This window comes from Lactuca virosa, chromosome 6, assembly GCF_052849685.1.
Source record: "Lactuca virosa cultivar CGN04683 chromosome 6, Lactuca_virosa_CGN04683_v6, whole genome shotgun sequence".
Taxonomy (NCBI): Eukaryota; Viridiplantae; Streptophyta; class Magnoliopsida; order Asterales; family Asteraceae; genus Lactuca; species Lactuca virosa.
The window spans coordinates 28,382,514-28,454,602 of NC_136431.1; the positions used below are offsets into that span (position 1 = coordinate 28,382,514).

General features: G+C 36.2%; 3 protein-coding genes and 1 long non-coding RNA gene across 4 annotated transcripts; 1 reads left to right on the forward strand and 3 right to left on the reverse strand.

Moving 5' to 3' along the window:
- Positions 1–18,638: 18,638 nt before the first annotated feature.
- Positions 18,639–21,041, reverse strand: LOC145118773 (2-oxoglutarate (2OG) and Fe(II)-dependent oxygenase superfamily protein). The gene is made up of 4 exons (XM_079054449.1): positions 20,226–21,041; positions 19,648–19,823; positions 19,056–19,126; positions 18,639–18,965 (listed from the first exon to the last, which is right to left on the reverse strand). The coding sequence occupies exons 1-4, from the start codon at positions 20,910–20,912 to the stop codon at positions 18,823–18,825; spliced, it is 1,077 nt and encodes a 358-aa protein (XP_078910575.1). The 5' UTR covers positions 20,913–21,041; the 3' UTR covers positions 18,639–18,822.
- A 19-nt stretch (positions 21,042–21,060) lies between these two features.
- Positions 21,061–21,775, forward strand: LOC145118774 (uncharacterized). The gene is made up of 3 exons (XR_013713442.1): positions 21,061–21,083; positions 21,167–21,245; positions 21,735–21,775. It is a non-coding gene; the product is annotated as an uncharacterized LOC145118774 (long non-coding RNA).
- A 4,006-nt stretch (positions 21,776–25,781) lies between these two features.
- Positions 25,782–28,995, reverse strand: LOC145122745 (uncharacterized). Its single transcript, XM_079058316.1, has 11 exons — positions 28,541–28,995; positions 28,255–28,342; positions 28,070–28,161; positions 27,871–27,989; positions 27,203–27,318; positions 26,996–27,123; positions 26,833–26,919; positions 26,465–26,525; positions 26,330–26,370; positions 26,116–26,236; positions 25,782–26,027 (listed from the first exon to the last, which is right to left on the reverse strand). Exons 1-11 carry the CDS (start codon positions 28,987–28,989, stop codon positions 25,968–25,970), a joined length of 1,362 nt encoding a protein of 453 aa, XP_078914442.1. The 5' UTR covers positions 28,990–28,995; the 3' UTR covers positions 25,782–25,967.
- Positions 28,996–40,506: 11,511 nt separating this feature from the next.
- On the reverse strand, positions 40,507–41,994 carry LOC145122725 (Ankyrin repeat family protein). The gene is made up of 2 exons (XM_079058292.1): positions 41,795–41,994; positions 40,507–41,288 (listed from the first exon to the last, which is right to left on the reverse strand). Exons 1-2 carry the CDS (start codon positions 41,914–41,916, stop codon positions 40,706–40,708), a joined length of 705 nt encoding a protein of 234 aa, XP_078914418.1. The 5' UTR covers positions 41,917–41,994; the 3' UTR covers positions 40,507–40,705.
- Between the last annotated feature and the right edge of the window lie 30,095 nt (positions 41,995–72,089).

Sequence of the window (72,089 nt, forward strand, 5' to 3'; positions counted from 1 at the left end):
TGGAAAGGTTATTTTGAATCAAATTCCAATAACAATCCTCATGAAGCTTATAACTGTATCTTCGACAATAATATCAACAAATTTGCTGAGAGTTCCATTGAAAGGGATTTCGATTTAGGAGGGTGAAGGAGGTTCGAGTAATGCTCTTGTCAAAACAACTTCAACAGTTGATTGAAAAGACAAACGAAAGGTAATTCTAATTGAACAATCAGATGAAGAAAAGAAGAAGCTACAAGCTACAGAGTTGGAACGTCAAAGGCAGATAAATAACATTCTTCAAAAAAAAATGACCCACAAGGCTTGAACAAAGGTGATCCAAACAAGCACTGGTGTTATGAAACAATAGAATTAGCTGTTCTGGGGAAGAATGATGAATTTCTCAAAAGACCAAAGAAGAGTTTTGAGAGTAAAAATTTTGATTTCCGTTAACTCGATTTTCCGATCAATCACATGCTTTTCACATCTCCACTGTTCAAATTGGCAGAAAACTTCAAAGACAAAAACAAATTCAAAAGGCTTAAGATTCGCTTTCATGCAATCTTAGGAGAGAATGAAGATGATGTATGGTCTTTGGTGAAGATAGTGAAGGTGACGAAAATCGAAATGGATACTTTGTTCGAGGGTTTGCTTCATAACTTTCATTATTCTGTTGTAAGAGTAAACAATGTGGAGTTTGAGTTCACGGTTGCTGATTTCCCCTTGATAAATTTGAATGGTCTTATCTCAATCACAAAGATATTGTTCAATGTGGATGTGTCGAAGATTCCGGACACGAACCAAAATGACTTCATTCTCGGTTTTGGTCATATTAAGTCTTTTTTGGATAGCTGCTATGAATATTTGGCTATCAAAGATAATAATCTTGCCATTGCTATCAAGAAGACTGTGAAAGTACCACAAACTATGGCGAAGGCAAAATTAAATATCAATGAATTTGAAGATGGAGAGATCATTCATTAGCCTTATGGTGTTGTGTTCCAAGGAAAGAACAAGAGAGAGAATTTGACAAAGTTTTTGTTTCAAGTGTTTGATTTGGAAAGATATACAAATTCACATTTCACAAACATCTTGATTCGAATCAACAATTGCAAAAAGAATGATGATGGAGATAAGGAAGATTATCTTGTGGTATATAGAAGTTAGAAGAGAGCTTTTATAGACGATGAAGATGATTGATTAATATTCGACTTTTCTCACTAAGGAGGAGAATGTTGGGTCGAATGTATATAGTGAGAAGTCGAAAGTAGTCCGAGTCAGTAAAGTGTCGAAAACAGTATGGGTTCGACACATTATCTATTTACAAGGCAGTTCAGTTTCGATACTTAAATGTCTAGTCCTTGTAATTTTTTGTGACTCTTTTGTATCCTATAAATAGGGTAAGTACATAGAGTATAGTGTAACGAACTGAGCGCCATTTTTCATTTGTACTCAAATATTCTCTTGTACTCTTAAAACTTTAATCGAGACAAACAGATCTTATTTAGATATCGTGTCCCTTACAGCTTTGATTGAATCTCTTGTGTTGTTAATCAATTTCTAACACGCTTCAGGGTGCAATCTTCAGCCAAATTGCACAAGTTCAAGACTTTCGTGCAATTGCATAATCTTCAGGGTTCCGCATCGGGGTCATTTCCAATTGATGAAATTCCTCCAGAATGTTTTAATTGCAGTTTGTGTTGGCATTCCGTATGACGTCATCGTGCTTAAGGGTCCGAAGGTGTTAGGAGTTCAGGTCAAGGGTTGCGATGAGGATCTCCTTGTCTGTTCTTGTTTGATTGGTACCTGGGGGGTCCGAATCACAAACCAAAGGCCTGATTGGAATAATTAAGTTTCACAGGTTTGATGTGCACCCATGTTAGGTTGAGGGGCCTTGGCAGTGGTTGACGGATCAGGGCTAATCCCGAGAGTCGTTAGTGGTTAACGGGTAGGGGGTAAGCCCGAGAGTCATTTGTAGTTGACAGATCGGGGGTAAGCCCGAGAGTCGTTAATGGTTGATGGATCGAGGTTGTAAGAGCTGAGTGGGTATATATTCTAGTTTAGTATATGTTCGATTGGTTTTTGTTTAGTGATTTCTCTAGTGTGTTGCATGCGAGGTTGTCGGTGAAGGCAGTCGGCGTGGATTCCATAAGTCGGCTTATCAGTGGTGCGAGGCCGGGGAGATATTGGACATATCAATTCTGCGAGTTTTCGATCTGCCAGGTTGATTTATAGGATGAAATTGTTCACCAGATTGTCATACTCAACCTTGGAGTGCTCGAATTATGGCTAAGGAATTAATTTCTCGCAATGTGTTTAATTGTCATTTCTTCAATGGGGCACATGTTTTCGCTAAAAGATTAAATCGTCATTGGTTTTGGAAGTGGTCTTCTGGGTAGGGCATCGATCCAGTGATTCTGTAGTTGAGAGATCAATCGTTAGGCGTCTAATTCAAGAATAGACTGTGCATTTGTTCGGGAAGGCCTTGAGGTGGAAACTCCAAACCATAGTAAGAGAATTTTTTCTGCCAATGCAATTGTAGTGGGATCAAAAGGACTCATGAGAGGGTCGTAGTGTATACAAGATGTAATTTGTATGGACCGATCTCGAGGATGAAATCTAATTTAATTGGGAAAGAATTGTAACTCCCGTTTCCAGAATAGATCAGTTGAGGACTTGGAGGGATCAAGGTAACGATTTTGGGAAAATCCTAGTGCCACAACATGGAGTATGGAGGACCAGGATTGTGACATATCTATTATAAGAACACGTGTCTTGATGGCCGCCACAACATGGCAAGAGGAAGGCCACAACGTGGCAGCAGATGCAACCCAAGTCCACGATTGTTTAGGGTTTTCTCCATATTTAAGGAGCTTAACTTTAGGGTTAGGTCATTCTCTTCAACCTCCATCCTCTTATCTTGAAAACCCTAGCCCCATTTGAGTGTTCTCGAAGAATTAAGCCTTAGACTGCAACTTGAAGAAAAAGAAGGTACCCTTTGTGCAAATATCCAACAAACAAACCTCCTCACCACCTTCTTGCACATCTTCTGGACTTTTGTAAGTCCCCAAGTTCCTATCTTTATGTGTTATTTTTCTAGATCTAGGATTGGAAGCTTGTTCTTCATGATTCAAGGTGGTTTGAGTGGGTGGATTCCATAAAGTTGGCAACTTTATGGATCCTTGAGGTCCCTTTATGGCTATATGTTCCAAATCTAATGATCTATGAAGTCATTGGTCTCAAGCAAGAGTTTTGGAGCTCATTTCTTTCATTAGTGACCTAGTTTGGGAAGGACATGCATGTCCATAAAGCAATGATTTTTATGATGTATTTGGGTGTTAGAAAGACTCTTGGAAAGTATAAATGAATGGTTTAAGGGATTAAGCTCTCAATGAAGAATATGACAATCTGCCAATGACCACAACATGGCAAAGGGATTGCCACGACGTGGTGATACTCTGCATCGCAACTATTTTGTTATGGCATGCCCACGACGTGGTCAAGAGGTCTCCACGTCATAACGAGCGTTGATTTGGTTGATCATTGACTTTTGTTCACCGTTGACTTTTGACCAATTTGATATTGGGTCAAATTTGAAGGAATTGGGTTATTGATTGTTAGGTGCAATTTGTGCACCTTTTTGCACACCTTTTAGTCCCATTTCATGCATCTATTTAGCATAATTGTTCTTCCTTTTTCTTGCATTTCATCATATTCATGTTAGTCTCTAGAACAACCCTATTTGCACACTTTCATGTCTTTTTCAGGTAAATCGGAGCTTGGAATGCGCTTTGGGAGGTGTCGGGAAGCATTGGTGAAGATTTCGGGATGATCGGATGAAGAACAGAAAAGTTGGAAAAATCAAGTTTGGATTCGGAGTCAGAGGGGTACACGGGTCGTGTTGGATTTACACTGAAAAGTGAGCACGGGGCGTGTTTGACCAAGAAGAAGCTGTTGACCATGCTGAACACGGGCCGTGTCAGTTTAGTGCAAATCAACACGGGCCGTGTTGACTGTTGAACACGACCCGTGTCAGTTTAGCCTATTTTGACACAGGCCGTGTTCGACCCAAAAACTGTCTTTTGGCAGTTTTTCCTATTTTTCATATCACGGGAATTGGGTCATTTTTACACACACAGAACATACCAGAGCACTTTTGGAGAGGAGAATTCAAGGGTTTTAGCAAGGGTTTGTCCGTTAATCATTGGGAAACATTTTAATTTCTTCTTTGTAAGCACTTTAGCACTTAATTTCATCTTTTAAACTTGTTAATCTTGTTCTAGCCATGTGTGGCTAGAACCCTAACTTCTCCAATTTCATGTTTTGACTTTTTGGTTGTGAATCAAATCATATGACCTGATGTTTGTGTTTAATTTCTATCTAGTGAAACTGATTTTATTTCAATCGAATGTTTGATTCTAATAATGATTCTTATTGGCCATTTGAATTAGGGTTAGGTCATTCAAGTTATTCATTTTGCAAAATCCGTAATTGTTTTGTGAAATTGAACAAGTAACAAGCACTAAACTGATTTCCATTGAATGCATTTAGTGTAAATCTTATTCACACACTCTTACGCTCCCGAGCTTGTGAGGAGTATTGAGTGTTGTTGGGAACATTCACATAAAGTTTAATGCAATCTTTCAATCTAATTCTAAGAGCGTGTTTAGATTAGGTTAGTAAGGTTAGGATTAATCAAAGAGCTTGTTTTGGTTAATTAATGTGGTGAATGGGAAGTGTTAGAGCTTGTTAACACTTTCAAGTACCAACTTAGATAGAATTGAGCAAATATCATGTTATCTTGGAATCACATTGCTAAGTTTTCATACATGAGGTTGGAGTCCTTACCATTTCTGAATTTAATTCACTCTTTTAGTTGATTACTTGTGTTTTTAATTGTTTGTTTTAATTATTTCATTCTAAACCCCCCTCTTTACTGTTGGTGACCATAGTACCTTGCGCAAAGAGGTATAGACTAATTATCCCGTGTCTCTGTGGATCGATCCTGCTTGCCTTGTACTACCTTTTAGTGCAATATAGTGGGATTCTTTTGGAGTATATCGTACCCCTTTATTTGTTGGGTCTGACACGCCTAACAAATTGGCGCCGTTGTCGGGGACACTATGTTACTAATTGTTTATGCCTAGATTTTTGTGAGCAGGTACATCTCTATAAAAAAAAACAGAAAAAAAGTGTCGCTCAGAAATGAATACTCCTTACATAGAAGACCAACTTTCTAAGCTAGCTCAGTTAGTTATGATGATTGGAAATGACCAAAGTATGCAACCCACACCTATTCCTTGCGATTTTTGCACTCAAAATGGACATCATTCCGATATGTGTCCATATCTACAAGGAGAATGGGAAGAAGTGCAAGAAATGGGAAGCTACTACTGGCCAAACCAATGGAGTTATGATCAACCTCAACATGATCAATGGTGGGAAAACAACCAAGCTTGGGGAAACAACCAATGCCAAAACCCATACCAAGCTTGGGGAAATGACCAATACCAACTAACTCCACAGTTCCAACAACTATATTCTCCACCTCCCCAACAACCTGAAACGTCGAGCATGTCCTTGGAAGACATTGTCAAAAGCATTGCCACTACTACCCATATCTTCCAAGAAACAACCAAAGCTAGCCTCAAAAGCTTAGAGCAACAAATTTCACAACTTACTCAATCTGTGAGTATATTGGAAACTCGGGGAAAACTACCATCGTAGACGGAGGAGGACCCAAGGCATACCGTTTCTTCCATCACCTTGAACGATGGGAAAAATGTTGATGACCCAAGATTGCAATTAGAAGATGGGGAAGAAGAGGAATAAGTAGAAGTGGAGAAGGTTGTCAAGGAAGAAGTAGAAATTAAGAATGTTGACATGGAAGTTGTAGAGGAGGTGTTGGAGGTTGACAAAAAAGAGGCTGAGCCACCCACTACCAATGAGAAACTCCTTTCACCGGTAGACCAACCACAAGAGCCGAAAACGACAAATTCGCTGGACCCTTCAAGGGATATGTACCCTGAGAAGGAAGACACCCAACCGGTCATCAAATCAACCACCTTATCAAAGAAGGAAGATTTGACCACCTTATTGGACAAGTACAAGAAAGGGGTCGACTGGACGATTTTTGTCATTAAGGGTCTAAGTCCAACATGGTTCCCACGCAAAAAGAAAGTCAAGTAGAAGATAAGTGTTCCATTGAAGGAGGTGGCGAAAATTTTAGTAAGTTGGAGAGCCCCACATACTTAGATTGATGCATATTCAGGGGTCATGTCGAGCCAACGACTTTAAAAAAGGGCGGCTAACCGGGAGGCAACCCGGGGGTATTTTTGTCCTTTCTTTTAAAACTTTTTAGTCTTTGGTAAATTTCAAAATTTTAATGTCCCAAATGGTTATAAACTTGTTTTTTCCTAGAAAATGACTCACGGCCTCCAAAAATATTTCACGAATAGCTTGGGGAAGATGAAGAGAAGGTTCTCACCATAATTGTTAGACTCTAAGAACGATTCGGTAAATTCTTTCCATATCTTTAATCGTCCACCTTTTGCTTAAAATTTCAATTTGTGTGCACTTATGACTGTTTTGGACCTTACCCGACCCGACTACCATCCCGCACCACCTTCCGGTGATTAGGTTGTTCCACCCTCTCCGAGCATCGGGGACGATGCTTATCTTTAAGCTTGGGGAGGGGTAGAGTTGTACATTAGGTTTATCCATGCATTTCATGTTCATATTCATGCATAAAAAAAAAACTCAAAAAGATTTTAGCCTTCTTATTTTCTTTTTCTTGCATTCTGCATTTTAAAATCTATAAAACCCAAAAATATTTTCTAGTTTTTGCATCCCATTTTCATTCATTGTTTCCAAAAAAAAAAATTTAATACGAGATGAATACAATCTTTACATACAATAGCTCCATGAAGTGGGAAAATGAGAATTCAAATGAAAAAACTTATGAGGCGACCGGATAGTTACCGGAAGTGTACAATTAGCTGTCATAACTAAGGGGCCCAAACACCGTAATTCGAGACCCCAACCTTAGATAATAAAAAAATGGCATACTGAAACGTTTTTGTGGGCGGTAATAACAACTTTAGGATGATTTGCTTCTGAATGTTTAAAAAGAATCCTTATCGACAACTCTGAACCCACAGAACACGAACCTATTTGTTGACATGCGTTACCCTCGCGGTAACAGAGAGCTTAAGTATCAGATCCACACAGTCAAGAAGGAAGAAAGGGTACAACTGTCATATTCAGTACCCAAATCAGAATTTCAAGTAGCCAAACAAAGAAATTTTCAGAAATTCAAAAGATTGAAGAACTCAAGCTCAAAACGAAGATACAAATCCAAGTTCAATCAAAAATCAAAAGCCATCTCAAAGTCAAATATGGCGAATGAAGAACTGTATGATATGATACTTGTGGCTCTCGAAAAAGTGAAAGCATAGGAGCTGGGCCCCTTCGGGTGGGCTCACTATTTCAACGAAAGTTGATTCGCCGTGACGGGTTCTTAAGGATGCGTCGATTCTGATTCTTAACTATCTAGTCTTAAGGACATGAGATCCCGAACTGTGTTATTTTCGCTCGCAAAAGCTAATTAAGGTATGAAGTTTAAATAAAACTATGGTTGGATTATTGGATTACACCGTTTCGTGGTCTTCCTCACTTTGGGAGTCTGTGATATGTGGAAGGTAGCAGGATGGTCGCCTAGGTATTAATGATTGGAGCCCCATTGATGTAAATTCTGATCGTATATGTCCATATTTATAAAAATAAATAAAAAATATTACTTGTGTTCTTAAATTTTTTCTTTGGTTCATTTTTGTTCCTTAAGTATCTTTTGTACATATGTTTCTTTTTCATGGTCTTCATTGCATGCATTCATTCTTAGCTTTTAGGATCTTTATATCCCCATTTGTTCTATGTTTCTTTTTGCCATCTAGAAATCGTCCTGTTTGTCCGGTTCTTGTTCTTTCTTGAGGACAAGAAAGGTCTAAGCTTGGGGAGATTTGTTAGGTGCAATTTGTGCACCTTTTTGCACACCTTTTAGTCCCATTTCATGCATCTATTTAGCATAATTGTTCTTCCTTTTTCTTGCATTTCATTATATTCATGTTAGTCTCTAGAACAACCTTATTTGCACACTTTCATGTCTTTTTCAGGTAAACCGGAGCTTGGAATGCGCTTTGGGAGGTGTCGGGAAGCATTGGTGAAGATTTCGGGATGATCGGACGAAGAACAGAAAAGTTGGAAAAATCAAGTTTGGATTCGGAGTCAGAGGGGTACACGGGTCGTGTTGGATTTACACTGAAAAGTGAGCACGGGGCGTGTTTGACAAAGAAGAAGCTGTTAACCATGCTGAACACGGGTCGTGTCAGTTTAATGCAAATCAACACGGGCCGTGTTGACTGTTGAACACGACCCGTGTCAGTTTAGCCTATTTTGACACAGGCCGTGTTCGACCCAAAAACTGTCTTTTGGCAGTTTTTCCTATTTTTCATATCACGGGAATTGGGTCATTTTTACACACACAGAACATACCAGAGCACTTTTGGAGAGGAGAATTCAAGGGTTTTAGCAAGGGTTTGTCCGTTAATCATTGGGAAACATTTTAATTTCTTCTTTGTAAGCACTTTAGTACTTAATTTCATCTTTTAAACTTGTTAATCTTGTTCTAGCCATGTGTGGCTAGAACCCTAACTTCTCCAATTTCATGTTTTGACTTTTTGGTTGTGAATCAAATCATATGACCTGATGTTTGTGTTTAATTTCTATCTAGTGAAACTGATTTTATTTCAATCGAATGTTTGATTCTAATAATGATTCTTATTGGCCATTTGAATTAGGGTTAGGTCATTCAAGTTATTCATTTTGCAAAATCCGTAATTGTTTTGTGAAATTGAACAAGTAACAAGCACTAAACTGATTTCCATTGAATGCATTTAGTGTAAATCTTATTCACACACTCTTACGCTCCCGAGCTTGTGAGGAGTATTGAGTGTTGTTGGGAACATTCACATAAAGTTTAATGCAATCTTTCAATCTAATTCTAAGAGCGTGTTTAGATTAGGTTAGTAAGGTTAGGATTAATCAAAGAGCTTGTTTTGGTTAATTAATGTGGTGAATGGGAAGTGTTAGAGCTTGTTAACACTTTCAAGTACCAACTTAGATAGAATTGAGCAAATATCATGTTATCTTGGAATCACATTGCTAAGTTTTCATACATGAGGTTGGAGTCCTTACCATTTCTGAATTTAATTCACTCTTTTAGTTGATTACTTGTGTTTTTAATTGTTTGTTTTAATTATTTCATTCTAAACCCCCCTCTTTACTGTTGGTGACCATAGTACCTTGCGCAAAGAGGTATAGACTAATTATCTCGTGTCTCTGTGGATCGACCCTGCTTGCCTTGTACTACCTTTTAGTGTAATATAGTGAGATTCTTTTGGAGTATATCGTACCCCTTTATTTGTTGGGTCTGACACGCCTAACATTGATTAAGGATTTATCTTTGTTTGGTGCTAAGTGAGTGTGTTGTTGTGTTCCTTGGGCCTTCAATTCAGGTGAATTTCGTCACTATTCTATGTGTCACAGTGTATATCCTTGTATGATAGGATATATATAAGTATTGGTATGCTGCTTAGAGTACCGGGAGGTCGGTGATCGTCTAGTGGAGTGCCCTATGGGTTATATATAGTCATGTAGGATAGCCTGAGAACTCTTGATCTAGGCTTTCTTGCCCGTTGATTGTTTGGTTGTGGCTCTAGAGTGGGATCACATGTTCGATTGCCTATCTCACCTCTGATTATATATAGCTATGCATTTATTGGTGATCTCCCAGTTATGACGTAGTGTGTGTATGAGATTCTGTATGAGGCAGTGAGTCTTTTTATTATATTTCTTATATCATAGTGTGCACATGCTAGACCAGCAGGGTCTTATTTTATGATTGTTATTACACGTGTATCTGAGTTGCTGATAACTCCAAGACTGCTAATATTCTGTAGGGTTTCTGATAACCCATATGATTGTTGATAACCACGGGACTTATGTGATCCCCTTGGACTATTGATAGTCCTCGAGACTGCTGATAATTCCTAGGGTTGTTGATAGCACATAGTTGTTTATTATATTAGGTTGTATGTGATAGTTTGGGGGAACTCGTTGAACTTTGGCTTACAATTGTGGATTAAATGTTTTCAGGTACCATTGGTGATCGTGGAAAGGCGAATGAATGACTGTACACACTCAACAACAGCAATGGAGATTTCACATTTATTATATTACTCTGATTTTCAAACAATTGTATTTTGGAACAAATAACTTTGGGAAATCTTCAGAAAAGTCCTAATATTTCACCATAATTTACGAAAAAGTCCCAAATAAAATTAGTTAATGAAAAAGTCCCGATTACTGAAAAAAATGACGATTTGACCCTTTTTTTCCGGTTTATCGGTTTCAATACTTACCCGGTTTCATTAAAGTCTCATTATTTTACCATAATTTTCATTAAAGTCTCATTATTTTACCATAATTTGGGGCTTATTCATAAATTATGGTAAAATAATGGGACTTTATTAAAACCGGGTAAGTAATGAAACCGGTAAACCGGGAAAATAGGGCCAAATCGTCGTTTTTACCGGTAATTGGGACTTTTTCGTAAATAAATTTTAGTTTGAGATTTTTTCATAAATTAGAGTAAAATATTAGGACTTTTCCGGAGATTTCCCAATAACTTTTGCTAACTTGGGTTTTTATGAAAATGATTTTTTACCTTAATTAAAATGAATTTTTTGTTTGTAAAAATGGGGCGTTAGATATGCGTTACAAAATATATTTTTTCTTTATATCATTATAATATTTTTTTTTTATATCATTATAAAATGTGTTTTTCATACATACTTTCACATAAATATAATAAATTGTATGATGTTTACAATTAAACCTGATAATCTAAATATCGTCTAATTTGAACTAATTATATCATTGTAATCATCATCAATCACCAAATTCAATGACAAGTTCTTCGTAATTATCTTAATACTAAATAACACTAAAATACATAATTCAACCAACTTCTTAATTATCCATATATAATAAAACGGTTTTATATAAATTATAAAATAATCTCATATTCACAGTTCCTTCTCCGGTCAATATTTTAATTGATTTTGATATTATCCATCAAAAGTACATTGTTATTTTTTTTCGATTTAATCATTTTTAAGATTTTTGTATTGTGGCGGGTTACAATTTTATTTTCTAACAATGTCGAACCACGGAAAAATCTTTAAATATTTATAAATTTAAAATAACATATATTTTTAATGTTATTAATGTATAATTAGTAAATTAAAGAAAACATATTAACATTAGTAACTTTTTCGACATTTTATAAAACAAAATGGTTGATTATTATTATTACTATTATTTTAATTTTAATTTTAATTTTATTTTTTCTATTTTCTATTTATTCATGAAATTAACATCAAGCGAAATTTTTTAAATGTATAAGCACTCGTCACCCTAGGTCCGACCATGCTCACAAGTTACAAGGGTATATATTCACCGCGGATTTTAGAAATTTAGATATTTGGTAAAATTGGATGCCACTAAAAATAACGAATCACATGCCAATTATAATTTCATGGGGGACAATATGTATCATTGACAAGCCATTTCTCAACCATTGATAAATTCGTATTGTCATTTCAATGACTACTGTACACGATGCATTTTTTAATAGGTCTGGCAATCGTGTCGTGTTCGGATTGGCGTGTCGCGGGTTGGCGGATCAAAATATGTCAACCCAAACACGACCCATTTAAATATACAGGTCACGGGTTGGCGGGTCACGAACATAAACCCATATATGACCCACCAACCCATTTATTTATACGGGTTCACAAGTTGGCGGGTTCGTGGGTCAGATTTGGGTTCGTAGGTCCAAATTTTAGATATTTAAGTCTTAAACATCCAAATAAAAATTAAAAACATTCATAGAAACATGTTACAGACTTATGACCTTAGACCATCCACCACGAGTAATAATGTCAAAACAATCAAATGGTCTATGAATAAATGGTATATATTATATAATACTTATTAAATGTTAAAATTTGATACATGAATACATTTAAAAATAGAATAATTTTTTTATTAAGAATATAAACGGGTTGGCGGGTCAACCCGTTTATTTTTTGAGAAACTCATATATGACCCGTTTAATAAACAGGTTGGCGGGTTGAAAAACTCAACCCAAACCCATTTATTTCGTGTCGTATCGCGGGTCGTGTCGAGAATTGTCAACCCTATTTTTTAATAAGATTGGTTAACATCTTGGTTACTGACACAGGTTATTCGCCCTTAGTTATTGTCATATTTACTTCAATCATAATTCATACACTTACATACATAAACATAGTTATCAGTTTATCGAAAGTCGAAACTACTTGGCCCTAGTTGTACTAGTCCTCAACCGTGTATTTAAGATATCACTATTTGTATATCGCAATAATTCATCATGTAAGATAAAAATGATATTTACAACGTGGGGATATACGTTATGAAGAGAGAAATAGGATATTATGTATTCAAACAATAAATTTAAATTAATAAAAACAAAAGAATTTATTCCAAAAGACAATAGTGTCATAAATTATATAAGTTTAAAAACATTCAATTATTTGAAGAAACTTGTATTCCGCAAATTCACGTGAAAATTATGGCCACAATATTTGATCTTTTTTATTTGTGTTATGGACCACCTTCTTTGTCACAAATTAGACCAATCAATCTTTATTACAGACCACATATATAAACATGACTAAATTACATAAATGCCCATGGTGTTATAAAAAATCACAGATTCAGTCTTTAAGCATTTTTTATGTGATTAGTCAATTTAAATTTTTACATGATTGATCCTTATGGTTTTATTTTCTTATAAATTTGGTCTAATATTACTATTTTACCATGATTGGAGTCCCTTCATCTCTGCTGGAATTAAATCACAATCAGTAAACATGACTAAATTACATAAATGCCCATCGTGTTATAAAAAAATCATAGATTCAGTCTTTAAACATTTTTTATGTGATTAGTCAATTCAAAATTTTTACATGATTGATCCTTATGGTTTTATTTTCTTATAAACTTGGTCTGATATTACTATTTTACAATAATTGGAGTCCATTCATCTCTGCTGGAATTAAATCCCAATCAGAAAGTGTCTTCGTAGCTTATACCAATGGTGTTTGTCCATATCCACCTTCCATTTCCAACAATTTGATTTTCTCTTCTCTTTGGCTTATTTAAGGTATGTGTCCTAAGGACACATATAAGAATCATTAATTAAAATAATATTATGTAGTAAACATTAATTATGTGTAATATTATCATAATTAAATGTAAAATACATTAATTATGAAGGGAAATTATTTATAATTAATATTTATCATATTTAATTATAGTAATATTATTCATAATTAATGAATAGTTCATTTAATGCTTGTATTCTTAGAGCACATATTAAAAAATTTCTTTATCAATGCTACCGACTAAATACACTTTCAATATTTTGAAATAGGATATAGAAATCAGTAGCGAATACCTTCCATTTCCAACAATCCGACAATTGCAAACACAAATCTAACTCCAACAGTATTAAGATATTTACAATATTTGGATATGTTGGGATCTCCGATGAAAAAGCAGGCTGGGTATAATGGAAGGGACGGGTTTAGTATTATGGTAGGGTGCATATTGGAAAAAAAAGGAGATGTAGGCAGATATAAAGGAGTGTGGGACCCCCTTTGATTTAATCGTATAACAAAAAAAAAATACAAGAATTAAAAAAAATATATATGAATCAAAAATAAGGAAAAGACAATAAATAAAAAAATAAAAAAATAAGAGTATAAAAGTTATTCTAAATGGGTAAGAGACTTAACTTATAAGGAATTAAAACCATAATCACCATCTATGTCAGAAAAAAACACCTGTGGAGTGGAGACTAAATCAGTAAATTTTTAATTTTTTAAAATCACAAGGACAATTAATAAAATTTTGTAGATAAACAATCATCCATTCGCCAACCACGTAATATAGTGTCAATGTCGTGAAAACTATGACAGGATAAACATATAATCAAATTATATTTGATTGGACTGAATTAAGTAACATTATATTATACGACAAGCTTTGCCATTTTTTAGTTATCGAAGATTATATGAAACACACGTTAAACAAAATATTATGAAGTGAATCGGATAATTCAAGAAATCATACACATACACATAAAAGTCAAGGTGACTTACATCCGAAGGTAGGAGGGAGTATTTTTATTCAAGAGTTTTCAAACAAAGATTACAATGACAGATATTTGGTCTACTCATTAGAATTCAAGATACAAATAAAGGACTAGCATACATTTCTATTTATAGACTATGGTTCAGACCTAAACTATAATGGTCCAAACTCATCATCCCTTAGGCCCATAAAGGTATCAACCAATCACATGTCGTCATGCAGCTGCTTCTAGAACCTTCATCCTTGAGAGATGTGCATGGGCATCGCACCTGGACACCATCACCATGTTAGAAGCACATTCTCAATAAGAGCACCTTTAGAATCAAGCAACACATTTAGTCCAAGAGAACATCTTTACACCAAAATAGCACATTTACACAAGTAGGTGGACCTTTGTATAAGTAGGAGCACCTTTCATGAAAATGCTTCATCTTATGCCCAACTGCTCGAGTGTGATCCCAAATGCTCAAACTTTGATTTCAAATGCTTAAGTCACATTTTACACAGAATATTATATAAACAAGAACCACAAAAATGTTAAGAACTCGTGTCAACAATCGATGATTTTTATAATCCCCCAGTTACAATTAAGGGGTTGTTGGTCGATTTTGTTGGCGTTTGATCCACTAATGGTAAAATAGTACTTGTGTGTTCCTATTCAAAAACTACCTTAATAAGATGTTTCTTAACTTATACTAAAATGAAGAACAATATATTTTCACGTAGTTATTGTTAGACATCGATGGTTATTATCTCAATATCGGGAACAATGCACTTTGATAAATATCCTAATGTCGACATTAACCTATAATTTATAAGTGAATATTGTTGGATGCAAAGGGAGACACGTCAGATATGTAGCAAGGTGTAAGTTGTCAATAAAATATGTGTCCCTCCTTCGGGGGAGATGTTTATAGGTTGTTCATGATTGACACTAGAGATGTATATTCACGGTCCGGACCGGTCTCGATCAGTCTCAAAATGGTCCAGTCCTTTTTTTGATCCGGTCCTAGTTTTTCCTTTAATAAATATATAACTAACATCAAAATTATACATTAAGATTTACTAAAAAAGTTACACAAATATTTAATAAAAGGGAAAGGGAAGAAGTTGGGTAATGTGTGATTAACAACTATGTAATTAACACAAAAAATAATATGTATATAAACTTTGGTTTCCGATGTTTTTTTAAACCGGTCTTGGTTCGGTCTCGTAACGATCCAATGTTTTTTGGGATCAGTTTCAGAACGGCCTGGTTTTTTTTCGGACAGGTCCCGAACGGACTTAAGCCAGTCATTTTTTGAGACTGGTCTGAGATCGATCCTTTTGTGCATCTCTAAGGCTATGAGGCGTGGGGGTGCTAAGGGTTGCTAGGGTTGTCAAAACTGTACCACGGAAAACCAACCAACATTAGGGATGAGCGTGGGACGGAACCGGTACCGACCCGTACCGTTCCCGATTTCCCGAAAACCGAATTTGGTCGAAAGTCAATCCCGAGTACCGAACCGATTTAATATCACCGGTACCGGTATCGGAAATGATATCGATTTTCGGTACTACTACCGGTACCGGCGGTACCGATTCCCAAATTTCATGTATTTGGAGTACCAAGTACCGTCCCATATTTTTAAATTCGGTACGGTTCGGTACCGGTATCGGTACGGGATCGGGATTTGGGACAAACTGCTCATCCCTAACCAACATGTTACCAACCGAACCAAGAAAGTTGATGGTCCACATGTTTGGTTGGTAGAACCGTACCAATTAAACAATCTTGGTACGGTAATGGTACAAAAGTTTGAATACCATGGTAATACTGTACCAACAAATTCATTATATATATATATATATATATATATATATATATATATATATAAACGAAATTGTATATTTCAACTGTCAATTGTGATTAGAGTTTACAATTTTAAGAATATCATATAAGTCATTTGGCCCCATTAGTCAATAGTTATTACCACGTTAAAGCACAAAATTAGAACTTTACTTTGGCTTTACTTCAATAGAATTCTTCTATAGATTAAAAGAACTACACAACTAACTTATTTACTAAACGTCAAAATTACCCTATGCCGTTTATTTTTAAATCTTACAATAATTTGTTAAGAAGTTGGTATATATTATTACCAATTTGTACAAACCAAACTTGTTCGTAGCCAAACATATTAGTACCAAGTATACTTGGTACGATATTGATAGCAAATTTATACCAACTATAGTTGGTACAGTACACGATTTAGGGAAAAAATAATCGGTACCGTACCAATTCCACCCTACGAAATTGTATATTTCAATTGTCAATTGTTATTAGTGTTTATAGTTTTAAGAATATTATATAAATCATTTGACCGCATTAGTCAATAGTTATTATCACGCTAAAACTCAAAATTAAAACGTTACTTTGGCTTTACTTCAATAGAATTCTTTTGTAAATTAAGAGAACTACAAAACTCACTTATTTACTAAACGTCAAAATTACCATATTCGTTTATTTTCAAATATTACAATAATTTTTTTTAAGAAGTTGGTATATACCATTACCAATTTGTACCTGTTAAAAAATTTGGGATAATAAAGGCACTTGGATATTCTGAGAATTGTGATTTCACTTTCAAATCAAAGTATTTTGGTGGTACTCCCTAATCTTTGATTAAATAAGACTCATAAGAGATTCAGAACAGAGAATGAGAAATATCAATTTCATGAGTACCAAAAAACTAACCAAAATTCGTTTAAATACCTCATTTGTTAGAAAACTGTCACAAAACAGTTTCATTAAACTGTCATAAAACAGTTTTTTCAGCAGTAAAAAACTGTCATAAAATGGATGTGTACATTGTCACATAGAGTTTTTTTTAGTTTTTTTTAAAAGCCAAATAAGCTTAGGATGTGTAGCTTGTAAAAGTTGGAGAGTGATAATGTGTCATTTTAATAGGTTTTATTTTGAAAAAAAACAAACAAACAAAATAGAAATAGTCAATTACAACACATCTTCCAACTTTGTCTCTCCTCTCTCCTCTCATTACAGCCATGACAAGTCTGCTTGGCGAGGCTACTCAATGCAAGCTAGGGGCGGTGTGTGGCGCATGCTAGCGAGCCTGACGACCCTTTTGGCGACTCCACTCCCCATAAGGGTGCTACCGTTCCCTCTAACCTAAATAAACCAATGAAATGTTTGGTCATGCTCAAATGCATTGATATGTTCAATCTCAATGATACTTGGTGAGAGTAGTCGGTGATTCAATCTTGATTGAGAAACAAATTCTAAGTATTAGGAGTAATTCAATTTAGATAGAGAAGCAAGTTACGAGTATTAGAAGGGTGATTTGATCCATGCTTTGTACTCGAATTAAGAAATTATGAGACAAAGTAAAACACAATAAACTTTTCTATTTCCATACAAAATGGTTTAGTGTTTAAAAGGCCTCATATGATTGTATGCACGTAACACGTGGATAAGGGCGTTGTGGACTTTTGAAAGTCAAAGTACATATCATCTATTTAACCGGTGACCACTTCATTCTTTGCACAAAAAGTTTAAATGACAGATTTTTTGATTTTAGTGGTCCATAATAAGAACCATCTAAAACCAAATATAAAAGTTTGTTGGGATTAATGATATTAACCAAAACATTTTTTGTTGGGATTTTAGTGGTGCATATGTTAACCTTTTCTATGGTATTTGATATGTTAGGCCCTCCGCTTTGTTCTGTAAGCTCAAACATGAGAGGAAGTGCATCATGAGAGTGTTTTTAAAACAAAAAACAAGAGACCAATGATGAAACACACATACCCAATAAAAAAAAGGTCACCAATGTGTGTAACTCAACGATTAGTTCCTCTAATGCATGATTGCTACACTTTATAATTGGAATAACAAAAAGGGTTGTGTGAGTTGTTTGATTTTTTTTTTCTATTTGTTGTTGATTTTGATTGATAAAACAATTGAATTTCATATGTTTGTTGATTGAAGTTTTATTGTGAGTTGTTTGATTTTTTCTTTTTGTTGCTGATTTTGATTGATGAAAAATGTAATGTTATAAATTAAATGGTAAATCGTAAAAAAATTATTATAAAAAATGTTGTTTGAGAATAATATACTCATTTTGCAGTCAGTCAGATGTGAAATCAAACTACAAGTTTCAATCAAAAATTAACTCAGTCAAAACTTCTAACTCAGTCGGCCTCTGACTAGTCAACAACTATCAAATGAGCCCTAAGCTATAGATAACACCATCAAAATTCGTTCAAATATCGTAAAAGTGCTAAATGGGTTATCAAATTAATTGGTTACTAAACTTCGGTTGAGGTTCATTATACAAATCATGTAAAAAAACATCATCATCATCTAAAATAATAAAACCAAATTTTCATTGTAAATCTCGGAACAAAAAATCAATAAACAAATAACAAGTTCCATAACTTTTGCAATATAAAATGAAAACTAAAATCAAGTCAACCTACGAAAAATATATAAACACAACTGATACATGACACTTTTAACAAAGAAGTTCACTCCTCCTTATGGTTTTTGTCACCATTGGATAAGTTTTCATTTATGAAAGAATCACCATCATTTAAACGTGATTTACAAAACGAAAGTGAATGCAAGAAGTTGAAGTAGGCGTATTTTATATCAAACTGCATATCATACCCTGCCAAAAGAAAAGAAATATTTCATGATTAAATTAAATTATTACGCAATAAAATAATGATAATTTTGGAGAGTTTGTGAAGTAAATTACAATAATTTACTGCAATGGTGAGTCCTCGATTATCAGGTGTCTGTCTAACATGATGAAACCACATACTTGGCCTACATAACAACCAAATTCAAGAATCACAAATATTCAAAAATGGTCTAAATGCAAGAAACGAAAGTTGTTTTTGTATTTGGATAATATTACTATAAGTTTTCCAAAGCACAATGCTATAATGGAAAGAAACGAAAGTAGGAAGCTATAATAAATATATCAATGGAGGAATGCTTTAAGAGTTTCTTGTTAGTTAAAATTTTTAATTTGACCCCTTGGGAATATCATATAAACCAAATCAACCCAATTAATCTCCACCCAATAAAAAAGCAACATTTCTATTTTGGGTTGTCTTAAAAAAAGTACCCAGTGTCTTCTTTCCTTTTTGGAAAGATCCGTTTGTAAATTTGCAAACGGATTTTTCCGAAAAGGAAAGAAGACAGTTGCAGTTTTTTCAAGACAACCCAAAATAGAAAGAAGATAAGAAATGAATTCAATTGATTTGTATCAAGATTTAAACTTTACACAGGCACATACATGTGGGATTATTTTTATTTTTTTTTAAAAGATAAGAAATGCTTACAAGTAAAGTATTTCACCAGCCTTAAGAGTGACTTCAAATGGTTTGGGTCCATTATAGTAAAATGGAAATTTAGACATTTCTTTTTCCTTGTCTTTGGGCAATGGGTAAGGATTTACACTACACCAAGGGACATATCTCTCTGGATTCTCCAATTTCAATTCAAATTCCCCGCTTACCTGTTAATACATCAACAAAACAACCAAAATGACTAAACTACCCATACAGAACAAATAATACATCCATGTAGTGATAGGACACGACATAACATATTGTCCTGTGTTTGGCATCCATTATTGTGAAATTTAAGGGCAATATCACTAAAAAGTAACTAACTTTCACTACAAACAACATTAAGATTACTGATATTACTACAATACACCTATTCTAGTCCACATCATCAAAAAAATTTAGCCATGTCTTCAAGTGTAACCAATTTTATAAAGTGATTATAGCCATTTCAAGAATCCTAACAGGATAATTGGTTGATATGTTAGAGGTATATACATAATCAATCATGCATAAAAACATCCACGAATCCAAAGAGATAAATGCAAATATAGAAAAGGGTGAAATTGTACCTCAGAGTATGTGTATTGAGCAGCAGGGTATTCACGAATATACATTCTATGAACATCAGTGGGTGGAAGAAGCAGAAAGTGCTTCTCTCCTGTTACAACAGCATACAGATTCTCATAATGATCCTTATGAAACGAAGTTTCAGACAAATCATTCCCTATCCACAAATTAACAGCCTCCGGCAATCCTCCTATTGCTTCAGTCGCCCACGGAATATGTGAATCACAGTCTCTAGCCAATGCACCATATTCCCCCCTAAAACAATCGTTCTGCTGTTGCGCATACGCAACGAATCCTTTACTTGAATCATTCTTACGTGAAGTTTTGATGGCATCCATGGCGTCGGAGAATGGTGTGCGTTGGACATGGGCGGAGGCAAAGCAGAGAGAGTCAGGATTAGAGGGGTGTGGGGTGAGGGAGTCGGCTTGGCCGGTGGGGGTTAGGTGGAGGGAGACGGTGGAAGAAGAGAGAGTGTTGAGGAGGTAGGATGTTGAGGTCCAGAGAGTGGTGGCGGGCCATTGGAGGGTGGTGGCGGCGGAGGCAGAGAGAATGAAGGGTTTGTTTTGGGAGAGGTAATGGCGGAGGAATTGGAGTGGGGTTGGTGGGGTATGGAGGCGATCGATTTGGGGAGTGGTTCCTAAGCTTAGTTCCCTCACTTCTTCCCAAAGGTTTTCGAGCTTTGAGTTCATTAATGGGGACCCTAGAAGAACTTTTTGTGGTGTTTTGGTGGTGGAAAAGGGGCGTCGACGCCGGAGAACGCACTTCTAGTTCTAGATGATGGTGGATCAAAGACCGGTCCCTGAGACCGGTTCTGGTTAAAGTTAAACGGTTAAACCCATCCCAGGCCCTTCGCCAACCATGTTAGCAAATTGTGAATATTTTTATAGAAAATTACTAATTTAGCCTAATTAACTAATTACTTAGGGGTTTGATACCACTCCAGGGGTTTGATACCACTCCGAGTCAGGCCGTTTCATATCCTCTTGATCTCCGGTCTCTACGCCTCTCCCCTTTCGGTCAAGGTAAATAGTTTGTTTTTCCTTTTTGGAGAGAGGGGTTTTTGAGAAAAAAAAACGTTTTTCAGAAGTACTTAAGCTTATATACTCAATGTTTCACCTTTGTGATCACAATTGTGTGAATCCGTCTAAAATCTTGTAAATTCACATTGTTATAAGTTTAATTAATGTGATTCCTGCTTTTAAGTTTTTTTACCCCTCAATTTTAGGATCATGTAGTTGAATTGACGATGGTGGGACTATTATGATGTGTATGTTCTTCATGAGACAAGAATGTGATTTTCTAATTTCTTATATAGTTTTGTTATATGTTTGGAATCTATATTGCAAGAGATAACATAAAAACCTTAAGCATTTATATTTTAGGATCATCTATTACGTTCTGGGGTGATTGAATAGCTGTGAATATTTCAATTTGTTGATGCTTTGAATTATACTTTAGGATCACATATAATCTTGAAGAAAGGATTGATTGTTGGAGTTGAGTATCCACAGGTCAACATAGGAATGGAAAGTGATTGGTATGCGGTACATAGAGATTCCACACATCTGTTTAACCTTTTGTTTTAAACCAGGCCCTCATGGAGATTACACCTATGGAAAGTAACCCACCGGTACTTTTTGGCAGATTCTTATATGCTTTGAATATAATTGCAGGATAAAGTGTTTGTAACATCATAAAGTCCTTTTGTTAGTGTAATTAGTTTTATTATAATGAAATCATAAGGATCATTGCAAGACTCAAAGGATCATTAGATTATCTTGTTTCCTTTAGGAGCTCTTTATCTTTAATATATGTGTGTGTAATTGTGTATTGTGGAGCTATTTATCTCTAATATGTTTATGTGTAATTGTGTATTGTGGAGCTATTTATCTCTAATATGTTTATGTGTAATTGTGTATTGTAGGGCATAAGAATTGGTTAGTCTTTACAAAGACAAAGACATGGGGACAGGGCATAAGAATTTAATATCATAAAGTCCCAATACAACTTTTTCCTTTTCACCCAAAATCACTAGTATTATTTATGGACAATTTTCACCTTCATGAACATGTAATTAGTCATAAATCTTGGTACATGAACACATATGTTAATTGGAATAGTTATTTTGTCATGATTGTCTTGGTATAAAGTTGAACATATTAAAACCATGACCAAAATTCCGTTCTATAGAGTAATAAACTTTTTTATAATATCAGCTCAAAGATTCAAGATTAGATCTGTGTTTCTATAAAGAAATGTTTTTTATATCAAGACAATAACCTTGACATCATTGAATGTTTTAGTAAAAAATGTAATGTTATAAATTAATGGTAAATCATAAAAGAATTTTTATATGAAATGTTGTCTGAGGGTAATATAGTTATTTTGCACTATCAGTCAGATGTAAAATCAAACAATGAGTTTCAGTCAGAAGTTAATTCAGTCAGAACTTCCAACTCAATCAGTTTCTAATCCAGTCAGTTCTAACCCAATTAGCAACTATCAAATGACTCATTAATCATTTTTAGCCAAAAATTAGCAATTGTCCAAAAATAGCCCACGAAACTGTAGGTAATTAGAATGAGCTACTGTTTCGCCAAATGGCCTACTATTTCGGGTTAAATATAAAAAAAATCATTCGGAACATCTAAAACCGTAGGTTATTTTATAACCTACGGTTTCATCTCGACGAAGTACAGTTTCCCAAACCATAACCTACGGTTCTGGTAAAAAGTCTACGGTTTTATATTTTTTTTTAAATAAATGGAGAGTAGTTTTTTTCAAATAAATACATTTGACAATTGGACTACTCTTTGACATTATTTCAAACACTATTTCTGTGTAAGGTATTTGACAACTAGATTACTCTTTGACATTATTTGACTACGGTTTCATAGACTTTGACTACTACTTTGTAGCCTACATAATGTATTGTCATTTCGAACAATAGATTTGTCATTTCAAACAGTATTTATGGGAATCCACATAATTGTCAAAAAACTACTCTCCATTTATATATATATATATATATATATATATATATATATATATATAATTGTAGACTTTTTGCCTAGAATCGTAGGTTACGGTTTGGGAAACCGTACTTCGTTGAGAGGAAACCGTAGGTTATAAAATAACCTACGGTTTTAGATAATCCCAATGAAAAAAAATCTATACTTAACCCGAAACAATAGATCATTTGGCGAAACAGTAGCCCACTCTAATTATCTACGGTTGCGTGGGCTATTTTTGGACAATTGCTAATTTTTGGCTATAAATTGTTAAGTAATTAGTTAATTGGGCTAGATTAGTAATTTCTCATATTTTTAACATAATTCTTTCAAAATAGGCATCAATATGAATTTATTGTTTATGATACATGTATTAATATCAGTCACATTAACAATTATTTTTGGAATAAATACTATTATTATTCAATGAAATTATAATTCATAAAACTACAAAAACAAATTAAATATTCAAATAAAGTTAATAAAATTACGTAGATAGTTATGCCATCTCACTTGGTAAATGTTTTGTAGTTTGCAAGCCTTCGGGACCATGCTTCTTCACTGGACGGTTCGGATGGACTTCGTCGTTCTTTCCCAACTAAATTTTTTTTGAACCGACAAATACAAATATATAATTTACTCATAATCTAACAACTAATATCACTTATGTCCACAACATGATTTGAACCATCAACCTCAAAGATGGAGGGCACCACCTGGTACCGCTAGGCTAGAAGCCCTTTGGTAATAGAAACAGAGTTAGGTAATGTTTGACATATACTAATTGAAGAAGAAATTAAATGAAACGTTATGAAAAAAAAAGTTAAAAAAAAGACCTTATTTCGTAGTTACAAATAAGTAGAATGGAGCATTCCTCATGATTCATTCTATTTGGTTGATTTTCATTCAACATCGGAGAATGTATTTTCTTTTTTTTTTCATTTATTGTGGAAATGGAATGTAATTATAAATTAATTTTATTCATATAATTATCAATAAATATTTAATATTTTAAAATTGTCATATTTTCAATTAAATATTTTTTTTAAAAATAAATACATAAAATTATATTTTTTAAAATTATATTTTAATATATAATGTTATCTGGTTTTACTGTAACATTTTTAAGATTATAATCTATATTTAACTATTTGTAAAACATATTATGTATATTTTGAACAAAATGAAATATGCTTATATGTTATTAACGATTTATCTTTGCTTAATTCAAAATTATATTTATTAAATGTTATTTTTTTCTTTATTTATGAATATTATTTTATTCATCTTTTTATTTATTGATAACAAACAATATGCTTGAATGACTTATTTAATTATATCGAGTCAACTAATCATGATGATGAAATGTAATTATATTTTTGGGATGATTTTCATTCCATTGATGAGAACTATTTTTTTATTATTACTTTGAGACATAGAAGGATATATTATAATTATAATTACTTTTATTTATATAAACATCAATAATAATCTTTTTAAAATTAAAACTCAATTTTTTTATTTTGAAAAATGTCTAAGTTTTTTTTATTAAGTTTTTTTTAAAGATGTCATGATATTTAATTTTTATTTGTTTTTAAACTGTATGAAATCCATATAAAATGTTAAACAAAATAAAATATGCTTATATTCAAATTATTTAACTATATAACTACTTAGTTAAATATTATTATTTATATAACAACATATTTTATTGTCTGCTTATTAATTTAATTTTATTTGGTTTTTCTATTTATTGCACTCACTTATATATCATATTATCATACAATTCTTTTGAGTCAATCAAACTGATAATGGAATACAATAATTAATTTCATTACCTCGTTCATTCCATCACGTTGTTCATTACATTCATGATCCCATTACATTATACCAAACAAGCCTTTAGTTTTAGTTTTTGGCAACGAGTATGTTTGCATTGAAGTTATTATTCATTATTAATGTATTGTGTATATTCTTTTTTGTTAATTGACCTAACTTTGTATTCCATTGTAACCTATGTTTCTTTAATGGATATCAAGTTTTTTTTTTGGCTTATTTCTTTCTTGATTAATTGATTGTTGAAACTATAACCCAATACATATCATAACATTCATCACTTAGAATAACCTTAGAGTGTTCTCAAACAAGCATTGTTAGTCGATAATAACTTAAAAAAAGGTATGTTCAGTATATTAACTGCCAGCAGACAAAAAATAACATTTGGTCGAACCCTAGTCCCTAGCTGATAAGGTACCATGAAAGTAAAATGATATAAAAAGACATGTAGAAGAATGAATTTCTTTATAATTAATAAAATGTATATTTGGAAGAATTTTAAAAAAGCTTTAAAAAACTAGTTTACATTATAATGTGCCAAAGAGAGCCTAAATTGAATACGAATACTTCCTAACGTTTTTAGTAATATGGAAGTAAAATTGACGATACTAATGAAAATATTCAATGCCAAGTTTCTATAATGAAATACAAGATCAAAAAACCAACATAAAAAAAATATTTTACAAGAACAGAATTACCAAAGACACGAGATTAGGGAAAAAGGTCACAAGCATGAGATTAAGAACACATTTTGTTTGACATTTTGAATATAATCAAGCACTGTTTGGGGATTCTCTATGAATGTAGCAAAATACCAAATCTAATAGTATAAAATAACTATCAAAATGATACAACACCTCTTTTTCAAAAAAGCCATATTCTAAGTTGCTAAAAGCATCATTTATACCAACCAGTAAGGATCCACCTCAGAAAAAAACAGAAGCAACAACCCACACCCTGTCAAAACCAAATCCAATTTACTTAATCATTTTAGGATTTATTCATTTATTTATGCAACAATGTTTCATAAATAAATAGAATTTACCTGGAGAATAAGTAGGAGGATGCATAGCGACTTTTCAGATCTCCTGCCAAATATTCTCAATGACACATTCACAAGTGTCCCATCTTTTGTCCCAGTCAGCAATCCTGTCCCAGGGTCAAATCTGGTAATAATGAAATATAAGTACATATCAAACTCAAAAACACTAGATCAATATAAAAATATTAATTAAATAAATAAAAACCCCTAGCTTTACCTTGGCAGACGATGACGTGGACATGGGATAATGCCTGCCAGCTGTCAATAAGGGAGCATCCTTATTACTAACTCTTAACATTATTCTGCAATAAAAACTTAAAAAAAAAAAAAAATAGAGAGAAAGAGATCGAACCTGAGGAAGTGATAACAGAAAGTTTATAATTTGAGGAAGGAAGAATATTAGGAGTGTTTCACTGTCAAAGAAAATGCAGAAACACATGTTATTTATTTAAGAAAAAATTGTCACAAAAAAGTACAAAATAATCAGATATCGCTACTTTGGTAAGAAATAGCAACATATTTCTTCTTATTACAACATCAAACTTTACAATTCAGGTAGTTTTTTTATAAAGTATGATGTTTCAATAAGAAAGAAAATTTGAAAAATACCATATTACAATTGGGTAGATATTTCAAAGTACAATGCCTTTATTAAAAAGACCGAAAAGTAAATGAAAGTACATTGCTATTTCTTAAATATATTTTTAGAATATTGCACACCTATAGTGGCCTAAAATGCCAACAACTGCCATTGTCATTCCAGCAAAGTATGTATAGGTGTCACCAACGAAAACAGAAGATGGATACCTAAAATAAATGAAGGGTGAGAAGTAGAATAATTAAACTAAAGTAATCAAATTAACAAAATTAACAAAATAAATACCAGTTGTAAGAAAGTAATGCCAGTGAAGTTGCAAGCAGAGGTTGAACAAGGTATATGGAGAATGCATGGGCCTGTTTTGTTTCAGGATTGGAAGATGCTCCGATTTGCATAATATTGTGGATTAAAATCTGCATTACATGATTATAAATCAGATTTATTATATTATTTATCTATGTCTTGTGTTTTCTTTAAGATCTGAAGGCTTACAGCAAATGCTATAACAACAGTCTGTCCAACTTCAAGGCCATTTAGACCAGCATGGATGTTGATTGAGTTTGTACAAAAGACAGCCAAAAGTCCCATATATAGCTTATAGATCCATCCTGTTCAGTATCCAAGTTTAAAAAATAAATAAATAAATAGGAACAAACAAATTCAAATTATCAAATATCACAACCAGTGAAAGGTCTTAATCAGACTGCAGGATATGACAGAACAGGTTGTACTATGTTTGCCGTGCATTGGACTAATGTTGATGGGACAAAATTGCAACTTTTTGGCCCACACAAAAAGGTGGGACATGGAGTTGCTCTCGATCTTTCGTTTGTGCAAAAGACATAAATACCCTCCTCGCCCTCGTCATCAAAAATAGACCAAAAAAGCTTGTCTAGTCCTGTTCGGTGGAACAAACGCAACTTAATGTTGCGTTTATTACACATGAAAAGACAGGACTAGACAAGCTTTCTAAGGTTGTTATCGATGATGACGATGAGGAGGGTATTTATGTCTTTTGCACATACGAGAAATCGAGAGCATGTTCATGTCCTACCTTTTTAGGTGGGCCAAAAAGTTGCAATTTTGTCCCATCAACATCAGTTTGATACACGCCAAACGTAGTACAACCTGTTAAATAAGGGAATTATTTAAATGTTTACCTAGATCCAAGATTTCTGTTCCAATATATTGGACAAGTGGTTTTGGTATCATGATGGTTGTATGTCCAGCATAGGCCATCAACAAAGGGAGAGCAGCAATTGATGGTAATAGTAGTTTCCTGCCTTCACAAGCAAATTTAAACCAATTAGAGATGTAATAAATAAACAAGAAATGAGATCTACCAAGTAGAAAACTCACACTCTCCAAGGAATATCAAGAACATCATCCACAAACCCAAGCAAAATCATGAAGCAGATAGATGCTAAAGCTGCATTATACTCAACAAGCCACTGCAAGTGTATGGATTAACCAATTAATTATAAAATAAACAAATTATGGACTAGAATAAAGAAAAGTGTCACATTGTGAAGAATCAAACATACATTTGAATCTGATGTGAAATTGAAATACTGAAATAATATCGCCACCACCAAGAAAACGGTGCCCACAACAATACCAAGGGATTCAGGCCTGCAAGAAAGGTAGTAGTATCAACACGGAAGTTGACCAGAATAATTTATTTAGACTAGGAGTGCACTGAATTCCAACTCGCACTAATGCAATTGAATTATAAAGGATTCTTCTGGCATACTAAATTGCTCAATGGTTCATCAAATTACACAAATTTGATCGATAGACGAGAAAGTGGATATACGAGAAAGAACTTACACTTTGACCAGACCTTGAGGCGTACCCTTCTTGTTAATGTCGTAACCAAATAAATTACGTTTAAGAACATATCTGGAAGCCACTGGGATCATCATTAGGGTTATAAAGAACCCGGCGAAGCTGAGTGATGCATTGATAAGGATCGATTTCTTCAGCTCTGTTTCGATTCTATAGTGATAAAATATCAGGTAAAGGTAAGGTAGGAAGAAAATCGAAGAGAAGAAGATGATTTTGCTTGGTTTTGAAGGGGTGATCTGTGGGTCTGTAGAAGTAGCGGTGGATTCCGAGGTTTTGGGATGTGATTCGGTGGGTGGCGGTGGTTGTTTTGAAGCTCCTCTCTTGCGAGCTGCCATTGCTGATGCTCTCTGCCCTTCTTTCGCCGTCTTCGAGTTGACGGTTGCGATTTGTAAAAGGAATCCGCGATCTCTACTTTCCTTCATCGTCGTCATCGGGGTTGTAAGATCCAATAATATACTTACACGTAGGATCCAATCACGTACTTACACGTCAGAATAAATGTGTCCCCTGTGGGTCATACAACTGCAATTCATGTTTTTGTCCTAGTTTTACACTTTTGCGTTTACTTGAAGAAAAATAACAAGTTGTTTTTTAAGCAAATTTTATAAAAATTATTAAGTTTTCATAGAAATTTAGTTTGATATTTTCTTTTTATTGTAAATTGAATATTTTGTTTATCAATTTATTATAATTCTGATCATCTAATCGATCAATCAAATTATTGTTAGCTGACGTAACATGCTCACATTACATGATAATGTATCACTATTGTGTGATATTATATTCTGATAGCTAAAAAACATATCAATAAAACATTTGTACATAACATATGCGAGCTAACCCTATGGGGTGTTTGGCTTATCTTTTTGAGAGGCAAAAGTCCTTTTTGGAAAAGATAAAATGTAAAAGATGTTTGGTAAAAGGATATACCAATTTACCTGGGGTTGTTTAATCGGTTTTAAGTGGTGCATATACCAATTTACTTGAACGTGAACCGGTCCAGGACACTCCTAAAATCTCGCATATGGGTTCGGTTTCAGTCCCACAAAGTGCCCCCAAAAAAACCGGCATCAATCGGTTCTGTGTCGGTGTCGATCCATGACCACGCTCATCACCACTGTATATCTCAATGCATTGGCTTATACATTTGTTATCTTAATTTTTTTTTAAATCACTATATTTTGGAAAAATCCAAAAGATCACTAAATTTAAAAAAAAAAATTTCAATTTTGACACCAAAAATAAGATATCACCATATAATGTCACGTCATAAAAAGTGTTACGTCATTATGTCACGTCAAAATGCAACCAGGTGGATTGACCGGCTAAGTGGTCACAATTGTAACAAATTTGTAAAGAGGGTGTACAATTTAAGACAAAAAACACAATGTCAAAATCGAATTTATGTAAAAACTTAATGACTTTTGTAGAATTTTTTATTTTATTAAGCTTGGTATAGCATGTTAATTATATTTTTGGTTTTTATATAAACTTTTAAAATTATAAAATATTCTTTTTACATAAAATTCAAGGGTCTTTTGTTGTATAAAATTTAAAATTTTACAAAATTAAAACTTATACAATATAAATTGAAAAAATCAAAAACAAACCTTAAAGGTAGAGGGAGCCGTTAGCGGATGAAGGTAGTGGGTTTGTGGTATCGCGGTGACACAATTTCGAGGAGCAGACACGACTAGATAGAGGCACACAAGTGGGCTGTTAAACCCACAAGGTTATCTCTTTCTCTTTACTCATTCCGTCTATCCTCTCTCTTGCTTTAGTTGTACTTCTTGCTTAAGGACTTGTATGAAAATAATTTTGTATGTTTTTTAATTGAACATGTTGAATGGTTTGAGAAATATGAGTTTTCATATCTTGTTGGTTAGGAAAGATGAAAGAAATGTGGGAAGGGGAAAGGGGGAGAGAGAGAAAAAAAAAAGCTTATGTGAAGCTAATGTGACGAATGAATTGAATGAGTTGGGAGACTCCCTCCGCAATCCATCCTAATCACCAACTAACATCTAGTAATATACTTCCACCTATCACTTAATTTTCATTTATGGCCATTACACTTCGGTTTTAAAAAGTTTTTATTTTTTATTTTTTTTACATTATTTTATTAATATTAATCTTCAACTAGGAATCTACTTTCATCTATCACTTAGCTTTCTTCATTTATGGCCAACTACACTTTGATTTTAAAAAAATTTATTTTAAATTTTCATTTTACTATTAAAGTTTATATTTATGTTCTTTTGCCACAAAATAAATTTTGTTAGTAATCACAATGATAATAACAAATTTTGTTACTTAGATGGTTGTTTATGAGTTTTTATATGATGGTTGATTTTTAAAATACTTAGGATGCGTTCTATCAATTTAAATTATCAAAAAAAAAAAAAAAAAAAAAAAAAAAAAAAAACCGTTGATTCCAAAGATTCCATTTTATATCCTCTTATAAAGTGTGTATTGAAATTTATATCGCTAAAGGGAGTAGCCCCCGGCAAGCTTGAGCATTGTTGAATATGTAATACCAAAACTAATAAATGGTCACGACGTGAAGGAGGAAGCCTCACGACGTGACCATTGATACAGAACCGCGTATCCATCTTTGCGGGTCACAACGTGACGTATAGGTGGTCACAACGTGCCGACGGGTTAACCTTAATTTCGTGTTTTGCGCTCTATTTAAGGGAAGTGAGGAGTTAGGGTTTGCACATCTTCAACCTCTATCACCTCCCTCCTACCCATGCAACGACCCAATTTTTCAAGTCCAAAAATTTCTTTTTAATTAACTGACTCATAAAAACATTCATAAGAAAATACTGTGAAACACATCATCTCATAAAACAAAGCATCATGTCTGAAAACCCAAGTCATAAAATAATACATATCAGAGTACAATCCCAGAAAACTCCATGCGGAAATCATGTGTGTGTGTGTGTGTGCGATGCGATGCTACGCCGCCGGCTACTTCCCCTTAGACGAAGAGGTACCTGAAACCAAAACCGAAACCGTAAGCACAAAGCTTAGTGAGTTCCCCCATCATACCACATACCATACAATATCCTCGGTATCTTTCAACCGGTAATCATCGTCGGTATCTTTCAACCGGTAATCATCATCGGTATCTTTCAACCGGTAATCATCATCGGTATCTTTCAACCGGTAATCATCATCAGTATCTTTCAACCGGTAACTGTCATCGGTATCTTTCAACCGGTAACTGGGGACTATTCCACCCCCTACCACTAGCATACAACAACAAGATATAAACATACAGTCAAGCATATCCGGGTACTGACCTACCCTTTGGTCCTAAGGACCGCTATCAGGGAAACCAATCCCTATCATACACGTAACATATCATACAAATAAAACTCATGACCAAAGCATGTAACCAGACCAAGATAATTATCACAAAGACAATCATCTTCTAAATACTCCTCTTTGGTGGGCCGGCATTATGGCCTTAGACCCACCCCTACTGGAAGGTAACTCACCTCGTACGAGAAGCTGCTGATAATCTGTGCGGGAAACCTCCGTCCGCTGCTGCTCCGGAAATCCTCCGGCTACAACCCCCACAAAACACTCAGTTAGAAACTGATATCTACTTGGTTGGGGGTAAAATGACCATTTTACCCCCAACCAAGTCCAAGTCAAAGTCAACTTCCAGTTGACCCGACTCGCCGAGTTGGGCCGTCAACTCGTCGAGTCCTTTCCCTTTACTCGTCCTTATCCACGACTCGACTCGTCGAGTTTGGCAACGACTCGACGAGTTCCCCTTCTTTACGAACATTAATGAACCTTCATCCGACTCGTCGAGTCGTATGAACAACTCGTCGAGTTCGCCTTCAACTGATGAACAAGTCCTGACCTTGACTCGCCGAGTTGTATGAACAACTCGTCGAGTTCATCTTCAAACATAAGGAGTTTGCCTTGGACTCGCCGAGTCTGATCTAGCACTCGTCGAGTCCCATGAACTCCAGGTCTAACATTAAGTCCAATGCGTTGGGTCACTCTTTCTGTCCTGCTACAACCCTTCTAACACCCATCTGAGTTCTTTTGACCCTCAACAGATATGGGACTTAAAGCCTTGGACTCGTCGAGTCCCAAGAACGGACTCGCCGAGTCGATAACATCCACACCCTAAATCCTCGATTTCTGATGTACAACACTTGACCAAATGATAGATCCAAGCCCCTAAGCTCGATCTAGCACGTAAAGTTACGAACTTTACGTGCATGCATGGGACTTTTGAGCCAAAAAGGCTCTAAAATGGCTCTAGTGTTGCATGGGGCCTTCCTTGGGTGCAAAAGCAACCCAAATCTGCCTTGTGACCCCTTTAAAGACCTGATTCCAAAGCCTCAACCCCCAACCATGTTTGCAATCATGGTTGGTTACCAAAAATGGCTTATAAAAGCCCTAAATCTCCCCAAAAAGGGATCTATCAAATGAAAGAGCAAGGTACAGACTTTATACCTCTCAAAGACTGCAAATGATGAACCAAACTCGAATCCTTCAGTTTCCTCTTGATCCTTCTATGCCCTTCCTTCTTCCTTGTGAACAAAACCACCAAAATCACCACAAATGCCTTAAGATCTTCACACACTCGGCTAAGGTTTGCTGTGGAGGGTTTCTGGGAGCATAAAGGGGCGATGGAGGCTGTATAAGGTTGTTTAAATAGGGTGCAAACCCTCAGATTAGGGTTTTGTCCAGACAGAACCTACTCGTCGAGTCCGGGACTCGACTCGACGAGTCCATCACTTAAATCCCGCGTCTCATCCCGCTTCTACTCGGCGAGTTGGGCCTTCAACTCGCCGAGTCCCAGGCCAAAAATGCAAAATCACTTAAATAAAATACATACCAGGAACCCAGGTGCTACACCCAAATCGAAGTTAGCCTCCATTGTGACCTTGAAGAGCTCTTGTGGTGGTTTATAGCTCTTTCTTGAAAAAGAAGGCTCCTATGGTGCATTATCTTGGCAAGCAAGTCTCTTCCTCGCCACTTTGTATTGTTTATGGACCTTTGTAAGTCCTAAAGCTCTTGCATTTTCTCAGTTAAGCATGTTATATCTACGTTTTAGTCACTTTTCTTCATGATTGGGTTGGGTAGCATGTATGGGATCCATAAAGTTAGCAACTTTATGGATCATTAAGGCCCTTTAATTAGCATAAGTCTTAGTTCTGAGGATTGGTAGTGGTTTGGACTCCAAACATGAGTTTTGGCCTCATTTTCTCTTTATTGGCATAGTTAGTATTCAAGTCATGCATTGGACATGCATGACTAAAAAGTTATGATTTTTATGGCCCTTTGGGTTGGGGAAAACCTTCTAGAAGGTTTGAAGGTTTAGCTTAAGGATTAAGAGCTTAATGTTCTAAGTTGTTCAAATCAGGTCTCACGACGTGACGGGTGTGTGTCACGTCGTGACGAGAGATGTTTCCTCGACTGTTTTGCCCTGACTTTGTTATGGCTTGATCTGTGTGTGGTCACGACGTAATAATCAATTGAGGCTGACTTTAGCATTGACTTTTGACCATAGATGACTTTTGGTCAATTTAGAGGTTCTAGAGTGTAAATTGATTGGCTATTTCTTTATTGTTGTTAGATGTTTTGTAGTACCAGTCTTCACTGTGTGAGAGTTGTGTTTTAGCTGCTACCTGCGAGATTAGTCTTATCACTATACTATAGGACACTAGGTGTCGATTGTGCGTGTTGTCTTTGTGACTCTTGCTGATATGCTTGTATGTTGTATGCATGGAGCCAATCTGGGCTCGGAGTCCTTACGGACTCGGGGTTAATATGGACCCGATGGAGCTGATCTAGGCTCGGAGTCAATATGAAATCGGGGTTGATACGGACCCGGGGTTATTACGGACCCGATATATAGCTACATGTTGTAATATATGTTGTATGTGGTATTTAGGAGAACTCACTAAGCTCCGTGCTTACAGTTTTTGGTTTACTGTGTTTCAGATACTTTAGATGATCGCAAGAAGGTGTAGGCTTGATTGTACACATCCACCTGCAGTTTTCTGCGACCAGGGCTGGCCCAAGCCCAGGGCGAGCTGGGCCATAGCCCAGGGCAGCAAGTTTATTGGGGCAGCAAATTGTTTGCACGTATTATATATGGGTATGTTATATTGGGCCAAAGTCGATGCCAGTCCACTGAAAAAAGAAAGGGAGGCTTAACCTAAGGGCATCACCTCATTAGGCATAATTCATGAAGCGGGAAAAACTAAGCATTCGACCAGAAAAATAAACGCATGCGTAATTAATGTATCAGATTTCGAGATGGTAGAAGACGAGGAGACGGGCATGGGGAAAAGGAGAAAACGCATAGGAGAGCCTCTGATCACCATTCTCTGTATAATTGTTAGTTTCTAGTATCCCAATTCGTGGTCACGGTTCAACGGTTCTCCTGAATCCTGATTTCTTGTGGAAGTCCTTTTACAGACTCTTGTGTTTATCCTATAATTTCATTATCCATTTCTGTAAGTCCTTATTTATTCTCCTAATTCATAAAGGTTAAAGTTCTTGGATTTACTCTTGTTTCATTCTCTAGAAAATCTAAATATGTGATAAAAGGTAAAACGAATATGTTATTTAAGTTGGTGAAAATCTGGGATATAAGTTGCTGAAAATACGAATATCTGATTTTTTTTATGATATTTCTTGATTTCTTGTTTTCAAGTTTTCAATTGATATTAGTAATTGAGGAGGATTATTTTTGTTTCAGATTTGTGAGGTAATTAAGGTTCTTATAATTGTTTGTAGACTCTATTAAATAGTTTAGTGAGATATATGAGAAGATTGAAGATTATAAGAGAAATCAGATAATGGAATTAGAGAATATGACGATGGATTTTTATAAAGAGTTTGAATTAGGAGATTATATCGACGAACTATCTCCTTTTGATTTGGGGGAGTGTTTGGTTTAAAGTTTATGAAAGGATTTTAATGCATTTCGATCTAAAAAACCTTCTTGTCCCTTGTCTTTTTAAATTGCAAATACCTTGAGTGTAACGCCCGCAGATCCATGCTATTCAATTTAGAGATGATGAGCATCAAAAATGAGTTTTTGATGGAAGATTATTTAGAATGATTAATCTTAACCAAGTTGTAGTATATGTTACAAGGGTTCCGTACATATAAAGAACGCCGAAATCCGAGTTATAACGAAGAAGTTATGGTCCGTCGAAGTTTTACGGCAAAACCGGCACGGCACTGGGAGACGTAAATAGTGAATTTACGGTAGAAGACTTTTTATCCTTAGTGATCTAAACAAAATTTGTAGTATACGTTAAACCGAGAACATACAAAAAAAGAACGCCCAAATCTGACTTCGTATGAGGAAGTTATGAATTTTCTAAGATTTGGCATAGCAGTGCACGACCCGAAACTAGAATTTTAGTTCGAGCGGTTTTTGGCCTACGCGACCTAAATGAGAGTTGAAGATCTCATTAATATGAACTCAACGGTAAAAAGACAGACGAAAACGGAGTCCGTATGTAGAAGTTATGAATTTTACGCGGACATTTAACAGTATAATCTCCTCCTACTGTTAAATTTAAGAGCGGTCGAGAATTAGCCGACGGAGTCTAAATGAAAGTTTTAGATATTGTTTTTACCTACGCGTGGATATAAATAATGTCGAGAGTAGAGCTCGTATGTTAAAGATATGGACGAAACTTGGTCCCTACTCTTCGAGCGCGATAAATTCGATACAGTTTTGTAAATCGGAGATAGAATGAGAATTAGCTGACGGCGTCTAAATGAAAGTTGTAGTACTCGTAAATACCAACGCGTGGATATAAAGAACGTAAAAAATGGAGTTCGTATGAACGAGTTACAAATTATAATAGCATATTTACGTATTAAAATAAAGTATAAATCATATATACGTACACATATCGACGATGCGGTTACTATAAGACTAGTGTTGAGTACTTTCGACATTAGTTTAGTACAAATATCGTTAAATCTATTTAAAATAGTATTATGAAGGGGTGTTTAGTCGTTTATATAACTATAAGGTCATTAAGTAATTATGGAGGGTAGTTTTTGTAAATTCAATTACTATAAATAAGAGGCTTGGGCTCTCATATTTCTTGCACCATTCTCTTGATTCAAGAGTCTTTCTCTTCTTATCCCCCGAGCATTTCGGTCCCTCGTGATTCGACTTCTCTTTCTGTAGTTTTAGTATAGTAAGGTGAGTGCATAGTTACTTTCATCTTACACATAGATATGAAGTATTTTATATAAATTGCGTGCTATATGTGCATACTATCTGAATACTTGCTGTCTATGCTGGATGAATGATTTTATACATGTTTTAAAATGATTTAAACTGTATATGTATTTTATATCTATAAATATGTTGGGTATTTATATCTATAAATATGTTGGGTATGACATGGGTAAATGAAATAGTTGGTGTGTAATGAAATAAAATGATGAGAGATAGGTGATGATAAGAAGGTGATGATAATTAGGTGAGGATAGATAGGTGATGATGAATTGGGGATGTAGGATGAAAGATACCATAACCTTGTCCGGCAATGTGGAGATGTAGTCATCTACCAGAGTATAGATGGCGACCACGGACTATTCTAGACAACCCCGTGGAAACACCAGCAGGCTCATAACCTGTAGGTGATGAATTACGAGTTCAAGCGATGTTGTAAGTACGTATTCATGTGATGATACTCTAACCCTTACTATGAATTACGAGTTCAGGCGATGTTGTAACTACGTATTCATGCGATGATACTCCAACCCTTACTAGGCGCGTATTGAGGGGGTAATCCCCGAATCATTACTGATTATGTGATGTAGGCAATGATCCTCAGGAAAAGTCCTTAGGAACGAACATATAAGGAAATGTGATGTAAAGAGATGAGAGGTAAATACGATATAGGAGATGACCCTTAAGATAATTCTTTAGGGAATATTAAATGAAGAAAATGGGGATGGGCAATTGGGTTAATTGTTTGACATGTATTATGTGAAGAAACAAATTAACTATATTATTGTGGGTTGAAAACCCTATGTACTCACCAGGTTTCCCAACCTGACCCACTCAAGCTTATTTGTATCACAGGTGTCGATATGAAGCTAATTTACACTGAGAGATTAAAGGGATGTAGATCATTAGTGTAAATAAATGTAAGTTCTGTTTATGCTTATGTTTCTGTATTGACGATGACATCCCAAATGTTTTAAAATGAATAAAATAAATTTCTTAGGAAATGCTTTGATAACGTATTTATCATGTTTTTCTGGGAACAAATTCCGCAACATTTTTTATTAAAAGAAGTACTCTGATTTCTATAAAGCATAAACAAAATCGGTCTTTTCTGGCCGTGAAAATGGGGATGTCACATTGAGATAGTGATCAAACTTTATTTGTTTTTTTATTACTTTTTTGCCCTTTATCTCACATATCAGCTCCCTATTTCACATAAGGAAGTGGTTGAGTGAAAGTACTTTGACACCTGGTGCAGTTGTGGTCAATGTAAGTAAGCTCCTTTGTCAAACATATATGGTGTTTGATGAAATGCATAAGAGGAGTACAACCAGATTCCACCATACATGCTTCATTAGTTTATTGGTTTTAAGCAATCAAGTTTTAAGAGGCCTGATAAAGGTGTTTACCATGATTTTAAAAGGGACTCTTGACTTTGAAAAGGGAAATCGAAGCAACAAATATGAACGGGGGAGATTATAAGAAGAGGTTGTGAGCATATGTACCTATTTATGACAGTTATTATTGTAAACTGTAAAAAAAATATTTTATATTTAGAGTACACAAATAAGGTTGATATATTGTTTGATTATAAATCTTATTGCACTTTGTTTTATAATTTTTTTGTTAGGAGTTTGGTCTATAGTATGGGGCATTTTTTTTCGTTTTGCCCTGGGCATTGAAAAACAATGGACCGGCTCTGTCTGCGACTTCGCATGTTTTGATACTCTGATGTTTTGGGATGATTGTATTGGATACTTATGTTTTCTTGACTTGGTTTTTGGGAAACAATATTATATCCTTAATTAAAAATGAAAAAAAAATGTTTTGAAAATAAGATGTTACATCATAATTCTAATTACTTCTCTCAAACTCTTCATACTCAATCTTCAAATGTATTCTCCAAGCAACCAAAAAACTCCAAGAAAAAACAAAGAAGAAATCTCAAAACCCTTCATCACCCTTGTGGTACCAACCTCAAATAGATCGGTCGATCTATTCACAACATTGTTTCATTACGCCAAAAATCCTCCATATTATAGTCCATGTGCACAAATCCCAATCCGAGTTCCAATTTCAATTTCAATCCGATTTTAATCCATATGAGAAAATTCAAGAAATGTAATCCTAATCACATCATCAACCCCAACCCCAAATCGATTCCTCAACCAATTCCAATGGTGTACACGAAACACAACTTGACCCGAACACATAAGGGAAGTCCCCAAATTTAGCGTGGATCCCATAAGAAGAAAGGATGTTGGCACAACCATGGCTTAACGTTTAGGAAGATCTGACGGTTAGCAATGATCAAAGTTGGTCGACTTTTTATAAAAAAATATATGGAAACATTTCCTTGCCCAAATGAAAAAAGACAACTACCAAACAAAACATTAAATATCCTCGAAGTGGAGGAACATCAACAAAAATGTAATGGAGTTCAATGGTATGTTTATGACCATTTAGTGACAATGGCCAAGCGGTGCAAATGATGCAATCTTCATAACCAAAACTCTAGAACTTACCTTATAGAAAAGATACGTATTTTCAAACATGGTGAGTTTTGAAATGTTGTGAATGATTCGGAAAAATAGCTCCAAATAAATACATTGGAAGAGTTCACTACAGGTGGGTCTAAAAGAACCAAAACCTCCAAAACCAACCAATCATTTGATAGTCGTGTCGGCATGACCTCAACCTAGACGAACCAATTGAGGTTCCAATGCCTAGCCATCGTATGGGAAGATATCAAGCAAAAGGTCTCAAAGGTGGTTCAAGTCAAAGTGATGATATGAAATCGCGGCGCGACAAGTTAAGTATGAATATCGAAAAACTATCGAAGATTGCACAAGAAAAAAAAAGACTCGTGATTATAAACTCTTAATGAAAGATGTTTCTTACTTGTCCAATGATGAACGTCAAATTGCGGAGAAGGTGAATGCGAAAATTACGAGGAAAAATATAATCTTTAAGATATGTAGGCTTTAAGTCATGTTTTAAGTATTTAATTATAGTTTTTCCTATGTTTAAGTCATGTTTTAAGTGATGTAATTTTCCATTCAATTAATAAAATTTAGTTTAAATAAATAAATAAATAAATAAAAACCTTAAAAAAATTGAAAGGTTTACCCATCCCACCTAAATGACATGTTGAAGATGGTGCGGGGCATAACCAATATGTGACAGTGATGTGGCAAACAAAAAAGTGAGGTGACGGTAGACCGAATGTGACACCACTCCCTCTAACCTAACTCGCTCGGGAGTAATTATTATGTTGTCATTCCCACTACACTAAAAGTAAAAGAGAAAGGGACCTTACTACTTACTATTACATGTTTTGCAGCTTATAACGCGAAGAATAAAAGGATGTCTTATACAGCCAACTGTTTTGAATGTGCCCAAAAAAATTACGTTTTGCATTTTAATGTCTTTAGAGGTAACCATTCACACACATTAATGCAAAAAAGTGACCTTGTGGGTACGTTCAAAATAGTTAGTTGGTGAGAAGTTGCATCATCCTCAAAATGAACACACCCTAAATGACCATTATACTCTTACTATCTTTTAAAAATCTAGACTCCTTATCTTTATAGATAGTTTGTTCATGATTTCATTGTACTTAATGAAATAAAAATTATGATAATCATTCAGACATTCACTCTCTAGATGTTTATTTTACATTGTTTTCATGACAAGAGAGTTGTAACAAAGACACTAGTGTATAGAAACACATTAAGAAAAACCTAAAGCTAAAAGGGTACTCAACAGTTTCTCAAATCAGACACTACATTAGGGTTTTACTTTCTCATATTATGTATATAGTCTACACAAAAGCTAAAACATCAATTCAACTTCTACACTTCTTGTGACCATATTTCTCATGTTACGTATAAACAATTCTAATCCTCCTCTTCTTGTGTGTCATCTGATGTTATAAGATGATTAAGAGCAACTTTTGTCTTCTTAATCCCTACATTAATCACATTATTGCCAACATCATCCTGAACCTTTCTCTTCACTGATTCATCTTTCTGTTTTCCATCATCTTCCTTTTCACAACTCTCTGTTTTCGGTTGACTTTCTTGATCTTCAGTCTTTGAGTCAGTGCCATTCTTATCTGTTTCTTTTGATTCGGTTGGAGAACTTAACAATGAAAGGATCTCTTCATTACTTGCAAGATCTAGAGCACTCTTCCCAGCTTTATTTTTTATACTTATATTTGCACCTTTTTTAACCAAGTACTTGATGAGATCAAGGTAAGATCCTTGAACAGCATAGTGAAGTGGAGTCATGCCCTTGCGATTTGTAGTTTTGATGGAAACTCCAGATGATACAAGTGTCTTTACCACCTCTAAATGACCTTTTTGAGAAGCAAAGTGAATTGCACCCATGTCATCCATGGCAGATGCACCAATGTCTGCCTTGTTCTTGCAAAGGATGTTCACCACCTGTGTCTGACCAGCCCATGCTGCTAAATGTAGTCTAGGGTTCAGTAATTTTGAATCAAGGAGAAATAAACAAGCCATAATTGTTGCCATATGACACCACAAATGTTTTATCAACAGATTGAATTTTCAAACATGAATGGATGAAAGGGTTGCCATCATAGGAAGTGATTCGAGCCCTAATTCTGTAGCGATTTGCACTAGCGGGTCCAATAAGAAGAATCTAATAGATACCTGATGTTTCATTGTTGGTATAGACAGAGTGGATTAACCATGGGAGAGCTATGATCAATCCACAGTTCAATTAAACGGGAAATTCACAAACTGTTTGGGGAATTGTGCTTAAAACATACCGATTCCCAATCAAGTTGAGGAAATTCAATCTTTTTAGGGAAAACTCGTATAACTTACACCAATTTTATGAGTATACTGTTCAGACAGAATAACATTAACATTAAATTTGAAATGAAACCTTAGACGTAGGATCAAAATGAGGTTGTTAATCGTAATAAACATGAAACAGAAGAGTAGATATGAGGATACGGTGTTCTGGAGTGTCTATCCCTGGAGTTGACAGACAACGGATTAGAGGTGATGATCGTCTGTACGGCAACGATGTCACCTGATCGAGCTGCAGCGTGAAGATCTTGCATCGACTTCCCCATCTTTGATCTTGATTTTGATTTTGAGTTTGTAAACAAAAATCAACAAAATGTTCTAAGTCGAATCGTATTTAGGGCTTTGTGTACGAGCATCTGTCCGTTTTAAAGGGATTCGATCCGACCCGCTTTGGATCCGCAACTGATATTTTTGTTTACACAAATTTAGTGCATTTACATTTCTCTTTTTCTTTTCTACCAAAAAAACCAACATTTCCATTACAATTTATTTCTCTTTTTTATTTTAGTTGGATATTTTGATTAAGATCCATATTTTACAATTTTTTTATTTTTTTTCTTTTGGTGGGATATTTTGATTGATATCCATGTTTTTTGAACCACAAACGAAGTCGTGCATGTAAATAGAGAAAAGAGAAAGAGAAAAATGGTGTAAAATTTAGGTCGTATATTATGGTATTTATATAAGTACATGTTTGTTTTTTAATATATATATATATATATATATATATATATATATATATAGAAAAACAGCCGTTGAATTGCTAGTCAAAGAAGTCAAAGCGGGTGAATTTCGAATCGAGCTTTTGATTAGACGTTGTGGAACGTTGAACGGACAACAATTCATCATGACCACGAGCCACCATGGAATACCGGGATGGTGTTCGTGATCATGGTTTGTGGTCACGTCAACCACGAATACCCTCGTGGTATGTATTACAAATGGTCTTACAAAAACAATCCATTTTTAAGGATATATCATGTATTTTTATCGTGCATGGTGTTAAGTTGATGTGATCAACGTTGTAACTAATGAACACCATCCCCTCCATGTGTTATGTTGATGTCCAACAGAAGCTCGTGAAGCTAGTAGTGTGCCTTAACGACCAAATTCTCTCTTCTTTTACTTTGTTATAACATGTGAACATTATCCCCTCTAAATCGTGGAGATAAGAAAGATGATTGGTGCTTTAGGTGGTTACGTCACTGAAACATCCCAAAAATACAACCCAAAAATTTCGTTTTAAAACATTAATAAAACCATCAACCATCCAAAATCATAAGTAAAATCACAATCATGTATCATAAAACATCATAGTATCTATCTCAAATCAAAATCTCATATCAAATCATCAGAGTGAACTCCCAGGCTGTGACTGTGGTGTGTGCCATGCGATCAACCCGAGCCCTTCCCTTTGCTAGTGGAAGTAGTTGTAACCAAAAGTGAAAACTGTAAGCACAAAGCTTAATGAGCTCCCCCAAACTACCACATACCATACAATAACACAAATAACACATACTGGGCCTTGCCCACTGCATCGGACCCCGCCCGACATCGGACCGAAGTCCGGCATAATATGGGCCCCGCCCGGCATCGGACCGAAGTCCGGAATAACTTGGGCCCCACCCACTACATTGGGCCCCCCGGCATCAGACCGAAGTCCTGAATAAACTGAACATAACATAACATGAACATATAGCATAATCACATACTGCATCGGGCTTGCCCGACATCGGACCAAAGTCCGGATCATATCACAAACATGCATGAATCACGAAGACATCAAGCATACATACTACTGCATCGGGCCCCGCCCGGCATCAGACCGAAGTCTGGAACTACTATCATCTAAACGGGCCGGCATTGTGGCCGTAGACCCGTTCCTACTGGAAGGAAACTCACATCGTAAAGCTGACTGCTGGAGTGCTGGGCGGGAAATGTCTGTCTGCTGCTCCGGTAACTCCCCGGCTACAATTCCATAAAGACACTTAGTCAAACACTGATTACTAATCTTAGGGTAAAGTGGCTATTTTACCCCTGGCCAAAGTCAACATCCTAGTCAAAGTCAACTTCCAGTTGACCTGACTCGCCGAGTTGGGCCACCAACTCGCCGAGTCCCTATCCTTTCTTCTATTCCTCAACCCGACTCTACTCGTCGAGTTTAGCAAAGACTCGACGAGTTCTCCTTATATAATAACGTCGAGTCATCCTTCATCTGACTCGCCGAGTTTTATGAACAACTCGCCGAGTTCTCCTTCATCATATGAACACGTCCAGTCTACGAATCGCCGAGTTGTATGAACAACTTGTCGAGTCTGGTCTTGCGGGTAAGGAGATTGCCTTGGACTCGCCGAGTGTGTTCTTGCACTCGTCGAGTCCCATGATTCCTAGATTATAGCTATATCTTAATACATCGAATCACTCTTCTGGACTTGTCCGAACCTTGCTAACACTCAACTGGGGTTCCTTTGAACCACAGCAGAAAGGGGGCTCAAACTCTGGACTCGCCGAGTCCTAAGAACAACTCGCCGAGTCGATATTGTCCATGCCTTATATCTTGATTTCTGACGTACAACACTCATCCAAAAGGTAGATCTGGGCTTCTAAGACCGATCTAGCATGTAAAGTTATGAACTTTACGCGCATGCATGGGAGCATATGCTTAAAGGACCCAAAAATGAGGTCTAAAGGGGGTGCATGGGCTATCATGGCCATAAAGCTTGCATCCTCATGACATGTACTCGATTCCAGAACCTAGATCTGAAGGTGAATCGACTTGGGACGACCAGGTCTCAAGGATTAAGCTTGTTGGTCCCAAAACTTCATAAAAATGACAAAAAGAAGATCTATAGAACTATAAGTCAAGTGTTAAGCTTGATTACCAGAAAATGTAGCAAAAGAGGGCTAGCTTATGGATCTACTTCTTCTCCTTTGAACCTTCTCTCTTTCCTTCTTCTCTACCACTTCAAGAAAGCACAAAATCACTCAAGATAGGATGGAATCACTCAAACTCACCAATGGAGGGTTAAGGTCTCGAGGGGAAACGTTCTAGAGGTGCTGGAGGCTGGGATGGGGGCTATAAGGACGTTTAAATAGGGTACAAACCCTTAGAATTAGGGTTTCATCCAAACTGGCGGACTCGCCGAGTCGGGAATAACAGACTCGTCGAGTCGCCACGCTAAATCCACGTGCAGACCCGCTGCTACTCGACGAGTTAGGGCTACTAACTCGTCGAGTAGCTTCTAAAACAAGAAGTAGTATAATAATAAAAATGCGTACCAGTAACGAGGCGTTACAATTCTCCCCCACTTATCTTAGATTTCGTCCTCGAAGTCTGCTGTCTCTGTAAACATCTTTGGGTAGTGCTCCCTCATCTCCTCCTCAGGCTCCCATGTCCACTCCGAACCCTTCCGATGCTGCCACTGCACCTTCACTAGCTGAACCACCTTGTTCCTCAAGGTCTTCGTCTTCCGATCCAAGACCGCAATGGGTCTCTCGATGTAATTCAGGTTACCATCAACCTGAATATCCTCCAATGGTACAACTGTTGACTCATCCGCCAAGCACTTCCGCAACTGAGAAACGTGGAAGGTGTTGTGGATCTGGCTGAGCTCTGCTGGAAGATCTAACTGATAAGCAACCCGTCCTACCCGGGCCAAAACTCTAAACGGACCAATGAACCCAGGGCCCAGCTTTCCCCGCTTCCGAAATCTGATAACACCCTTCCAGGGTGACACTTTCAGGAGGACCATATCGCCCACCTGAAACTCCAAGTCCGAACGCCGCTTGTCGGCGTAACTCTTCTGCCGACTCTGAGCAGTCTGGAGCCTGCTCCGGACTTGCTGAATTCGCTCCGTGGTATGGAGTACTACCTCTGTACTCCCCATGACTCTCTGACCGACCTCACCCCAGCAGATTGGGGTCCTACACTTCCTCCCGTAGAGCATCTCGAAGGGAGGTCGGTCTATACTGGAGTGGTAGTTGTTGTTATACGAAAACTCCACTAACGGAAGATACGTATCCCAACTGCTACCGAAGTCTAGCACACATGCCCGAAGCATTTCCTCGAGAGTCTGAATCATCCTCTCGCTCTGCCCGTCCGTCTGAGGGTGGAAAGTGGTGCTGAAATGGAGACGAGTACCCATCTCGTCGTGAAACCGCTTCCAAAATTTGGGAGTAAACCGGACATCTCGGTCTGACACCACTGAGACAGGCACTCCATGTCGTGCCACTACCTCTCGCACATAAATCTCGGCCAACTTCTCGGCCGAGATACTCTCCAGGATCGGTATAAAGTGAGCGCTCTTGGTCAATCGATCCACGATGACCCATATCGAATCAATCCCACATGTGGTCCTGGGAAGCTTTTGTTGGGTTTTGAGCATTCTAACACTCCTATGGTGTACATGCAACCCTATAAACCTTGGATCTATGTTTTCTCTATTATACATGCAAATATTAACTATTCCAAGGTTTCATCCTAACTAGCATATTATGAAGCACCTATACTACAAAGTTCTAGTTAGATGACATACCTTTTGATGTAGCTTGATGTCTTCAAGCTTTAAGAGCTTAGCCCCAATAGTGTGGAAGCCTCAAGTGGAATCACAAATCACCAAAACACCTTGGAAGAACTTGAGAGAATATGTATGCACACTAAAATCGGCCCACTCTTATTTTCACACACTTGTGCAAATTTTGTGAGCCAAGGACCCCTTTATATATTATGGAGGATTAGGGTTACATCCATGTAAACCCTAATACCCATGACCTTTCATTTACATAGGATCCATGGGTTAAAAGCTCCATGGACCATCCATGAAAGCTTAGCCCAACCTAAATGAACTTGGCCCATTCCATATATATAAGAGTCCATATTTAATTAGTTCTTTTTGATAGCTTAATTAATTCTAAATTAATTCTTAATCAATACTAATTAAATAATATGATTCCATATTAATATATTAGAACTTATAATATATTAATATAAATCATAAATATACTATTCTCAAAAGACTATCCATATAAATTGTGCCGGTGAAGTGCAACCCAAATGGACCATGCCGGGTCGGGTCAAGTACATACCAAATATAGTTATGGACTTAGACATTAATCCAACAGCTTTGTAATAAAATCCATAGTGATATCCTCCCATTTCCACACGGGAATATCCAACGGCTGCATCTTGCAGTGCGGCCTCTGGTGCTCCGCCTTGACCTTCCTGCAGGTCAGGCACCTCTCAACGTACCAGGCGACGTCCCGCTTCATGCAAGGCCACCAATAATCCGGGCGAAGATCCCTGTACATCTTCGTCGCCCCTGGGTGGATGGAGAACCGAGACTTGTGGGCCTCATCCATCAACACTTGTCGTACTCCTCCACAGTACGGTACCCAGACCCTCCCATGCAGGGTCAACAATCCCCCACTGTCATAATCAAACGAAGCCACTCGGCCAACTATCCTCTCGCACTTCTGGCGCTCCTCCTTCAGGCCCTCGACCTGCGCCTCCCTAATCTTCTCCAACAGTGGAGTACCTACTGTCATCCTCAAGCAGATATCTCGAATCGGAGCTGCTACCGCCTTGCGGCTCAGGGCGTCGGCTACTACGTTGGCCTTGCCCGGGTGGTAGAGGATCTCACAATCGTAATCCTTTACCACGTCTAACCACCGAAGCTGCCTCATGTTCAGATTCGGCTGATCCATGAGGCACCTCAAACTCTTGTGGTCCGTGTAAATAGTACACCGGACCCCATAGAGGTAATGCCGCCAAATCTTGAGGGCGAATACTACAGCCCCCAACTCCAAATCATGTGTCGGGTAGTTAGCCTCGTAAGGCTTCAATTGTCTCGAGGCATGGGCTATCACATGCCCCCGCAGCATCAACACTGCTCCCATACTTGTTATCGAAGCGTCACAGAAGACTACAAATTCATCTACTCCCTCTGGCAGGGTAAGAATCGGCGCCTCGCACAATCGCTGCCTGAGCGTCTCAAAGGCTGCCTGTTGCTCAGGACCCCAGCGAAACACTACCGACTTCTTGGTCAGTCGGGTCAATGGTACTGCTATCTTGGAGAAATCCTGGATGAATCTCATGTAGTGGAAGCTCTGAATCTCGGATGGAGACCTCGAGACTTCCCATTGCATCACGGCCTCTATCTTGGCCGGATCGACTAATATACCTTTCTGGTTAACGAGGTGTCCCAGAAACTGCACCTCGCGCAACCAGAACTCGCGCTTGGAGAACTTTGTGAAAAGTCTCTCCCTCCTCAAGGTCTCTAGCACCTCCCTCAGGTGCTCCTCGTGTTGCTCCTCTGTCTTGGAATAGACAAAAATGTCATCAATGAATACTATCACAGACCGATCCAGCATCGGCCTACACAAACGGTTCATGAGATCCATGAACGCGGCTGGAGCATTGGTGAGCCCAAACGGCATCACCACAAACTCGTAATGACCATAGCGGGTCCTAAAAGCGGTCTTCTGCACGTCATCATCTCTGACCCGCATCTGGTGATATCCGGACCGTAGATCAATCTTGGAAAACCAAGATGCTCCCTGAAGCTGGTCGAACAAATCGTCTATCCTCGGAAGTGGGTAACGGTTCTTCACCGTTACCTTATTCAGCTCCCGATAATCAATGCACATGCGGTGCGACCCGTCCTTCTTCTTCACAAACAGGATCGGGGCTCCCCATGGCAAACTGCTCGGCCTGATAAAACCCTTGTCTAGTAGCTCCTGCAGCTGCGTAGACAACTCCTGCATCTCGGGAGGAGCCAACCGATACGGTGCCTTGGCTATAGGAGCCGCACCAGGGACCAGGTCAATCCGAAACTCAACCTGTCTCTCCGGAGGTATCCCAGGCAAATCCTCTGGGAATACATCCGGGTACTCTCGTACTACTGGCACATCGTCGACTGTCGTCTTACCCTTATCCCGGGTATCCCTGACATAAGAAACATATCCCGTACAACCTTGCTGAGAATAGCGTCTCACCCTCGCTGTTGAACAAAGAACCGGTCCGCGCTGTGGCCTCTCGCCCTGAATCACTAACTCTCCCCCACTAGGAGTGCGAATCCTCACCAACTGTAGCTCGCAATCAATCACTGCTCCATTGGAACTCAGCCAATCCATACCCACTATAACCTTATTCCCTCGCAGGGGAATAGGAACCAAGTCTACTGGGAACTGCTCATCAAATAACCGCAGTGTACATCCTCTATGAACTCCCGCGGCCCTGACGGTCCTATCATCTGCTATCTCAACGTCAAGTGGACAATCCAGCTCCCCCGGAGCTCTGCTAAATCGCTTGCTAAGTGCAAGCGACACGAACGATCGGCTAGCCCCCGAATCAAACAATACCATGGCTGAAATGTCGTTCACTAGGAACGACCCTATAAACAACACATAAACATGAGTAATAATCAAGAGTAATAGAGAGAAAATGGAGAAAATACGTACCAGCAACCACATCAGGAGTCACTCGCCCCTCCTCTGCTGTCAACTGGAAAGCTCTACTCTTCGCCACTGGCGCCTCAGCACGACCCTGCCGGCCGTCTGTGTGACATCCCTATTTTCACGGCCAGAAAAGACCGATTTTGTTTATGCTTTATAAATAAATAAGAGTACTTCTTTTGATAAAAAATGTTGCGGAATTTGCTCCCAGTAAAACATGATAAATACGTTATCAAAGCATTTCCGAAGAAATGTATTTTTTATTCATTTTAAAACATTTGGGATGTCATTGTCAATACAGAAACATAAGCATAAATAGAATTTACATTCATTTACACTAGTGATCTACATCTCTTTAATCTCTCAGTGTAATGTAACTTCATATTGACACCAGTGATACAAATAAGCTTGAGTGGGTCAGGTTGGGAAACCTGGTGAGTACATAGGGTTTTCAACCCACAATAATATAATTATTATGTTTAATCGTCAAACAATTAACCCAATTACCCATCCCCGTTATCTTCGTTATTCTTAAGGGTATGCCCTAAGAATCATCTATCATGCATTCGTTCATTCCGAATTCCATCGCTTCCAGGGTTCATATGACAGGCACTAAGTCCATAGCTGCCAATGGTCGTTCGTAAAGCACTAATTCCATAGCTGCTAAAGTTCATTCATCGTGTACTAAATCCATAGCTACCAGTGTTTATCTAATAGGTACTAAATCCATAGCTACCAACGTTTATCTAACAGGTACTAAGTCCATAGCTACCAGCGTTTATCCAATAGGCACTAAGTCCATAGTTGTCGATGTTATATATTAGGCACTAAGTCTATAGCTGCCAATGTTCACTCATATCATCTTTCATCCCTCATCATTTATCTACCCATGTTTTACCCAACATATTCGTAGATATAAAATACATATACAATTTAAATTATTTAAAACATGTATAAAATCGTTCATCCAGCATAGATAGCAAGTATACAGGTTATATGCACGCATAGCACGTAATTTATATAAAATACTTCATATCTATGTGTAAGATGAAAGTAACTATGCACTCACTTGTTAAAGTGATGATTCCAAACTCGGGCAACGCTTCACTTTTAACGATTCTATTTTCCTTCGACGAAACCTAGCATTATTATCGCTAAATTTTAGTCTAATATTTACCGTGACTAATTATTAGTCTTAGCATTATTATTATTATATAAGCGTTTAAACAATATTTTCCAACCACTATGTACAGACAAGGGCCAGACATAAAACACCGAAGGGCAGGATCATTTTGGCATATAGCACTTCTGAAATCCAACAACCCAGACGACCCTTCAAACTAGATTCCCCGTACCGCGAGCGGTTAAAAAGATATTATAACGACACTTATATAACCCATAATAATAGCTCAAATAATTATTATAAGGTCCTAATAACGTTACTATATTTAAATAAAAGCTATATTAAAAATTAGGTAGGCGTATCTTACCTACGAGGGGGTTTGGATAGAAGCCGTTCTCTGCAGGGGCAGAACTTCCGAGCCGAAAGCTCTTCTTCTCGGAGCCGTCGAGCGCTCTGGGCTTTTTTCTAGCGCTAGGGGAGTTTTTGGGAGGTTTAGAGAGAGTGTAAAGAGAAGAAAGAATGAGAAAGGTGTGAAGAAAATGAGGGTGGGAGAGGTTCTATTTATAGGGTGAAATATGGCTGTGCTTGGTGCCACATGTCACCATCTGGTGGCAAGACTTGGGGAGAAAGCAATGGCCAAGATTGTGCCACATCACCCATTTTCGCACAGCACACTTCCGACTTCTAAAATCCGTAACTTTCGCATACGAGCTCCGTTTTTGACGTTATTTATATCCACGCGTAGGTAAAAATAAGATCTACAACTTTAATTTTAACTCCGTTGGCTAATTCTCGACCGATCTTAAATTTAACAGTAGGAAGAGATTATACTGTTAAATGACCGCGAAAAATTCGTAACTCTTTCATACGGACTCCGTTTTTGTCTGTCTTTTTATCGTTGACTTCCTATTAATGAGATATTCAAATCTCATTTAGGTCGCGTAGGCTAAAAACCGCTCGATCTAAAATTCGAGTTTCGGGTCGTGCACTGTTATGCCAAATCTTAGAAAATTCATAACTTCCTCATACGAAGTCAGATTTGGGCGTTCTTTTTATGCACGCTCTCGGTTTAACGTATAATAAAAATTTTGTTTAGATCACTAAGCCAAAAAGTCCTCTATCGTAAACTCACTATTTACGTCTCCCGGTGTCGTGCCGGTTTTGCCGTAAAACTTCGACGAGCCATAACTTCTTCGTTATAACTCGGATTTCGGCGTTCTTTATATGTAAGGAACCCTTGTAACATATACTATGACTTGATTAAGATTATTCATTCTAAATAATCTTCTATTAAAAAGTCAATTTTGACGCTTATCGTCTCTAAATTGACTAGCCCGAATGTGCGGGCGTTACAATCTGTAATCGTCAGTGTGGTAGGAGCGGGTACCACCACCTGTCCTGCAGATGCTAAACTCGGACACTGGGACTTCTTGTGTCCCCTCTAATTGCAATGGAAGCAAATCAGATCAGATGTTGTGGTGGTAGTGGTAGTAGCTGTACAATCCCTACTCATATGCCTAGTCTGACCGCACTTGAAACAACCGGAACTCCCCGCCTTACACACCCCATCGTGCAAGCTGCCACACTTGCCACACCGGCTGTGGCTCTGCTGTCCCTTGGGCATGTGATCAGACACCTTGGGCTTTTTGTCCGAACCTGCTGCGCCAGACGTCGCCTCTGGCTTCCTCTTCCTCACCATCTCTAGATCAATCTCCCTCTCACGACCCCTCGCAATCATGTCCTCCAGCGTCTTGCAGCTGGAGCGGCTCATAAACTGGCGGATATCACTCCGCAACATCTCATGATATCGGGCCTTCTTCATCTCCTCGTCCGCCACATACTGGGGAACGAGGAGGGCCCTCTCCCTGAACTTGGCGGTAATTTCCGCCATAGTCTCTGTCGTCTGCTGGAGGTCCTGAAACTCCCTAGCAAGCTGCTGCACCTCAATAACGGGTGCGAACTTGGCTCTGAACCTGGTCGGGAAATCACTCCAGGTCATCGCATCCAACACAGTGTCATCTCCAATGGCTCTCCCAACCTCTTCCCACCAATCTCGTGCCCTGTCCTTTAGAAGACAGGATGCTAGTCTTGTTGGATTAATGTCTAAGTCTATAACTATAATTGGTAAGACTTGACCCGACCCGGCATGGTCTATTTGGGTTGCATGGCATCATGCATTTGGATAGACTATAATGAGAGAAATAACACTTAAGGTTGGTTAATATATTATAAGTTTTAATATATTAATAAGGTTATTTAATTAGTATTGATCAAGAATTAATTTGGAATTAATTAAGTGATCAAAAGGAGACTAATTAAATATATGGGTTGATTGTGTAAATCATTCATTCTTATATATGTGGGCTTGTGATCCAAGATTCCTTATGTTGGACTAAGTCCATGGGGTGACCCATGGATACTCCATGGAGGTTAAAATCCATGGAGCATAAGGAATGGGTAAAGTTATGAGTTACATGGTGTAACCCTAATAGCCACCATATAAAAGAATCCCATGGCTCAAGAAATCGTGCACTAATGTGTGAATATGAGGGCTAGACGATTTCAAGGAGTGTTCCATTTCTCTCAAGTCATTCCATGTGCATTTGGTGTTGTGTGAACCATTTGAGGCATCACACTTGGGGCACTAGGTACTCAAGCTTCATGGAGACAAGCTACATCAAACAAAGGTATGTATTCTATCCATTTGATTACCCAAGTATCAAGTATTGTATGCTAGATAGGGTAATACCTTGAGAAGTTCATAATTGCATGTATAATAGAGAAAACATAGATCCAAGGTATTTAGGGTTGCATGTACACTTAGGAGTGTTAGAATGCTCATAACCCATCAGTGGTATTAGAGCCAAGGCTTGTTTTCTTGTTATACTTGCAAAATTAGCTGAAAAATCGAATTGTATTAGTTTAAAAGTTATGCTAATTACTTGAAAAAATTTGATGTGAATTATCTTTGTTCATATGAGTTTATTAGATTAATAGAAAATTTAATTGATTATGTGTTTTCAATCCATTTTAATCTAAGAGTTGATTCTAAAATGTGTTTTTGTAACTTGTCCTCAAGTTATATGAAAAGTCACATTTAAGTTTCATAAAACTCATAAAAAGTTGGCAATGGTTACAAAAATGAAGAGTCTTGTCCTCATTAAATGGTTTTATGACTCCATAACTTGTCCTCAAGTTATGGAGGTTCAAGAGTCACTTCATTAAATGATAAAATGTGTAACCTTAATTAGTTTCATAAGTTACAAAAATAAAGAAAAGTTACATTCTTTTATTAGTTTAAAGTCTTCCATAACTTGTCCTCAAGTTATGGAACTTGAAGAGTTTTTTTTTAATTAAAACTACTTTAAACACATAAGTTATGGAATTAATTAGTTTTGAATATTTTCAAAACTTGGCCTCAATTTTTGGAATTTGTAAAGTTTTCCCCATGAATACTTTAATTCCAAGTTAGCCCTTAGAATTTTAAAAGTTAAAATTCAACCCTTATACTTTATAGTATTATAAGTTAATAATAAATATATGTATAAGAGCAAGTCAGTCTTACCGTTAGTAGGCCTCATTCACGAAGCCGGTCTATAAGGGGGGTATAAGGTTACTGCCTATAAAATGGCAGTTTAATGGGTGTCCACTCTCACCCACCGCTTCCTTGACTGGTGGAGGGTCGTTAGCCGAACGGGTAGGACAAGGACTATAATTCTCCCTTCATTAAAAGTATTAATGATAAATACTAAGTAACTAAGCTTTTTATAAATTCCCAATCTTAGTTACTTAGGAAAATGTGAATAAGGTGCTAATCCATGAAATTACACTTTGCACTTTGTTTAAACCGTTAGTGGAGCGAGTGTGGTTAACCGGCACACTAACCTGGATTTAACAAAGTAGGCAAAGGGTAACTTAATATTTATCATAGTATCGGTGGAGCTCGTGTGGTTAACCGGCACATCGATTGAGGGGTAAATATTAAGGGTACCAAGTATATTTGCATGGTTACTTCACACCTTGTTTTGTGATCCTCGGCATCCCAGTCACAAAACCTGAAGGGCACACTCGAGATTGAAACATGCCATTGAAAAGTTCAATGAATCTCAAAAGAATCTAGGAGTTTCAAAACCAATTAAAACCTAATAATACATTTCGTTTATCTTGGTGGAAATTGGTGAATCGTCATTCACCTACCTTCAAATATTTTATATCTTGGATTACGGCATCCCTCTTCCAAGTTATAAAATAGTTTGTTGGGTCCTAGCCTTAATATATCATATTGGGTGTTATATTAAGGACTTAAATCAACTTTACGTGAATTTCTCCCATTGTTGATGTCTGGTTTAGACAACAATGATCTTCCCAAACCAAGCTTTCCTAATGAATATGACTTCCCGAGTTTGGCTCATGGAAGTCATACTTCTCTTCCTCCACCTCCTCCAATTATTCTCCCTAACCCACAAGTTCAAGGTCACTCAAGCCCTAATGGCAAGCAAGGTCTATGTGTGATCACATCTTAGAGATGAAGTCACATATTGACAAGCCGGGAGAGTTGGGTGTCAAAGTCTTGAGAAAGTTGGATAATCAATCACTTTCTAAGTCACATAGTGAGTTCCTTTGGGACTACTATGAAACAGACTATGACATGAACCTTAATGATCATATCTATTTGCTTGGTGCTACTGAATCAGCAATGATTTGGAGGACCAGTAAAGCAAATTTGATTAGAAGATCAACTTCCCAAACTTCTATGGACTTTGAAAATGGTAACATTGGATATCCAGAAAATCTTTCGCTTCCCAATGGAAAGGGATTGGCCATAGTCAACTCGGTTGACCAAATGGTAAAGAGAAAGGCAAGTCTGTGATAGTCCACTACACCATTACCAAAGAGTCCATATGTTTATCTTGCCAAAGGAAGGGGCATTGATTGCGAAGCTGCCTATTTACCTGAAAGATCATAAGGTTGATCAAGTCAAGAAGTTTGACTCTTCTTCAGGTAAAAGTCCACTATCTAACTCTGTTAAGTTTCTATTATGAGATTCTCATTACATGATGTGACCGGGTCACATGTAGATGCTTTAAGAATCAAAGAAAAGTGAAGAAACTTAAAGGAAGTACATGCTGATTCTGATCACGAAGATGGATTTCGATCACATGGTTTGGTGATCAGAATTTTTGAAGCTGTTACTTAGGGGTTATGATATATTGCTTAGGAATAGATAACAACAAGTTTTTCATATGGATTGTAAGGATAAGAAGTTTTTCCGTAAAGTTTTAAAATAAAAGAAAAAAGTTTTATTTTTATTTATTTTAAGTATCCTTACAATGGCATTTATGAAAAATTGTTGCTTATATGATTCCATTAAGAGCAATATTGGAAAATGGATTTGATTCTTTCATTTGTGGTAGTGTCTAAATTTTCCAAATAAGGAAAGATTCTCATCACCCAAGTTTCAAATTGGACCGAAACTGGGAATCATGCAAGTTGTATAGTATGATGAATGAGAACTTTTAGCTTTTGAAAAATTAAGACTAATTCCTTATGTGAACAAGGAAAGGACTAAAGGATCGAGTACACATTCTTGTGCACTAGTCAAGTCCACCACAAAAGATCGATAAGACTATTCGTCATGATTTACTAAAGCTTAGTAAATATGGTTATACTTACAAGTTTAAGTATAATTCTGAAACATTGGAAAAGATTCAATGTATGTCAGAACGAATGGGAAGAATCAAATTAGGCAGACAGATAAAAGTTTCTCAAATCTGAAAAGATGGGAGAGTACTTTAGTATCATGTTTTGTGATCATCTTAATGATTAAAGAACCACATCACAATTGGTCTTCTAAGGACATCTTAGTGCATTCTTATGACTAAGAAGAGGAGTCATGAATTGTTGAAATGGTTAAATCAAGAAGATGAGTCATACTTCATTTCAAAACAAGTCTTAGAGTCATACTCCAAGACTATAAGTTGAGTGACATATCTTAAAGAAAGGTTTATAACACTTGTCAAATGTAAGAGTAAAAGTGTCCTACTCTTGTACATTTGAAGTTGGTAAGTTGTGATAATTTGGATTAAACAAAGACCAACTAAGGCCAATTGTGTGAAGTGTTTGTCTTGATAAAGAATCCGCACTATCTCTTGAATATTTGGCAAGATAGTCTTATATGTCAAGAGGACAGTGGGAGTCTTAAAGATCCTAAAAAGAATTTCAAGAACTAATCAAGAATAAAACCTGAGGTTCTTCACTAGCACACGACTTGAGGTTTATAACCTATCATGTTGACATATTCTGTGCCCATTCCAGTTAAAGTTGGCTTTGCATAGGAGTTCTGAAAGTTCTCAATTGGTTGCATAACAACTTGGAAGCAATGGCAGGCCCTGTACTGCCAGGTGGCAAGAAGTTAAGATTGCATAAGTTCAGTCCATATGAGTTTGGATTTGTCATTATCCTTGTCTTATGACTATGGTTTTGATGATTCACATGGATAAGAAAACATACACCATAAAATCTAAGGGTCATAAGGTTTCTCTCCGATTCATGAAAATGATGGTGAGGAAACACTTCCACCAAGTAGATTTGAAGCAGATGCCAAAAGGTCTAAACAATTGAGACTATGATTACGGCATCCCTTTTCATAGTTCTGAAATTGTTTAGCCACACATGCATGCTATCTAAGGAAAGGTGTATAATTTTGATAAAGTTTTATCAAAGCATCTCATATCAGAAATCTGAACTTTGGTAAGAAAGTCAATAAAGTATTGATTTCTAGAAGTCCAGTTGATTTCTGAGTACATGTCAAAGCTAGTGGGAGCATAAGTGTTATGCTAATAATCATCATGTTAGTGGGAGCATGATAATTATTGTTAGTGTTGCAAGTTAGCAATGTTAATTATAGAAAACAAAAGTTTCAATTCATGAGGCTGCAGGGATTGAAAAAGTTGTTTTGCTATAATTAAGGGAGAGGATATACTTCATTTCAGTTCTAAAGGCTTAGATTGAGACCTTAATCATCTTTAGTCAAGAATATATATATGAATTTCATGTTGGATTGGTTCAACTTAAGGAAATTCTATATATTGCGTTCTTAAAATTCGATTAAAGAACCACATCACAATTGGTCTTCTAAGGACATCTTAGTGCATTCTTATGACTAAGAAGAGGAGTCATGAATTGTTGAAATGGTTAAATCAAGAAGATGAGTCATACTTCGTTTCAAAACAAGTCTTAGAGTCATACTCCAAGACTATAAGTTGAGTGACATATCTTAAAGAAAGGTTTATAACACTTGTCAAATGTAAGAGTAAAAGTGTCCTACTCTTGTACATTTGAAGTTGGTAAGTTGTGATGTTTTGGATTAAACAAAGACCAACTAAGGCCAATTGTGTGAAGTGTTTGTCTTGATAAAGAATCCGCACTATCTCTTGAATATTTGGCAAGATAGTCTTATATGTCAAGAGGACAGTGGGAGTCTTAAAGATCCTAAAAAGAATTTCAAGAACTAATCAAGAATAAAACCTGAGGTTCTTCACTAGCACACGACTTGAGGTTTATAACCTATCATGTTGACATATTCTGTGCCCATTCCAGTTAAAGTTGGATTTGCATAGGAGTTCTGAAAGTTCTCAATTGGTTGCATAACAACTTGGAAGCAATGGCAGGCCCTGTACTGCCAGGTGGCAAGAAGTTAAGATTGCATAAGTTCAGTCCATATGAGTTTGGATTTGTCATTATCCTTGTCTTATGACTATGGTTTTGATGATTCACATGGATAAGAAAACATACACCATAAAATCTAAGGGTCATAAGGTTTCTCTCCGATTCATGAAAATGATGGTGAGGAAACACTTCCACCAAGTAGATTTGAAGCAGATGCCAAAAGGTCTAAACAATTGAGACTATGATTACGGCATCCCTTTTCATAGTTCTGAAATTGTTTAGCCACACATGCATGCTATCTAAGGAAAGGTGTATAATTTTGATAAAGTTTTATCAAAGCATCTCATATCAGAAATCTGAACTTTGGTAAGAAAGTCAATAAAGTATTGATTTCTAGAAGTCCAGTTGATTTCTGAGTACATGTCAAAGCTAGTGGGAGCATAAGTGTTATGCTAATAATCATCATGTTAGTGGGAGCATGATAATTATTGTTAGTGTTGCAAGTTAGCAATGTTAATTATAGAAAACAAAAGTTTCAATTCATGAGGCTGCAGGGATTGAAAAAGTTGTTTTGCTATAATTAAGGGAGAGGATATACTTCATTTCAGTTCTAAAGGCTTAGATTGAGACCTTAATCATCTTTAGTCAAGAATATATATATGAATTTCATGTTGGATTGGTTCAACTTAAGGAAATTCTATATATTGCGTTCTTAAAATTCGATTAAAGAACCACATCACAATTGGTCTTCTAAGGACATCTTAGTGCATTCTTATGACTAAGAAGAGGAGTCATGAATTGTTGAAATGGTTAAATCAAGAAGATGAGTCATACTTCGTTTCAAAACAAGTCTTAGAGTCATACTCCAAGACTATAAGTTGAGTGACATATCTTAAAGAAAGGTTTATAACACTTGTCAAATGTAAGAGTAAAAGTGTCCTACTCTTGTACATTTGAAGTTGGTAAGTTGTGATGTTTTGGATTAAACAAAGACCAACTAAGGCCAATTGTGTGAAGTGTTTGTCTTGATAAAGAATCCGCACTATCTCTTGAATATTTGGCAAGATAGTCTTATATGTCAAGAGGACAGTGGGAGTCTTAAAGATCCTAAAAAGAATTTCAAGAACTAATCAAGAATAAAACCTGAGGTTCTTCACTAGCACACGACTTGAGGTTTATAACCTATCATGTTGACATATTCTGTGCCCATTCCAGTTAAAGTTGGATTTGCATAGGAGTTCTGAAAGTTCTCAATTGGTTGCATAACAACTTGGAAGCAATGGCAGGCCCTGTACTGCCAGGTGACAAGAAGTTAAGATTGCATAAGTTCAGTCCATATGAGTTTGGATTTGTCGTTATCCTTGTCTTATGACTATGGTTTTGACGATTCACATGGATAAGAAAACATACACCATAAAATCTAAGGGTCATAAGGTTTCTCTCCGATTCATGAAAATGATGGTGAGGAAACACTTCCACCAAGTAGATTTGAAGCAGATGCCAAAAGGTCTAAACAATTGAGACTATGATTACGGCATCCCTTTTCATAGTTCTGAAATTGTTTAGCCACACATGCATGCTATCTAAGGAAAGGTGTATGATTTTGATAAAGTTTTATCAAAGCATCTCATATCAGAAATCTGAACTTTGGTAAGAAAGTCAATAAAGTATTGATTTCTAGAAGTCTAGTTGATTTCTGAGTACATGTCAAAGCTAGTGGGAGCATAAGTGTTATGCTAATAATCATCATGTTAGTGGGAGCATGATAATTATTGTTAGTGTTGCAAGTTAGCAATGTTAATTATAGAAAACAAAAGTTTCAATTCGTGAGGCTGCAGGGATTGAAAAAGTTGTTTTGCTATAATTAAGGGAGAGGATATACTTCATTTCAGTTCTAAAGGCTTAGATTGAGACCTTAATCATCTTTAGTCAAGAATATATATATGAATTTCATGTTGGATTGGTTCAACTTAAGGAAATTCTATATATTGCATTCTTAAAATTCGATTAAAGAACCACATCACAATTGGTCTTCTAAGGACATCTTAGTGCATTCTTATGACTAAGAAGAGGAGTCATGAATTGTTGAAATGGTTAAATCAAGAAGATGAGTCATACTTCGTTTCAAAACAAGTCTTAGAGTCATACTCCAAGACTATAAGTTGAGTGACATATCTTAAAGAAAGGTTTATAACACTTGTCAAATGTAAGAGTAAAAGTGTCCTACTCTTGTACATTTGAAGTTGGTAAGTTGTGATGTTTTGGATTAAACAAAGACCAACTAAGGCCAATTGTGTGAAGTGTTTGTCTTGATAAAGAATCCGCACTATCTCTTGAATATTTGGCAAGATAGTCTTATATGTCAAGAGGACAGTGGGAGTCTTAAAGATCCTAAAAAGAATTTCAAGAACTAATCAAGAATAAAACATGAGGTTCTTCACTAGCACACGACTTGAGGTTTATAACCTATCATGTTGACATATTCTGTGCCCATTCCAGTTAAAGTTGGATTTGCATAGGAGTTCTGAAAGTTCTCAATTGGTTGCATAACAACTTGGAAGCAATGGCAGGCCCTGTACTGCCAGGTGACAAGAAGTTAAGATTGCATAAGTTCAGTCCATATGAGTTTGGATTTGTCGTTATCCTTGTCTTATGACTATGGTTTTGACGATTCACGTGGATAAGAAAACATACACCATAAAATCTAAGGGTCATAAGGTTTCTCTCCGATTCATGAAAATGATGGTGAGGAAACACTTCCACCAAGTAGATTTGAAGCAGATGCCAAAAGGTCTAAACAATTGAGACTATGATTACGGCATCCCTTTTCATAGTTCTGAAATTGTTTAGCCACACATGCATGCTATCTAAGGAAAGGTGTATGATTTTGATAAAGTTTTATCAAAGCATCTCATATCAGAAATCTGAACTTTGGTAAGAAAGTCAATAAAGTATTGATTTCTAGAAGTCCAGTTGATTTCTGAGTACATGTCAAAGCTAGTGGGAGCATAAGTGTTATGCTAATAATCATCATGTTAGTGGGAGCATGATAATTATTGTTAGTGTTGCAAGTTAGCAATGTTAATTATAGAAAACAAAAGTTTCAATTCATGAGGCTGCAGGGATTGAAAAAGTTGTTTTGCTATAATTAAGGGAGAGGATATACTTCATTTCAGTTCTAAAGGCTTAGATTGAGACCTTAATCATCTTTAGTCAAGAATATATATATGAATTTCATGTTGGATTGGTTCAACTTAAGGAAATTCTATATATTGCGTTCTTAAAATTCGATTAAAGAACCACATCACAATTGGTCTTCTAAGGACATCTTAGTGCATTCTTATGACTAAGAAGAGGAGTCATGAATTGTTGAAATGGTTAAATCAAGAAGATGAGTCATACTTCGTTTCAAAACAAGTCTTAGAGTCATACTCCAAGACTATAAGTTGAGTGACATATCTTAAAGAAAGGTTTATAACACTTGTCAAATGTAAGAGTAAAAGTGTCCTACTCTTGTACATTTGAAGTTGGTAAGTTGTGATGTTTTGGATTAAACAAAGACCAACTAAGGCCAATTGTGTGAAGTGTTTGTCTTGATAAAGAATCCGCACTATCTCTTGAATATTTGGCAAGATAGTCTTATATGTCAAGAGGACAGTGGGAGTCTTAAAGATCCTAAAAAGAATTTCAAGAACTAATCAAGAATAAAACCTGAGGTTCTTCACTAGCACACGACTTGAGGTTTATAACCTATCATGTTGACATATTCTGTGCCCATTCCAGTTAAAGTTGGATTTGCATAGGAGTTCTGAAAGTTCTTAATTGGTTGCATAACAACTTGGAAGCAATGGCAGGCCCTGTACTGCCAGGTGACAAGAAGTTAAGATTGCATAAGTTCAGTCCATATGAGTTTGGATTTGTCGTTATCCTTGTCTTATGACTATGGTTTTGACGATTCACATGGATAAGAAAACATACACCATAAAATCTAAGGGTCATAAGGTTTCTCTCCGATTCATGAAAATGATGGTGAGGAAACACTTCCACCAAGTAGATTTGAAGCAGATGCCAAAAGGTCTAAACAATTGAGACTATGATTACGGCATCCCTTTTCATAGTTCTGAAATTGTTTAGCCACACATGCATGCTATCTAAGGAAAGGTGTATGATTTTGATAAAGTTTTATCAAAGCATCTCATATCAGAAATCTGAACTTTGGTAAGAAAGTCAATAAAGTATTGATTTCTAGAAGTCTAGTTGATTTCTGAGTACATGTCAAAGCTAGTGGGAGCATAAGTGTTATGCTAATAATCATCATGTTAGTGGGAGCATGATAATTATTGTGAGTGTTGCAAGTTAGCAATGTTAATTATAGAAAACAAAAGTTTCAATTCGTGAGGCTGCAGGGATTGAAAAAGTTGTTTTGCTATAATTAAGGGAGAGGATATACTTCATTTCAGTTCTAAAGGCTTAGATTGAGACCTTAATCATCTTTAGTCAAGAATATATATATGAATTTCATGTTGGATTGGTTCAACTTAAGGAAATTCTATATATTGCGTTCTTAAAATTCGATTAAAGAACCACATCACAATTGGTCTTCTAAGGACATCTTAGTGCATTCTTATGACTAAGAAGAGGAGTCATGAATTGTTGAAATGGTTAAATGAAGAAGATGAGTCATACTTCGTTTCAAAACAAGTCTTAGAGTCATACTCCAAGACTATAAGTTGAGTGACATATCTTAAAGAAAGGTTTATAACACTTGTCAAATGTAAGAGTAAAAGTGTCCTACTCTTGTACATTTGAAGTTGGTAAGTTGTGATGTTTTGGATTAAACAAAGACCAACTAAGGCCAATTATGTGAAGTGTTTGTCTTGATAAAGAATCCGCACTATCTCTTGAATATTTGGCAAGATAGTCTTATATGTCAAGAGGACAGTGGGAGTCTTAAAGATCCTAAAAAGAATTTCAAGAACTAATCAAGAATAAAACATGAGGTTCTTCACTAGCACACGACTTGAGGTTTATAACCTATCATGTTGACATATTCTGTGCCCATTCCAGTTAAAGTTGGATTTGCATAGGAGTTCTGAAAGTTCTCAATTGGTTGCATAACAACTTGGAAGCAATGGCAGGCCCTGTACTGCCAGGTGACAAGAAGTTAAGATTGCATAAGTTCAGTCCATATGAGTTTGGATTTGTCGTTATCCTTGTCTTATGACTATGGTTTTGACGATTCACGTGGATAAGAAAACATACACCATAAAATCTAAGGGTCATAAGGTTTCTCTCCGATTCATGAAAATGATGGTGAGGAAACACTTCCACCAAGTAGATTTGAAGCAGATGCCAAAAGGTCTAAACAATTGAGACTATGATTACGGCATCCCTTTTCATAGTTCTGAAATTGTTTAGCCACACATGCATGCTATCTAAGGAAAGGTGTATGATTTTGATAAAGTTTTATCAAAGCATCTCATATCAGAAATCTGAACTTTGGTAAGAAAGTCAATAAAGTATTGATTTCTAGAAGTCCAGTTGATTTCTGAGTACATGTCAAAGCTAGTGGGAGCATAAGTGTTATGCTAATAATCATCATGTTAGTGGGAGCATGATAATTATTGTTAGTGTTGCAAGTTAGCAATGTTAATTATAGAAAACAAAAGTTTCAATTCATGAGGCTGCAGGGATTGAAAAAGTTGTTTTGCTATAATTAAGGGAGAGGATATACTTCATTTCAGTTCTAAAGGCTTAGATTGAGACCTTAATCATCTTTAGTCAAGAATATATATATGAATTTCATGTTGGATTGGTTCAACTTAAGGAAATTCTATATATTGCGTTCTTAAAATTCGATTAAAGAACCACATCACAATTGGTCTTCTAAGGACATCTTAGTGCATTCTTATGACTAAGAAGAGGAGTCATGAATTGTTGAAATGGTTAAATCAAGAAGATGAGTCATACTTCGTTTCAAAACAAGTCTTAGAGTCATACTCCAAGACTATAAGTTGAGTGACATATCTTAAAGAAAGGTTTATAACACTTGTCAAATGTAAGAGTAAAAGTGTCCTACTCTTGTACATTTGAAGTTGGTAAGTTGTGATGTTTTGGATTAAACAAAGACCAACTAAGGCCAATTGTGTGAAGTGTTTGTCTTGATAAAGAATCCGCACTATCTCTTGAATATTTGGCAAGATAGTCTTATATGTCAAGAGGACAGTGGGAGTCTTAAAGATCCTAAAAAGAATTTCAAGAACTAATCAAGAATAAAACCTGAGGTTCTTCACTAGCACACGACTTGAGGTTTATAACCTATCATGTTGACATATTCTGTGCCCATTCCAGTTAAAGTTGGATTTGCATAGGAGTTCTGAAAGTTCTCAATTGGTTGCATAACAACTTGGAAGCAATGGCAGGCCCTGTACTGCCAGGTGACAAGAAGTTAAGATTGCATAAGTTCAGTCCATATGAGTTTGGATTTGTCGTTATCCTTGTCTTATGACTATGGTTTTGACGATTCACATGGATAAGAAAACATACACCATAAAATCTAAGGGTCATAAGGTTTCTCTCCGATTCATGAAAATGATGGTGAGGAAACACTTCCACCAAGTAGATTTGAAGCAGATGCCAAAAGGTCTAAACAATTGAGACTATGATTACGGCATCCCTTTTCATAGTTCTGAAATTGTTTAGCCACACATGCATGCTATCTAAGGAAAGGTGTATGATTTTGATAAAGTTTTATCAAAGCATCTCATATCAGAAATCTGAACTTTGGTAAGAAAGTCAATAAAGTATTGATTTCTAGAAGTCCAGTTGATTTTTGAGTACATGTCAAAGCTAGTGGGAGCATAAGTGTTATGCTAATAATCATCATGTTAGTGGGAGCATGATAATTATTGTTAGTGTTGCAAGTTAGCAATGTTAATTATAGAAAACAAAAGTTTCAATTCGTGAGGCTGCAGGGATTGAAAAAGTTGTTTTGCTATAATTAAGGGAGTGGATATACTTCATTTCAGTTCTAAAGGCTTAGATTGAGACCTTAATCACCTTTAGTCAAGAATATATATATGAATTTCATGTTGGATTGGTTCAACTTAAGGAAATTCTATATATTGCGTTCTTAAAATTCGATTAAAGAACCACATCACAATTGGTCTTCTAAGGACATCTTAGTGCATTCTTATGAATAAGAAGAGGAGTCATGAATTGTTGAAATGGTTAAATCAAGAAGATGAGTCATACTTCGTTTCAAAACAAGTCTTAGAGTCATACTCCAAGACTATAAGTTGAGTGACATATCTTAAAGAAAGGTTTATAACACTTGTCAAATGTAAGAGTAAAAGTGTCCTACTCTTGTACATTTGAACTTGGTAAGTTGTGATGTTTTGGATTAAACAAAGACCAACTAAGGCCAATTGTGTGAAGTGTTTGTCTTGATAAAGAATCCGCACTATCTCTTGAATATTTGGCAAGATAGTCTTATATGTCAAGAGGACAGTGGGAGTCTTAAAGATCCTAAAAAGAATTTCAAGAACTAATCAAGAATAAAACCTGAGGTTCTTCACTAGCACACGACTTGAGGTTTATAACCTATCATGTTGACATATTTTGTGCCCATTCCAGTTAAAGTTGGCTTTGCATAGGAGTTCTAAAAGTTCTCAATTGGTTGCATAACAACTTGGAAGCAATGGCAGGCCCTGTACTGCCAGGTGACAAGAAGTTAAGATTGCATAAGTTCAGTCCATATGAGTTTGGATTTGTCGTTATCCTTGTCTTATGACTATGGTTTTGACGATTCACATGGATAAGAAAACATACACCATAAAATCTAAGGGTCATAAGGTTTCTCTCCGATTCATGAAAATGATGGTGAGGAAACACTTCCACCAAGTAGATTTGAAGCAGATGCCAAAAGGTCTAAACAATTGAGACTATGATTACGACATCCCTTTTCATAGTTCTGAAATTGTTTAGCCACACATGCATGCTATCTAAGGAAAGGTGTATGATTTTGATAAAGTTTTATCAAAGCATCTCATATCAGAAATCTGAACTTTGGTAAGAAAGTCAATAAAGTATTGATTTCTACAAGTCCAGTTGATTTCTGAGTACATGTCAAAGCTAGTGGGAGCATAAGTGTTATGCTAATAATCATCATGTTAGTGGGAGCATGATAATTATTGTTAGTGTTGCAAGTTAGCAATGTTAATTATAGAAAACAAAAGTTTCTATTCGTGAGGCTGCAGGGATTGAAAAAGTTGTTTTGCTATAATTAAGGGAGAGGATATACTTCATTTCAGTTCTAAAGGCTTAGATTGAGACCTTAATCACCTTTAGTCAAGAATATATATATGAATTTCATGTTGGATTGGTTCAACTTAAGGAAATTCTATATATTGCGTTCTTAAAATTCGATTAAAGAACCACATCACAATTGGTCTTCTAAGGACATCTTAGTGCATTCTTATGAATAAGAAGAGGAGTCATGAATTGTTGAAATGGTTAAATCAAGAAGATGAGTCATACTTCGTTTCAAAACAAGTCTTAGAGTCATACTCCAAGACTATAAGTTGAGTGACATATCTTAAAGAAAGGTTTATAACACTTGTCAAATGTAAGAGTAAAAGTGTCCTACTCTTGTACATTTGAAGTTGGTAAGTTGTGATGTTTTGGATTAAACAAAGACCAACTAAGGCCAATTGTGTGAAGTGTTTGTCTTGATAAAGAATCCGCACTATCTCTTGAATATTTGGCAAGATAGTCTTATATGTCAAGAGGACAGTGGGAGTCTTAAAGATCCTAAAAAGAATTTCAAGAACTAATCAAGAATAAAACCTGAGGTTCTTCACTAGCACACGACTTGAGGTTTATAACCTATCATGTTGACATATTCTGTGCCCATTCCAGTTAAAGTTGGCTTTGCATAGGAGTTCTGAAAGTTCTCAATTGGTTGCATAACAACTTGGAAGCAATGGCAGGCGCTGTACTGCCAGGTGGCAAGAAGTTAAGATTGCATAAGTTCAGTCCATATGAGTTTGGATTTGTCGTTATCCTTGTCTTATGACTATGGTTTTGACGATTCACATGGATAAGAAAACATACACCATAAAATCTAAGGGTCATAAGGTTTCTCTCCGATTCATGAAAATGATGGTGAGGAAACACTTCCACCAAGTAGATTTGAAGCAGATGCCAAAAGGTCTAAACAATTGAGACTATGATTACGGCATCCCTTTTCATAGTTCTGAAATTGTTTAGCCACACATGCATGCTATCTAAGGAAAGGTGTATGATTTTGATAAAGTTTTATCAAAGCATCTCATATCAGAAATCTGAACTTTGGTAAGAAAGTCAATAAAGTATTGATTTCTAGAAGTCCAGTTGATTTCTGAGTACATGTCAAAGCTAGTGGGAGCATAAGTGTTATGCTAATAATCATCATGTTAGTGGGAGCATGATAATTATTGTTAGTGTTGCAAGTTAGCAATGTTAATTATAGAAAACAAAAGTTTCAATTCGTGAGGCTGCAGGGATTGAAAAAGTTGTTTTGCTATAATTAAGGGAGAGGATATACTAATTTCAGTTCTAAAGGCTTAGATTGAGACCTTAATCATCTTTAGTCAAGAATATATATATGAATTTCATGTTGGATTGGTTCAACTTAAGGAAATTCTATATATTGCGTTCTTAAAATTCGATTAAAGAACCACATCACAATTGGTCTTCTAAGGACATCTTAGTGCATTCTTATGACTAAGAAGAGGAGTCATGAATTGTTGAAATGGTTAAATCAAGAAGATGAGTCATACTTCGTTTCAAAACAAGTCTTAGAGTCATACTCCAAGACTATAAGTTGAGTGACATATCTTAAAGAAAGGTTTATAACACTTGTCAAATGTAAGAGTAAAAGTGTCCTACTCTTGTACATTTGAAGTTGGTAAGTTGTGATGTTTTGGATTAAACAAAGACCAACTAAGGCCAATTGTGTGAAGTGTTTGTCTTGATAAAGAATCCGCACTATCTTTTGAATATTTGGCAAGATAGTCTTATATGTCAAGAGGACAGTGGGAGTCTTAAAGATCCTAAAAAGAATTTCAAGAACTAATCAAGAATAAAACCTGAGGTTCTTCACTAGCACACGACTTGAGGTTTATAACCTATCATGTTGACATATTTTGTGCCCATTCCAGTTAAAGTTGGCTTTGCATAGGAGTTCTGAAAGTTCTCAATTGGTTGCATAACAACTTGGAAGCAATGGCAGGCCCTGTACTGCCAGGTGACAAGAAGTTAAGATTGCATAAGTTCAGTCCATATGAGTTTGGATTTGTCGTTATCCTTGTCTTATGACTATGGTTTTGACGATTCACATGGATAAGAAAACATACACCATAAAATCTAAGGGTCATAAGGTTTCTCTCCGATTCATGAAAATGATGGTGAGGAAACACTTCCACCAAGTAGATTTGAAGCAGATGCCAAAAGGTCTAAACAATTGAGACTATGATTACGACATCCCTTTTCATAGTTCTGAAATTGTTTAGCCACACATGCATGCTATCTAAGGAAAGGTGTATGATTTTGATAAAGTTTTATCAAAGCATCTCATATCAGAAATCTGAACTTTGGTAAGAAAGTCAATAAAGTATTGATTTCTACAAGTCCAGTTGATTTCTGAGTACATGTCAAAGCTAGTGGGAGCATAAGTGTTATGCTAATAATCATCATGTTAGTGGGAGCATGATAATTATTGTTAGTGTTGCAAGTTAGCAATGTTAATTATAGAAAACAAAAGTTTCAATTCGTGAGGCTGCAGGGATTGAAAAAGTTGTTTTGCTATAATTAAGGGAGAGGATATACTTCATTTCAGTTCTAAAGGCTTAGATTGAGACCTTAATCACCTTTAGTAAAGAATATATATATGAATTTCATGTTGGATTGGTTCAACTTAAGGAAATTCTATATATTGCGTTCTTAAAATTCGATTAAAGAACCACATCACAATTGGTCTTCTAAGGACATCTTAGTGCATTCTTATGAATAAGAAGAGGAGTCATGAATTGTTGAAATGGTTAAATCAAGAAGATGAGTCATACTTCGTTTCAAAACAAGTCTTAGAGTCATACTCCAAGACTATAAGTTGAGTGACATATCTTAAAGAAAGGTTTATAACACTTGTCAAATGTAAGAGTAAAAGTGTCCTAATCTTGTACATTTGAAGTTGGTAAGTTGTGATGTTTTGGATTAAACAAAGACCAACTAAGGCCAATTGTGTGAAGTGTTTGTCTTGATAAAGAATCCGCACTATCTCTTGAATATTTGGCAAGATAGTCTTATATGTCAAGAGGACAGTGGGAGTCTTAAAGATCCTAAAAAGAATTTCAAGAACTAATCAAGAATAAAACCTGAGGTTCTTCACTAGCACACGACTTGAGGTTTATAACCTATCATGTTGACATATTCTGTGCCCATTCCAGTTAAAGTTGGCTTTGCATAGGAGTTCTGAAAGTTCTCAATTGGTTGCATAACAACTTGGAAGCAATGGCAGGCCCTGTACTGCCAGGTGGCAAGAAGTTAAGATTGCATAAGTTCAGTCCATATGAGTTTGGATTTGTCATTATCCTTGTCTTATGACTATGGTTTTGACGATTCACATGGATAAGAAAACATACACCATAAAATCTAAGGGTCATAAGGTTTCTCTCCGATTCATGAAAATGATGGTGAGGAAACACTTCCACCAAGTAGATTTGAAGCAGATGCCAAAAGGTCTAAACAATTGAGACTATGATTACGGCATCCCTTTTCATAGTTCTGAAATTGTTTAGCCACACATGCATGCTATCTAAGGAAAGGTGTATGATTTTGATAAAGTTTTATCAAAGCATCTCATATCAGAAATCTGAACTTTGGTAAGAAAGTCAATAAAGTATTGATTTCTACAAGTCCAGTTGATTTCTGAGTACATGTCAAAGCTAGTGGGAGCATAAGTGTTATGCTAATAATCATCATGTTAGTGGGAGCATGATAATTATTGTTAGTGTTGCAAGTTAGCAATGTTAATTATAGAAAACAAAAGTTTCAATTCGTGAGGCTGCAGGGATTGAAAAAGTTGTTTTGCTATAATTAAGGGAGAGGATATACTTCATTTCAGTTCTAAAGGCTTAGATTGAGACCTTAATCACCTTTAGTCAAGAATATATATATGAATTTCATGTTGGATTGGTTCAACTTAAGGAAATTCTATATATTGCGTTCTTAAAATTCGATTAAAGAACCACATCACAATTGGTCTTCTAAGGACATCTTAGTGCATTCTTATGAATAAGAAGAGGAGTCATGAATTGTTGAAATGGTTAAATCAAGAAGATGAGTCATACTTCGTTTCAAAACAAGTCTTAGAGTCATACTCCAAGACTATAAGTTGAGTGACATATCTTAAAGAAAGGTTTATAACACTTGTCAAATGTAAGAGTAAAAGTGTCCTAATCTTGTACATTTGAAGTTGGTAAGTTGTGATGTTTTGGATTAAACAAAGACCAACTAAGGCCAATTGTGTGAAGTGTTTGTCTTGATAAAGAATCCGCACTATCTCTTGAATATTTGGCAAGATAGTCTTATATGTCAAGAGGACAGTGGGAGTCTTAAAGATCCTAAAAAGAATTTCAAGAACTAATCAAGAATAAAACCTGAGGTTCTTCACTAGCACACGACTTGAGGTTTATAACCTATCATGTTGACATATTCTGTGCCCATTCCAGTTAAAGTTGGCTTTGCATAGGAGTTCTGAAAGTTCTCAATTGGTTGCATAACAACTTGGAAGCAATGGCAGGCCCTGTACTGCCAGGTGGCAAGAAGTTAAGATTGCATAAGTTCAGTCCATATGAGTTTGGATTTGTCATTATCCTTGTCTTATGACTATGGTTTTGACGATTCACATGGATAAGAAAACATACACCATAAAATCTAAGGGTCATAAGGTTTCTCTCCGATTCATGAAAATGATGGTGAGGAAACACTTCCACCAAGTAGATTTGAAGCAGATGCCAAAAGGTCTAAACAATTGAGACTATGATTACGGCATCCCTTTTCATAGTTCTGAAATTGTTCAGCCACACATGCATGCTATCTAAGGAAAGGTGTATGATTTTGATAAAGTTTTATCAAAGCATCTCATATCAGAAATCTGAACTTTGGTAAGAAAGTCAATAAAGTATTGATTTCTACAAGTCCAGTTGATTTCTGAGTACATGTCAAAGCTAGTGGGAGCATAAGTGTTATGCTAATAATCATCATGTTAGTGGGAGCATGATAATTATTGTTAGTGTTGCAAGTTAGCAATGTTAATTATAGAAAACAAAAGTTTCAATTCGTGAGGCTGCAGGGATTGAAAAAGTTGTTTTGCTATAATTAAGGGAGAGGATATACTTCATTTCAGTTCTAAAGGCTTAGATTGAGACCTTAATCATCTTTAGTCAAGAATATATATATGAATTTCATGTTGGATTGGTTCAACTTAAGGAAATTCTATATATTGCGTTCTTAAAATTCGATTAAAGAACCACATCACAATTGGTCTTCTAAGGACATCTTAGTGCATTCTTATGACTAAGAAGAGGAGTCATGAATTGTTGAAATGGTTAAATCAAGAAGATGAGTCATACTTCGTTTCAAAACAAGTCTTAGAGTCATACTCCAAGACTATAAGTTGAGTAACATATCTTAAAGAAAGGTTTATAACACTTGTCAAATGTAAGAGTAAAAGTGTCCTACTCTTGTACATTTGAAGTTGGTAAGTTGTGATGTTTTGGATTAAACAAAGACCAACTAAGGCCAATTGTGTGAAGTGTTTGTCTTGATAAAGAATCCACATTATCTCTTGAATATTTGGCAAGATAGTCTTATATGTCAAGAGGACAGTGGGAGTCTTAAAGATCCTAAAAATAATTTCAAGAACTAATCAAGAATAAAACCTGAGGTTCTTCACTAGCACACGACTTGAGGTTTATAACCTATCATGTTGACATATTCTGTGCCCATTCCAGTTAAAGTTGGCTTTGCATAGGAGTTCTGAAAGTTCTCAATTGGTTGCATAACAACTTGGAAGCAATGGCAGGCCCTGTACTGTCAGGTGGCAAGAAGTTAAGATTGCATAAGTTCAGTCCATATGAGTTTGGATTTGTCGTT

Excerpts from the sequence above, each read along its gene's own strand:
- LOC145118773 (XM_079054449.1), bottom strand. The coding sequence starts at position 20,912 with ATGAACTCAAAGCTCGAAAACCTTTGGGAAGAAGTGAGGGAACTAAGC. Across the intron at positions 19,824-20,225 it reads CTCAATACACATACTCTGAG|GTAAGCGGGGAATTTGAATT; the intron begins GTACAATTTCAC and ends ATGTATTAACAG. Across the intron at positions 19,127-19,647 it reads GCTGGTGAAATACTTTACTT|GCCAAGTATGTGGTTTCATC; the intron begins GTAAGCATTTCT and ends GTTGTTATGTAG.
- LOC145122745 (XM_079058316.1), bottom strand. The coding sequence starts at position 28,989 with ATGACGACGATGAAGGAAAGTAGAGATCGCGGATTCCTTTTACAAATC. Across the intron at positions 28,343-28,540 it reads CCTCAAGGTCTGGTCAAAGT|GCCTGAATCCCTTGGTATTG; the intron begins GTAAGTTCTTTC and ends CCTTTCTTGCAG. Across the intron at positions 26,371-26,464 it reads TTCTGTTATCACTTCCTCAG|CTGGCAGGCATTATCCCATG; the intron begins GTTCGATCTCTT and ends CCTTATTGACAG.
- LOC145122725 (XM_079058292.1), bottom strand. The coding sequence starts at position 41,916 with ATGGGGAAGTCGATGCAAGATCTTCACGCTGCAGCTCGATCAGGTGAC. Across the intron at positions 41,289-41,794 it reads GATAGACACTCCAGAACACC|ACTACATTTAGCAGCATGGG; the intron begins GTATCCTCATAT and ends ACTGAACCCTAG.